Raw genomic sequence first — 71,831 nt, 5'->3', positions numbered from 1 at the left:
CAGCCTGCTGTCCACGATCTCCTGCCTCACCTGAGACAGCGACTCGTGGAAGAACCGCTCCAGCTCCGTGCGCTGCTCCACGATAGTGCCCGCGAGACGCTTGACGTGTCCCAGTTCTCTCTCGCGCATGCCAAGCACCTTCTGAAGCTTCTCCAGTTCCACCTGGCCCGCGTGAATTCGGACCATCGTCGTCTCCTTCTCCTTCTCCTCCTCTCGCTCAACCTCCCTTGACTTTTGCTCCAGAGCCTGCTCCAGGGAGGCGACCTTTGCCCTCAGTTTAAAAAGCTCATCCTTTCGCGCCACCATCTGAGCTGTGTTCTTCTTCACCGTCAACTCAAACGTGTTCTTGGAGGGAGGAGAGAAGGTTAGTTAAATATATGACACTGAGCTGACTATTGAGGCCCTTTCATTTTCATGCCAGCGTAGCCAAACGAGACAGATAATGATTTGTGTATGAGCCTAAGCCGTTGAGTGAGTGGCCAAAACTTCAACAAGGTGGATTTGCTCCCTTGAATTACTGTCATCATTAGAGGTATGATTAATGTGCCCAATATTTATTTGTCTTGACGAATCAGTGCCAGCAACCTGCAAAGTAGAAGCCACTGGATTTGAACCCCGTGCGCCAGTGGAAACTCACCACAACCACTGACCACTGAGAGGCTGGGTAGCAGTCAGGAGGTGGTGGGGGGATAGGAGGAGGACCACAAGCAAAATACACAAGGTCAGCACAAGTAAACAACACAAGGGGAAAAACCACCTGAAATATATTCTGGACGGATGCGACAAGTGTTTCATAAATGAAATGATTGAAAATGACTCTATGGACATCTGAACGGTCTCTGTCCAAGGCTTCACTGTTTGTTTGCTGTCCTATGGTCCTCAAAAAAAAAAACATACCTTGTCCAGTGCCAGCGAGGCATTTTGCTTCTCCAGAGAGTCTGTCCGTTTCTGCAGGCTCTGCGCCTCCTTGGTGTGATGCCTCAGTGCTTCATTGAGACGGACGTTCTCCTTGAACACCGAGTGTGAGGCATCGTCCAACTGCCTGGACAGTTTACAGGACAAACACAGTGAGCCACAGAGAAGCTTGTCTCGGATTAAGAACACACCACTGTGTGGACACAGTTTGGATTTATTTTAAGCTGCACCTGTCATTCAAAGTTAACTTAAACAGATACATTATAAAATAAACTAGTCAAGACTGTATAAATGCGATGATGTGGGCTGCTGATTGCTTTTTTTTTTTAATATGACAGTTGAAGCGCCTAAAGTTATATAATGTAGCGTCTAAGTCCTGTACTTTGGCTGCTGGTGGTTTGCTGTTAGGTATTGTTTTTACTTATTTTTCTATTTCCATTAAACAAATCAAAATGGAAACTTAAAGGTGCCATATGTAATAATGTGGCCAAAAACGGTTACTACATTCAAATTCAAAATACCGTGGTCTTTTAGGTTTTGTTTTCTGACGTAACTGGCAACCCGTGGTTGCTCAGCAGCTGAGACTCTACTGACTGCAATGATTGGTAGACGGCGTTAGGTGGCGCCACATGCCAAAACATGATTTCAAAACATAAACATGATTTTCAGTCTGCAAAATATATTTTTTATGCAAATATTTTGTCTGTACTGTTGTTGTTGGTGAGTTCAGTTTGTTATATGAACATTATTCCTGAGTCTCTGTGACATATTAGGAGAATTTTATGGCCAGTTGATTTAGATTTATTACATAATAATAAACACCTTTAAACCCGTGCAGATGTAGAAATAACCTTGAAATCAGCAACACCTATAATGACAGGTGACCCCAACATGACCCTGGGCCGGTGTCAGCCTCAGGCAAAATATTAGAAATTAAATATAAACTCACAAATAAAAACGAGACATGGCTCCTACGAGTTATATAAGTCTATGTTGGGTGTAGTCTGACATCACTTGCTCAACTACAGTTGAAAAACGCTGCATATTACTCCAAGTTTTCTTCACTGGCTCCCAGGTTCCAGATTATATATTTTTTTATTGTTTTAAATGTATTCATGGTCTCGCCCCACAGTATCTGTCCGACCTGCTTCAGCCATATGCTCCCTCGCGCACTCTCTGGTCAGCAGATCAGTCACTGTTTGTCTTTTATTGTTTTACAGTCTTTTTTTAAACTTTTTTATTTGTCATGTCTGTGTACAGCACTTTGGCCAACTGTGTTGTCTTTAAAGTGCTTTATAAATGAAGTTGTATTGGATTGGATTGGATTGGATTGCAGTTTAAAGGTTATAGTGAGTTGTGGTGAAGATGGCTTGCTGAGAACTACAAGCCACTGTTGCATTTACAACACAAGAGAGTCGAGCAAAACACAGCAACGCCTCAGTGCAGACTAAAATCTACAATGACCACCTAAAACCCAATTAAAACTTTAGTCTGAATAAGACACCGTCATGTAAGAAGGATATTCTGATGACTGTCACAGAAATACGGTCAAACTGGAAGATGACAACTTGTGACGTGTCATGAGAGTTATTTATAATTATTTATGTTATGTTCACGTGTCTTCAGTTTGTTGGCTATTTGATGACAGTAACTGCATCGAACATCACCAGTATGGTGTCCTCATATATTTTAAATGGCATCTTTTGTTGGGCTTTTATGACACAATAATTAATATGACCTTTTTGCAACTTGCATAATCCATATCACAGAAAACTAAAACTAATACAAACGAAACCAAAACAAGCATTTACAAAGAATGAAACAAAAATAAAAAGGCAAAACTAAATAGAAACTAAAACTAATGAAAAATCTAAACTACGTATTATATTATACTACTGCCTTGACAATCATATCGTCATCAAAATAACATTTTATTCAGGTTAGTTAGTATCAGATTATTGGTGGCCATGTAAATGTAGTGCTGCTACATACTGCTAACTGGTTAGCATTGCAACCACATGAACAAGGGAAGAAGCTAAACTATAGTTACTATAGACACTGTGGTTTTTTTCAGCTCGTGAGAATGAAGCAAAAAAGTTAAATGCTGACCTTGTGACATTTCTGCTCGACTGGTAATAACTTAACAACTGGGAATGCTAAAGCACCAACACTAAAAAAACCTTAAACAAATCCCCCCTTTAAAATTAAGTCAATTACTGACACTCAAGCGACTAAAAGGACCACACCAGTATCTATGTTGACGTTTTTATGAGCTGTTAAAGAAATAACTAAACACAGCAGAGGGCGAAATATACATCCCATGGCCTCAAAAGTAATAAACAATGTTCCTCCGCACACGCTTTCCTCCCTTCAGTATATTCTGGGGTGGCTGACGATGTGATCATTGGCTTTGGTGATGTACACTAAACCAGCGGAAATAACATCAGTGCCAGTTATATATACATTTATATCAATAAGCTGATTCTTTTTTTGTGGCACTCTGAGCGCATCAAAGTGCAGGTTAAAGAACAAAATGAGGTTGTGAAAGGTCAGTGCACTCACACGATGGCTTCATTGTGAGCCCGCTCCACCGCGTTGGCTATCGCTTGCTCAGCTTCCCGCTCCAGATGAGCCTGTGGGAAAATTTTAAAGTTGCTTGAGTCTTTCACTTGAACTGATTTGGTTCATAATCCATCCATCCATCTTCTACCACTTTATCCTCCACATGAGGGTTGCCAATCCCAGCTGACATAGGGTGAAAGACAGGATACATCCTGTATACCCTGGATAGGTCCATACATGAGACAAACACCCACTCTCACACTCACACCTATGGTCAATTTAGAGCGTCCAATTTGCCTCATCCCCAAATCTGCATGTAGGAGGAAACCGGAGAACCTGGATTAAACCCACACATGTATTTCATAATCCATCCATCCATCTCCTACTGCTTTATCCTCCAAATGACTGTGGGAGGAAGCCAGAGAACCTGGAGAAAACCCCCCCACGCACGGGGAGAATATGCAAACTCCATGCAGAAAGGCCCTTGTTCCAACTGGGGCTCGAACCCAGGTCTTCTTGCTGCAAAGGCAAGAGCGCGAACCTCTACACCAACCGTGTGGCCCCCACCAGCACATAATTATTTCATAATAATATTTAATATTCATGTCACCGTGTCATGAGATGTTAGTTTGCACCTGACGTTACCTTCTCTTTGAAGAACCTGTACTCCATTTTGTTGAGGTTCTCCCTGTGCTCCTTGTCAGCAGCAGCCATTCTTTCTCTAATCTACAGAATAAAAGAGGTCATGGTTACTGAGAGTATTTTTTTAAACACTGTGACGTACACACAACTGCTCTTTAACAAGGCCACATTTTGTCTTTTCCTCACATCACTGAGCTCCTGCTCCATCTGGGCTTTCTTCTTCTGAAACTCCTCGATTTTCCTCATCCCACTCTGGATCATGTTGAAGTCACTGGACTTCTGTCTGAACAGTTCCTTCATCTCGTTGATTTGGAGTGTGTAATCGTCAACCTGTTGACACCAATCTTTTGATTAGATCACAAAATAAAAACAAACATACACACCAAATACGGGCTGTGAATACGTATGAGCTACTGTAGATCATCTTTAACCCTTAGTGGTCACACGGCACAGATCTGTGCCGCAGGTGCACTTTGGGGGTAGATTTGGGGGTCATAGGTCACATATTCAGGCTTTTTTTTTTTTTTTTATGTTTTTTTATCTTCTTATGTGTTGGTGAGTCAAAGCTATGATTAATTTTATATCACATTTTAGATATAAAGTAGCGAGTATTGTGCAGAAGTCACAAAATTATACTGTTTTTCTTTGCTTTTTGTTCCTAAAAATGAGCTAAGTGAACTTTGAACTGTGACGTATTTCCAGATTTCACAAATTCAATCCGATTTTAAACATTTTGAGTGCTTTTTGCTCAGGTGTGTTTATATAGTTGCCTAGGTTGTGCTGAAAAAAGGATATAAGACACTCTACATTGTACATTCTTATAGCCTCTGTATATACTGTGCGATTTAACATAGTAAAAAAGCAGCCACAATCCTCTATGTTCTAAGGGTTAAATGGCATGGAGCACACTTTACAGGATGGGAAAAGGGAAACAAAGTGTCTTAATCCCAAGAAAAATATGCTTTACGTTGAAAAAAAATATATTTATGAAGCTTAAGTGAGATTAAAGTAAAAACAACTTTGATTCATCCAGATTTGCAGCCACGTCACAGACCGTTTGAAAAGCAGGTGAGGATTGATTGTGAGGTTGAATCCCACAAGAAAGGGCGATCCAGAGCTGCTTCCAAAACTCCCATGAATGCGGCGTGTGTTGGTCATAGAAGGGAAGTTTTTGTCCCGAGGTTCACATCGGCCATTCTCCTGTGAAGGCCAGCTGAAGTACAGATCAGTCAGGCTAAATGCCACAAGATGCTACTGCGGAGGAGCCAGGGCCGAGCAGAAATGTGACCAACTGACCAAAGTCATGAGAGACTAGCAAAACACGCACACACCACAAACATGTCTATGACTACTAAATGAGAGGTTATCGACCACCTGATTATAACCTATAGGCCTAATCGTTATTCTTCAGATATGCATTTGTCTACAGTGACGAGCCACTCCGCTGCAGGTTTGCGTCATAAGCCGTTTTGTTCTCTGTGAGCTGTCAAGTCGTGACTTTGAACCTTTTTAAAGTTTAGAGTCATTGTAAGTAAGTCAGTAAAGCTTTTTTATGTGGCACTTGTCACAAATAAAAATCACAAAGTGCACAGCACAGTCGCAAATAAAATACTACAGCAAGGAAAATAGGCCGTCAAGAGACTTTGTTCTGATGACCTCAGGGAACCTTCTGGGGAGTAAAGATACAAGGAGATGGGAAATACAGTATAAGGGGCTAAAGCAACATATCTTTATATTTAATTCTAAAACAGCTAAAACAGGGGTTATGTGCTCCTTTCACTTTGTCCCAGTTAAACTGTCAACTTCTGTCCTATTAAAACACATAAAAAGTGAATGGAAAAAATTGAGAGGAGACAAAAGCATGTATGACTCTTCTGTTAAATATTGAGATTTTAGACATTTCCTTTGGCGATTAACGCATCTTTTCAGGATTCTTAAGTCTTTTAAACTGATCTACAGTTCGGCAACAGTTCGAACTGTAGATCGGACGTCGTGCTCATGACTCTTCCTGTGACAGCACTCTGATCGGCAGTTTGTCTATGTCACATCGTATCGGTGCAGTTGGAACATCATCAGAGCAGGTACTAAAAAAGTACTATCGCTAATGGAAAAGACAAAAACCGGAGTGCTTCTGATGGAGCAATTTCCATTAGCACAAGTCCATTTTTAAGAAGAACCACTTTATCTCCTCTCAGTAAGAAAGGTTCTGTGAACAACACGTCTGGAAGTCACATCACCGGAGTCGACCACAGGACAGTGTTTTTCCCCTCTGGGGGACATGTGTGACAGTCACATGTCTAAAATAGTGATGTTTCAAGTCGGTCCAGACTGTGCCTCTTGTTTCTTCATCAGCTGCTTATTGGACTCTTATTTTACCAGCATGAAGCAAGAAAGCTGGAAGATTGAAAACAGCTGCTCGAAAAAAAGAAGAAGCAAGCAGCAGAGTTATTTTTTGCACCTTTTTCGTCCTCGCGGAGCCACTTCAAATGTGTCGCGTCAGCTTGACAGTGTGATCTTAAGGACCAGCAGCGGTGGTTAGTGGGAATTAAAGTCAAAATGAGAGCGTTTGGTGTGTGTATTACGTAACTCGACGTGGTGTATCAGAGTAAAGAGCTGTGTGTGAGGTAGCTATACTTAACACATCTAAAACAGCGATGTCTTGTCTCATTGCAAACAAACACTTTTCAATTACGCATTTTTTGTGTGTGTGTGGCCACTGACATGGATTAAAAATAACTTTCGACCATGTAACTTGGAATGTGAGGGCTTGTTTTTTCTTTTTTTGTGTTTTTTTTTATATGGTTGCTTGTTTGGTTGTTGTTGTTTTCTTACATAATAAATGTGAACATAATTACACATGCAGGACAGCTGTTGAAACACAGCTCAGCACATTTCTTTTCAGATGCTGCAGGTCGCCGCTGTAAATCACGGGACTATGAATAATACTGTGAACATGCTTGGTGGACCAAATGAAGGCGGCGTTTCTTTTCTTGTGGCTACGTTTCAGATGAACTCACCAGTTTGTTTTGCTCTTCACGTGCCTGGGCCTTTTGTCTTTTGAGGCTTTGCTGCAGCAAACTGATCTGTTGAAAATAGATAAGAAAAATAACCCGTCAGGCTGAGCGCATTCCTCTCTGTCCACTCACAACAATATTTTCTTTATATTACCCGACGTTGCCGGAACTTAACCTTTTAGCACTCTACAAAAACAGGTGTTTTTCTTTGTATGTTTTTGTTTTTAGATGTATACTACGGGATCGTAGAGGAGGGCGGGGACAGAAGGCATATAGCCCATCACAATGCTGTACCTGGGTTTTTGAAGAAGTTAAATTTACTTTTGAAACTTTTTGCGGAACTTCATTGTGTTTTCAGTCTTGTTTGCAACTGTCTCACCACAACGTTGCACTTTATCTAGTGTTGTAACATAAGTAAGTACAAATACTTTGTTACTGCACTTAAATTCATGTATCTGTACTTTACTTTATTTATATTTCTAGCAACGTTTAGTTTTACTCCACTACATTTCCTAAATAAATTGTGTACATTTACTCCTTTGTTAGGTGTTACTACCAAATAAAATCAGAATAGTTGGTAAAGGTCTGTATTTATATAGAGCTTTTCTAGTCTTGAGCTGCTTTACACTGCAGTTTTCACCCATTCACACGCTTCAACATGGGGTTAGGTGTCTTGCTCAAGGACACACAGACTGGCAGAACCCACATCCTTCCAGATGAAAGACAACTCGCCCTACCACTGAGCTACCATGGCTCAATCATTACTTCTTTTTTTATATATATATACTTTTACTGAAGTAATATTATACAAAATGACTTCAACTTCTACCAAAGTCATTTTTTAGTAAGATACTTTTACTCAAGTATCCCTTTAAGGTAATTTATACAAGACTACTGTTACCTTATATCAAGGTAGGAGAAATTGAGAAATATAGAGACAGTCCATGTGAAGCTGGAACTCGTCTGACAATGGTTTCGAATGTAACAGACATGTATTATACTTATTAATTATAAACTAGTAGTATACATACTATATGCCAGGGGTTTTGTTCAGGGGCAACATCCAGCACAAGTTGATCTCAAGTGGGCCGGGCCAGTAAAATAATAGCATAATAACCTATGTTTTCCTTTGTTTTCCATTTAATGAAGTATCTTTTTTACAAAACCTGACATTTCTTCAGAGAAATAAACGCAATTTCATTAATATTATGCTTAAATTTACCATTTACACATGTGCATTACAACCTACAGATCACACTGCGTCTATAAAGGCACACTCATTTAGTCACAGGTATCTGGAAGTGAAAAAATATACTATTTCACACTATGATTAGATTCTAATCATAGTGTGAAATTTTAACAACTTCATACTGTTTGACACCTCTACCTGCTGCTCTCTGTCTGCGTCCCGTTTCTGCTGAAACGTCGACACGTCGATGGTTTCCTTCTCGGCTCTGTACAGCTGCGTGGTGAGCTCCTCGTTGACTCGCGCCAGCTTACCACAGGCTTCCTGGTACTGTGAGAGTGACTGGTCTGTGACCTTTGACCTCAGCTCCCACAGGGCAGCAGTGGCCTTGGCTTTCTCCGTGTCTGACTCCTTGTCCGCCTTTGACTCCTGCTTGCCATCTTTCTTCCCTTTCCTGAGAGAAAACGCGTCATATTAGTTACGTTTTCTAGAAAAACAGCTCAGTTGGTAGAGCTGTCACGCTGTAGTATAAAGGGTCCCCCCTTTCATGCTTCATTGTCCTGTCCATTAAATAACAACAAAAATGTCTTTAAAAAGAAAAGAGAAGTGTGCACTCACCCTGCTTTAGCTCTCTTCACTTTTCCAACTTTTTTCTTTGGCATCTCTGGCGAAATTATTTGAGTTTGTTTGGGTTACACTGTGCAGACGGTAACAACAGCAGGCTCCTGTACTCTGTGCTCTGTGTTTGTGTCGCCTTGGAGACGGTGCAGCCGAGGAAGGGTCACATTTCTTGTCCACACGAGCGTCAGCAACCAGTTGGGTACAACTGCCAATTCACTAGGTATTGTATAATATTCATTATACATTTGTATGACATAATAATAATAATAATAATGATAATTATGGCATTCTCCAATGTCTTGTTTTGCCCACATCCCACAATTATTTCTTTGTTATATGGAGCAAAGAAACCAGAAAATATTACCATTTAAGGAGCTGAGAAATGCGAAAATGTCTTTTAATTATTGAAAAACACTCAAAACGGATTATTCCATAATCAAAACAGTTGATGATTCATTCAGTAATCGATAAGTCGAATTATCGTTGCAGCCCTACATGTTTTTGTTGTTTATTCACTATCACTTACAAATAATCATTATTTTTTTAGTTTCCCTTGATAATGACTTGAAGTTTCCTGTCTAGCACATGAAATCAATAGAAACTAAAATATAATTCATTGTTACTACTGTAACACTTAAACTGCCAGATCGCAAGTAAATCTAATGCAGGTGCCGCACACAACAGTGAAATCCAAGAGACCCAGGAATAGTGACAGCATTTACAATGGCAGCACAAAAACATGACTTGTAAGAATAATATATGCTCTCTTCGTGCCAAGGTTATTCGAATACGAAATAATGAAAACTATGTGTACTGTGTTTATAAAACTAACTGAAATTGTAGCGAAAATGTGCTTACGTTATGTCTTTGAAAATTAATTTCATGCATAATCCTTTTGGGCTCATATGCATTTTTGAATCTTGCACCTGGCAAATAATCCTTATTACAAAAAAAACTAAAACCAACACTGAAACGAATAAAAACTAAACTAAAACGAATTAAAACGAATTAAAATTAACTAATTTTAAAAACAAAAAGTCAAAACTAAAAAAATAAACTAAAATGAATAATTCTTACAATTAAAATAGGGTCCGAGGTTACTAATGAATAATCCAAAACTATTATAACCTTGCTTCGTGCCAGGTGTCAACAACAACAACACTCCTTCACTCCAACAACAACAGGAATCTGCGAGTATTTTCAGGTGATCTCTTTTAAATTGTTTGTGCACATGCACATCTGATATTTAAATGCAATCAACCCAAAAGCCTTTTCTGGACGCAAAAGCGTGTGGGTTACATAAAACTCACCCAGAATCATAGGAGGGCTCGCTCTCATTTGGCAACCGAGAGCTGGTTAGAGGTTTGGGTTTTGTCAAACACAGGGGTAGAGATTGTGAGTGGACGAGGACAGGTTCCAACCTAGACTCCAGGACATGAGCAGAATCAATTTTAATGTCAATTACGGGAAAATCAACAATATGACAAAACATGAATCAGAAAAAAGGAAACAATTCATGAGGTTCGGAGTGTTTGGCATTTTAGCACTCGCTTTGCTTTTTTGCTTTTTGCAATTCTGTGTTTCAATCAGTCCACACATCACCGTGTTAGATCATGACATGCAGCGGATTGTCTGTTCTGCTCAACAACCTCTGGACTGACACAGAATGGCTGTATTTGTCACTTGTCTTGTAATTGCAGCTTTGTCATGTTGGGCTTCTATCTAACAGGATCTGTTTGCACATGATGTCCTCCCACATGATGACACGAGATACGCTTGGCTCCCCGCGGCAGCATTGTCCATGCTGTCCTGAAAAGAACTGTGTGTTACTCGCTTGCCATCCCTGCAGCTGTTTTCTGCTGTAGTTATGGGAAAACCGCTGGGATCAACGCGCGTTGGCTTACATCTTCGAAGAAGCTCGTCCAACAGAAACAATGTAAAGTTAGCCCAGGTCGTAATTCAAGCGCAAAACCACGGGGTTCTCGCCATCATCTTGTTTCTGCTTTCTGAGGGAGTCGGAGAGAGTGTCCTATTGCAGATTATTCATCGAACAAACGAGGAGATGTAGCAAAAGTGTTGGGTGTAGCTACTGTAAACTGACGCATATAGGGGCGCTCTCTGCTCTGGCATCATGAACAGAGTTTGAAGACTAAATTTAAAGGTAATTACTATGACAGTGAGAAGAGAAAACTGAAATAACCCCTAGCTTTTCAAAGCTGTCATTATCACTGGAATTGTAATGACAAGGTTTAGGCCTCTTCAATGGACTTTTTGGGGTAGGACACCCACAAACATGGCATTCCTGAGGGTAACATTGCAGCATATTAATGATATATTGCGCAGCGTAGATTACAAAGCTGGGGTCCTTTCTCATGCTTTACGGTTTCAGTTAACTTGAAACAAAATACCAAACCTTGTACCGAAACTAGCTCTTGTTTTAAACATAATGCTTGTAATGTGCTGTGTCATGTTGTAGAGAGACAGTTTACATGCAGCGACATCCGAAACACGCTCTGGGGAACATACAGAGCGTGACTCAGACTAAACAAATCGACTGAAGGACGAATATTATTCGTCCTTCAGTCGATTTGTTTAGTCTGGTCGTCATTACTCTAGGCTGAATATTCCAAATAAATATTTCTTTAAATCTTTTAAATTCATGCCTTTGCACTTGGAAGACCCTATTGCATCACATCACCAATGGCGAAATAAAGTGGGCGTTGTAGTTTCCACCTAAAACATGATTCATGCGCCAAATACCTCGTGGTGGCTTTTGCAGTTGCCTAAACACAGAAGCCTGAAAATCCATTTTAATTGCAACATTAACCACAAAAGGTGTCTGAACACCAACAATGAGAAAATGGCTAAAAACTGATTGTTGCCAAAATCTGACGTCTTTTATAACCGATATATTGGATTTCCCTTTGAAACATTATTCAACGTGCGTCCCATGACATCCATGGGCAGTGAGAGGTCCTGCACATGTATGCTTTGATAGGGGCGAAAGACCATTCTGGTGAGCCACAGGATTGAAAAAAGTAGCCACAGTATTTAGAAAAAAGGAAGGAGGAAAGAAAGTCCAATATTTTTAGTCCAAATTACAGTGTTGGAACAGTACTTTGCACTGTCGAGTGTCCTGGGAGTGGAGTGGCATGATGGGTGAATGCTGGTGCCAAGCCCCACCCTCCCCACATTGTCCTCTCTGTGGACTTCCTGCACTCTGTCGTGCCCATCTGCAGGACCTCTGCCCTGTCCTTACCCTTGTCATGACAGCTCGGTTTCAGCCTCAGTCGCCTGCAAGCAGCACAGGGCGAAGCGGTCGTCGTGGGTTGGGATGGGGTCAGTTCACCATGTGCCTGCCGCTTCACACCGCTGTCATCTCTCTGTTGATGAAAAAGTGGGTGAAAAATATCACAGACTGGTACAAATCCTCTTGCAAACATCATGGTTGTCCTTTGTGAGCCTCCACTGCTGCTGCTGCTGCATCCTGCAGTCAAAGCCACTCACACAGGAAAACATTAAGCGATACACTGGCTGCATCATGGCTTATGATGTCGTGCTATTCACCCCAGAGAAACCGGCCACTCATGCTTTTCATGCATTCTCTCGTGAAACGTGCCTCGCTGACCAACTATTTTTTCCCTTGGAAAGCCTGTGGTTAACACAGGGATGAGTGGGAGTGAGATGATTGCAAACATTCTTCTCTTTCATGCCAGCTGGAGTGCAGGTCACATTTGCATTTTTACGGCTGTCGAAACTGCTGCCGTGGATTTAATGTGGTGATTATTGGAGGATCGTGCGGAGAGGAGGTTGTGTAATTGTTCATTCTTACCTCCTTCACTCCAGCACACTCCATCCTGGGACCTCCTCAGATACAGGTCACCCCCCCCCCCTCGTATATTGAAGTCTTCTTCAATATACGATCAGGGCCAAGGAGGACAATCTTATTGTATGTTTATATTGTATAAAGGGGTAAATAAGACAGTTTAAGGATTGTTCTCATTGTGCTGTGATTGTTTTGTGTGTCTAATCGTATCATTATAATTAACTGCATTCATGTCTTTGTTATTATCTTGTGTCCTTTGTGTGACATTGCCAGTGAAGCAGGAACGACAAATAAGGCACAAGGAAAAATTGTCTAACAATGAAATGATTTAATCTCTCTCCATCTCTCTGTTATCAGGAATTATATTGGTGTCATTTACCATCCCTAACTTGACGAGACTGAAAACACCTTGTCCTTCACTTCTATATTGGGTCAGTTGATACTGATTTCATGTCTCTTCTTCAATAATATAAAGAAGAGACATGGAACAACTCAAATGCACTTGTGGCAAAAAAAAAACTGTATTCGTTCATGTTAAAAACTCTATAAATGTGCTATAATTTTTTGCTAAGTAGACAACAAGACTTCTAATTTAAGTGGAGCCCAGGAATCCTGAGTCAAGTTGCGACAAGTCAAGTTAAATACACCCATAAAAAACTATTTTAAAAGGGATTTCTTTTGAATTTCTCCCCTGCGAGCTGTTCATAACCACTCATTTTGACTTCTCCATAAACCCCATATACTCCTCTCTGTCCTGACGGGGTTATTTGGCTCCAGAATAACCAGTAAAGATGAGTCGGGGAAAAAAAAAACGCAGCCTAAAATAATTCTCCTCCTCCTCCTCCTCTTGGAAAGAAAGAAAGAAGTTGGTAGTGTAGTCAGGTAGTCTCCAGCTCAGCTCCCAGCAGGAGGAGGGGGAGTTGAGTTGGGATGGACCTCCACAGGATTGGTGGAAGGCTGTGGATGGTGTGGCACCATGCCAAGCCCTTATGTCTTTATATAGTGTTAAGAGATGACCGGACAGTCCTGAGTGTGCACTCTGCCTCTCTCCATCTCCTCTGCTCTCTCCTCTTTCCTTCCAGCATCCACCAGGGCTTCTCCTCCGCCTCCTCTTCCTTCTTCTCCTCCTCTTCACTCCATCTGTCTCCTCTCCAGCCCGGCTGAAAACCATGTCCACGCCGCGCCTGCTCCTCACTTTATCCCTGTGGCTTCTGGCCGGAAGCCTCATCCCAGCTGCGGAGGCGACCTATTACAGGCACCACCGCTACGTGCCACACTTCTACCGCTACCGGGAGCACCACGGCAACGGCCACGGCAACGGCAACGGCAACGGCCACGGCAACGCCAACGGCCACGGCAACGCCAACACGGAGAACCTCCTCCCGGAGATCTCCAACCGGGTGCCCGCAGCCGCGGCGCAGCCCCGCGCTCCCGCCTACCCGCACGTGCCCGAGGTCTTCCACCCGGCACCTGATGTCCTCCACCCATTACCAGAGGCGTTCCACCCGGTGCCAGAGGTGGTGCACCCTGCGCCCGAGCCCTACCACCCACCTGTGGAGGTTTACCGGCCGGTGCCCGAAGCCTCCACCCCTGTGAGTCGGGTTTTCTACGGGGTCATGTTTGACGCAGGCAGCACCGGCACCAGGATCCACATCTATAAGTTCATCCAGAAAGACCCCGGTGAGTGCATCATTCCTCCTCTCATCCTCCTCCTCCTCTCTCTAAACCAGAAGTGTAACTCTCTTCTCCTCTCAGTCTTGTTCACGCCGCGAGAACTGTATTTATATGACCATAGAAGAAGAGCGCATTAGCGTCACATTAGCATATAAAATGAAACACAAAAGAGGACGCGCAGCGCCGACATAAGACACAGACGCTTAAAGTTCGACAAATACCAGTGAAAGAGGTTTAAAGTTTGATAAATACATGTGAAAAGAGGTTTAAAGTCCGTTATAGTTCTTGGAAAGTGTCTTGAAAGTCCATTAATCGTCTGCTTTAATCTTCAGACTGAACCAATAAATGAATAAAGTGCGACTCACCTTGCGTTGTATACAGTCCTTCTAATTACACCGTAGTAGTGCAACAACTGGGAAAACATTGGTTCCGGGCATGAAATAAACAGCATTCCCAATTAACTAATTACATTTCAACTATTACAGGAGATTTTTAACACATCAATTTTAGATTTACATCAAATGAATTACTTATTCATTGACTTATCTAAATGATGATGTGACTTTTATTTTTTTTATGCGACACTTACTTGTAGTAAGAGAACGGATTTTTGCACATGCTGCAGCTGCTGAGTCCCAACTCATTCTGCCTGCAAGATTCAAATACCATTAGTCATCATGCACTACTACATTTTTTTTGAAAAACGCAAAACCAGTGTGCAAATCAAAATGAAATGATAGCAAGTGCTAAAAAGAAAAAAAAAAAAATTTGTCATAAAATTAAATATAAGTGGATGTTTTATTTAAGGCAAGACAGTAGTAAATGTTGGAGGGTTTACACGTCACTGTGTGGTGTAAGGAAGGACAGACATGTACTGACATGGAAGTAAAAAGTGGATATTTATTTTGACTCAGTTGTGCTGGGAGAAGCAGACTTCTAAATTTGAACTGTGGTGCAGGTAAATTGTGTCTATAATGTCATGAAAAGTAAAAGAAAAGAAACTCTATACTTAGAAACATATTTTCTTATAATATTGTTTTTAAATGAATGTTCTTTCTGTATATCTTTTTGTTTTTTAGTTGAGCTGCCGGTTCTGGACAATGAAATGTACCATGCAGTGAAACCTGGTCTCTCTGCTTATAAGGATAACCCTGAAGAGGTACGTGTCTATGCCTACAATTTTTTTCGGTAAAAAACAATGTCTGTGGGGTACAACCTTGTTATTATTATTATTATTATTCATTGTCATATGAGGGAGTTGCTCACTGTTTGTGAAACACCGGGCTCTTTGGTGGGTTGGGTTCATGTGATGTAAACACAGTGTAATTACAAACACCGCTCCTGCCGACGGTGTCACTCCTGCCAACTCCTGTCTGCTCAATCACCAAAATTAACTTCTGCTCTCCGTTAATCTCACTCTCTGTCCTCTGCAGGGCGGCAACACTGTCCGCCAGCTGCTGAAGATCGCCAAGAAGACGATTCCGGAGGAAGACTGGAGCAGGACGCCCGTGGTGCTGAAGGCCACAGCGGGTCTGCGTCTGCTCCCCGAGGAGAAGGCCAGCTCTCTTCTGAAGGAGGTGAGGAAACGTTTTTGCCTCTGCCCTCAGACAGTTTGGCACAGACACCACCCGTCCCGCCGAGGAGCGGGATGAGAAACCACTAAGTGCTTACAAGCGTCTCTGAAAAAAAAGAAGAAATTGCAGCAAGTCTGCCCTTTTGGTACTATCATGTTGCAAAAAAAAAAACAGCTGTTGTGTGGGGTTATGTGGAGTAACCATATTTGTCATTTCAACTATTAAATCCAGGCTACTGTTCCAGCCATGCCTGTGGTTGAGTTATCTGTCACTCTAATGCAGAACAGGCGCTGTTTGTCTCCCACAGTCTGGGTGCACAGACGGTGCAGCACAGTATTTGACTGCACTTCTAATGAAACAACAATGCATGTGCTCCACAGGTACAAGAGGTATTCGAGGAGTCTCCTTTCTATGTGCCGCACGACAGCGTTTCCATCATGAACGGGATGAACGAAGGTGGGTTATCTTAAGTTAACACTTAAAAAAAAACATGTCGATGATATTAAGACAAAATAAATACACCCAAAAGTCGAGTGTGATCCTTTACATGACTCATTAAGGCAACCTCACAGTGTTGTGTATCATCATATTCTTTGTGGCATCTATTGTCCTCGCTTTACGAGTGCAGCAACACCAACATCTGGGACAGTTGTAATTATCTGGGCTGTTCTGCGTCACGACATGTTGATAGACTCAGTGTTGTGACTTCATAATGAAGTGGGAGAATGACTAAAAAAAAAAAAAGAGTCACCTCTCGTGTATCAGTGTGAACGCCTGCGTGGTGAACCTCAGTGGAGGTTGTTGTAATCACTTCTCAGGTCTAATTCTGACATTGTCATCCTGTGTGTGTGCTGTTTTCAGGAGTCCTCGCCTGGGTCACGGTGAACTTCCTCACAGGTAAGACATTGCTTGTGTTTTTGCTATGCTGGTGTTTGTGGTCGGGAGGCTCATAGCTGAGGCTGCAGTGTACACAGAGCTCCACTGGTGAAAGACTCTTGTCTCCTGTCTGGGGGGTGGGGGGGGGGGGGGGAGGGATGGGGTGATGAGCTTGAATCACTGGCCTCACTCAGGTTACAAAAACATGCAGTATTTCCACACACACAGCTACGATAGCAACTGATTTATTTTAAACAACAGCCTTGAGCTTCAAACCAATGAAGTATTTTTCCTTCTTGGTGGCCACAGGCACGGTGTGTCGGACTGAATTACAACCTAAAACTGGAGATAAAAAACACAGCTGTGTTTTGTGTTTGTGTTTTTGCTGATTTTCCAGTGGGATTAGTCTAACACTGTGCTTACTTCCTGCAGGTCACTTGTACTCCAGCACGAGGAGGACAGTAGGGATCCTGGATTTGGGCGGAGGATCTACACAAATCACATTCCTTCCCAAGTCAAAGGTGAATTTAAATTAGACAAATATGTAAAAAAAAAAAAAAGAGAAAAGAACGCAATTTAATATTTGTTGTCTATCCAACAGAAAACTATTGACTCTGCACCCAATAGTTACATTGCCAAATTCAACCTGTACAACAATACATACCAGCTCTACACACACAGGTGAGAAATCCACTTCTCTATATTCTCTAGATTAAAATACACTCATCTACCTAAAACCTTAATTAAAACAATATCCCTTTGTCACCGTAGTTACCTTGGAAATGGACTGTACGCAGCTCGACTGGCAACTCTTGGAGCACTCGGAGCCGATGGTAGAGTTTCTAGTGCCTTCTCTCACCTCTCACTCTTTCATACATGTAGTCACTGGACGGTGGAAAAAAAACACACTTTTTTCCCTTTGTTTTGCTATGCCAGGTCTAGACTGGAAAGTCTTCAGAAGTTCGTGCCTCCCGAAAAAGTTCAGTGAAGATGTGAGCTTCGGAGGAACCACCTACAAAGTTAGCGGGATTCCAGACGGTAAGATAAAAGCACTCTGAGGTTTTGATTGCCTTCCCAGTGCCTTGGACTCAGCAGTGCGTGCATTCCTCTCCTAAACTCTGGTACACAATAGCGTACAGTATAATACATTCTCCCATGAGAACATTTAGCCGCTGAAGTTTCTGTACCCTTGGCGCCAAATGCATGTTTTGTCATCTGCTCTCTCTCTGTTGCTCCCTCTTGAACAATTATATTGTAGTCAACCTTGTATTTAAACGAAAAGAAAACTGTCAGTTAAGTTCACAAATAAGGCAGTCACTCCCATACCACAGTCAAGTAGCCAAAAGATGCTGGGCCTGAGTTGTGTATGTGTGTGTGTGTGTGTGTGTGTGTGTGTGTGTAACGAGCGGCTTGATCTGGACCGCTCACAATTATGTGGTAAAAATAGACAGCCCAACAGGGCCGCGCTAACCGTCACTCTTGTCAGCACATGGTTTCCCTGGCACAACTCTACCAACCATACCCATGGTGCTGTGTGACACTTGTCCTTCTGGGGCTTCCCTGCTGTATTATTCTGGTGAACCCCCCCCGAGTTTAAACCCGTGGCTGACCTCGAGGCGACTCATTCCAGAGCTGCATTCCATACCGCGTTTAATTCTTCAATTGTCTTCCCTGTCCTTCTTCAGGCTACGCGGGCTACAAGCTGTGCTACTACGAGGTGATGAAGGTAATTAAAGGCAAAGTGCACCAGCCGTACGAGGTGAAGGGCAGCAGCATCTTCTACGCCTTCTCCTACTACTTCGACAGAGCCGTGGAGTCCGGCCTCATCGGTGAGTGACCAAGCGGCCATCTTTTTTTGTGCCACGCTAATTATCATCTATTGCACAAAATTGGAATTCAAATTGCATGTTTTTGTCTTATCCTGCACAGACCCCACTCGAGGAGGTGCAATTGAAGTTAGGGATTTCAAGAAGAGAGCCAAAGAAGGTAATAGTTATTTTCTCTACGGGGAAGGATCCTGCTTAGGATATCTTAACAGTTCCAACAAAACTTCATGCAAAACAGTCACTTGCGAACATTTGGTATCGTGGTGCCAAACTTGCACAGCTGGTGCCTTCAAAGCTGAATTTATTACAACAGTAAAATGTAACCGATCATTTGTGAAAATGTGTCATGGACATGGATAAATAAAAGAAATTGTAGTTTATTATGGGATAAATATATGTTGACATCACTATAAAAAAAATTAAAAAAACGTTTCTGCGCGTTTAACCATGAAACGCCACGCTCTGCAGCTCACTTCAAAGTGAAAACCAGATTTATAGCAAGTAGAGTAAAGAATGAGCTTGGTGTGTTATATAAGGCTGTTTGTGTTGTGAGAACATGGTCACATGGTCTGGCTGAGGCTGAGCTGGCACCTGAGCTGCAGATGTCTGTCTCTCTGTCTCTGTCTGTCTGGCCCAGGCAGGAGGGCACCTGACAAACACACACATTCTCGCACAGACATAATAACCCCTTTCCCTAAACTGAATTCTAACCCTAACCCTAAAAAGTAGGACTTAAACCTCCTTAAAAGGCCCTTTAAAGTTGTGAGGACCACACTTAATGTCCTCACACACTTGTTTTTACATGTTTGTGAGGACACATCACTGATTTAATGCATTCCCTAGTCCCTAGTTACCCTAACCTTAACCATCACAACTAAGCGCCTCACCTTAAAACCAGGTCTTAACCCTGAAAAAGCCCCTTTTTAAGTTGTGGGGCCCAGACAAAAATGTCCCCACAAGGTCAAAATGTCCTAACAAATACATGAATACAAGTACTCACACACACATAGACATAACACATCCCGTAGCCACTTACCCCAACCTTATCCATCACAATTAAGTACCTAACCTTAGCCCTAACCATAACCCAAACCCAATGCTAAACCCTAAAACCAGGTCTTAACCCCCCCCAACCCCACCAAAAAAGCCCTTAACAGATGTAAGGATCATCCAAAATGTCCTCACTTTGCCAAAAATGTCCTCACTTTATACCATATTTCTCACAAAGCACCACAAAGCAACAGATACAAGAACGCACACACACACACACACACAGTGTACTACTGTTTACCACCACAACCTATCCTTGTGCTGACCCTCAGCCATTCTCCTCACACCTCCCTGTTTATGCAGCCAAACAAAACCGTTTAAATCTTTTAAAGGGCCAGTTCACCCAAAAAATATACCTTCTTTTATTTCTTCTTTTTAAAAAATAAACTAATTAGCAGAGATAGAGGTGTTGTTTGACCATCTAAAATGTATGTGTCTCATTCTCGCAACAGCAGAGACAGTTGGGATTGGGAAAAAGAAAAGAAAATGGACACAAAATTGACGTCAAAGTCACTTCCTTCCAAGAAAATAAAAGCCCTAAACTGTTTGCTGTGCTTCTGTCGCATTTTATGAGAAAAAAATGAAAAATAAATGTGTTTGTGTGTTTGCAGTGTGCAACAAAATGACCAAATACCGTGCGATCAGCCCTTTCCTTTGCATGGACATGACATACATCACTTGTCTGCTGAAGGAGGGCTTCGGCTTCAAGGAAAACACTGTGCTGCAGGTGAGACACTCGAGAGCTGTAATAGAAAGAAAAGCAAAATAAATGCACTTTTTTTTTGTGGTTATAATGAACCCCCCCTCTCTCCTCCCACTCTTTAACAGCTCGCCAAGAAGGTGAACAACGTAGAGACGAGCTGGGCCCTGGGGGCAACGTTTGACTACTTCAGAAACCTCAACATCCACCACTGAGGAGGACGGCTCGCTCTCGCTGAAGCCGGCACTGAGAGGGACAAAAAGTCAGTCACTGTGGGGCTTTTCCTTCCTCCATCCACCCTCTCCGTATAGAACCGTCCCCTCAAAGACACAGCCAGTCCCACTGATCTTCCTCACCCACTGTGCCCCCTCCCCCCTCAACAACCTCAGCAGCCTGCGAACGCTCCGAGAACTGCTGAGAGAAACAAACAAAAAAAAAAAAAAATCACTATATTTTTTTAAGGCCAGCTATTTCTACTGTACGTTCAGCTCATGACTGGAGGGCTGACTTTATTTTTGTAAAAACGTTTACATTTTTGATTCCTTATGGGTGTCGTTCTCAAGTGCGCGCACGTGAGTGTAGTTTAGAGACAATCAGTCGACTGTTGGTCCTGATGCACGCTGCACAGGACAGTGTAAAACCCGTAAAAGACGAGTTGTCGGAAGTGCAACCATAGTTCCGCAGTAAATGATCGTACAGGACGCGCGACTACCCCTCCGGTCTTTTGACACGTCAGACTTCATTGGAAATCGAGCAGATGAAAACCGCACAGCTTTTTTCAACTTTGCACATAACACTTTACTTGCAGATACTGTAGCTGAGACATGGTCAGATTCTTTTGATGTCGACTTAAGATTTGTACATATGCATCATTGCGTTCATCACGACTCGGCAGGGGGGGGGGTGAAGCAGAGAGAGCGCGTAGACTGCGTTGCTTTTACAAGCATGAGGATAATTCCTGTCTTCTTAAAGGTCAGCCATTATTGTTTGTTTTGTCTGCAGTGGAAAAGGCCTTATCAGGCAGGGTGAAATTGCAGGCTCCCTGGGCCTGACCTGTATTTTAGACGAGCTAAAGAAAAACCTCTCATCATGGGCAGTAAGTGCATCCACCAACGTAATTAACAGCCATTAAAGACAACAAAAATGTAAACAGAAATTACACACTAAAGAAGGTTGAAACCCATGACTCCACTCGTTGCTGAAACCATTAGTAATACTGTATTCTGTTTTGTCATTTTCTTGTGAACTGTATAAATATTTAATTAACTGAAAGTTTATCTAATGTATTTTAATTATCCTCATCAAATATTAACTCCTGGACTTTCTGTGTTAGCCACGCCCACATTTTTCTGTCCTTTCAGTACTCAAACATGCTCAATAACTACTGTTGTATATACATAAACTTCTGTTAGTGAAATACTTTGATACGGGAACTGCTTTTTACATTCCAAAACCTTTATGCTGCACACTTGCTCCGAACTGTTCATCAGTATGAATAACCTGATGACTGACAATTATGTAAATTGTGGTTTTTATTCAGTCCAGTGGAATAATTGTATACTATACATGTATGTTTTAATAAACATGAAAAATGTGCCTAATGTGTGTGGTTGTGCTTTTTACACTTTGTGTAAGGGAAAAAACTCCTTCTCCTCCAAACCGAAGACTTCCAGTCTATTTTCCTCAATCTAGGAATGATATCTAGCGAGTGGATGGATGGTCTTCTACTGCCAAACCCAGCTGATATAGAGGCAAAAGGCACATGTCAGCTGGTATAGGAAAGGCCAGTCCATCACAGGGCCACACAGAAACAAACACATACTCACACGTACGGTCAATTTAGAGTGTTCAATTTGCCTAATCCCCAAATCTGCATGTGGGACTGTGGGAGGAAAACCAGAGAAAACCCACGCTCACAAGGGGAGACCACAATGTAGCTATCCACTACGCCAAGCATGTGGCCCTCTGGGAATTATTTCCAGAATAACTTTCAATATCTGGCAGTTATTCACAATTGACTTCATGGTAAAAGCGTGTATTAACAATTTAAAATGAGGAAAAAAACACTGTAGTTGTACATGAAGTACATGATTTTGCGTGTTAAATTGAGAAATTAGAACACTATAAAACATTTAAAATAACATTTGTTTGAGTTTTTGTCTCAGTGTCCAAAAACCGGAAACTATGTACAGGTATTTTTCCATCATCTCCTCTCTGGTGACAAAGACGCTCATTTGCCAGCTTCCTGCAACAGCGCGAGTGAAATTACCGCAGTAACCACATGATGGCTTTGATGTGCAACTTCTCAGCTTTTCAGAAACCGTTGTAATTTTTTCGATAGCACAAACCGTTGCGTGATTACGATAACGCAAAATGTGCTTGTGCAAACGTGTCGTCTGCAATTCACTTGGTGTTAAAGGGTTAACAATCTATCTGCAGCTATAAAGTAATGCACTGTACTCAACTAACATGTGAAGTTGGAATAAAGAAAAGGAATCACAGTAGAGTAAAATAAATCTTTATTATTTTAGTTTCTTAAAAACACAATTTTTTACAGCTCAGTCTGAAGATCCGTGAACGACCACTGCATGGCGAGAGCATCACTTGCCTGCAAATGCCATGATCTGCTCCTGCAGAGGCAGAAAAAGAGACACCACTCAAAAACCCTGTAACCTTTGAATCTAACTGAAATGTTGCAGAGACTGCAGGGCTCTATACGAGGCCTGTAAACCAGTGAAATCACCATTGTTTAATATGGAAAAGATGTCACGTTCAACTCTGCGCCTCCATAGTGAAAAGCCTTTACAACCAGTTACAGTAGTGTTGGTCTGAATCACTTAGTAGGGAATAAAGCCATTTCACATGAGTGGTTGGTAATAAAAGGGGTGTGAAAACACAAGCCAACACCGCTGTCCGCTGCCCCGGGGCCAGCCCTGCACCCCACCCACACACTTTTGGTAACACTAAATTTGGGGCTAAACTTAGACGCCATAGTAGTAGGTTCAAACCCTGGAAATTATAGACACCGCTCAAGTAAAGCTCCGTGTAATCAGAAAAGAGGGAGGAGGGTGGGGTCGGAGCAGAGGCGGAGCTTAGCTCTGACAGGTGGCTGATGCTATCTGGGCGACGGGTCAGGTTCACTGGGATGTATCGAAGGGATATGTGTGGTGGTAGAGGCGTGCTTACTTTCAGCGTCGGGAGCATGTTGGTGGCCTGCAGACCGAAGGTGCGTAGGAGAACCACAGGAGCAGAGTTAGTGGAGTAGAGGCGTTTCATGAGGTCGATGGCAGCCATCATAGGCAGGTTGTGTCTCTGCCGTTCGGTTTCATACTCTAACAAGTGCTGGATTGCGCCTACACAAACAAAGAAGGATTGTAGGGTTTAAAAACAGAAGACATAAACTGAATTTGTGTTCACCACTTACAGGTTTCCTCCTAGGAGACATATTATGCAAAATCAACTTTTTAAATCATTTAAATACTTATATTTGGGACTCTGAGGCTCTATGAGTAGGCAAAGTGTGAAAAAAGACAACTCATTTGTGTTTTTTGTGGTCCGCCTCAGTCCAAGTACATGAGATAAAACATGCAATATTGACTTCCGCACGCAATCTGATGTCACACTGTGCAAATTCCTGGAATTGTTGTCTCGCAGAGCTCCGCTTTATCCCTAAAAAAACGCAGGCGAGGGCAATAGTATCCAGAAGAGTGGAGGTCTTGGTTGCACAGTGCAGCACAGAGTTCTACACAAACTTCCAGCCTCACAGGATTTACGTGTCCAGTGGATACATAGAGTCGGCAAATGCTAACTGCTGTTAGCTGCTGGAGCCTCAGTCTCATTTACATTTGGAGACAGACACTCAAAACCAAGCGTTCTGAACAGGGTGATTGAACTGCTATGGTGCTTCATCCTTAAGGTATTATGACCAAAGCATGTTCATAAGGACACCAAGGAACTAGGTTAACATATAGAAATAGGGTATAATATGTCTCCTTTAAGAACATTTAACAGGAGGTAAAAAATATACACAATATCACATAACAGGATTTTCAGTTTGATGAAAAGCATCTTATGCACGCCTCGTGGCAGAAAAACTTCATATGTCTGTTGTCGGAAAAGCACATGCTTTTTATAATTCAGGTTACCAGCATGTACTTGAGCTGGGGCTATGGAAAAGAGCTTAGGGGAAACCACTGAGCTATAGTTGCAGTGCTTGTGTTTAGAGTTCTCACTGACCCAGGTCCTTCCCGTTAAAGGCCGCCTGGCTCAGGAGCCGCGTGAGGCAAGCCACATCCCCAAAGCCCAGGTTGACTCCCTGACCCGCCAGAGGATGGACACGATGGGCTGCATCCCTGCAAAGACAAACATACCCAGGACTGTCCAAATATATTCGGCACATGGTGTGCTATTTTACACATCCTGCAAAAAAAATCTAAGTCAGTGACTTACATGTCTTACACTGAGCAAGAGAGGAAAACTAAAAATTGCACAAAATAGAGCAGTGGACATTGTATTGCTTTGTGGTTATAGAAAAAGAGTGGTGACATTGCACAAAAGTCTCTCTTTAGTTTCAAAAGTAATTTCAGTAATTTAAAAACAGATTTCTTAGCATTCATCAGAAATTGTTGCAGAAACCCGGGAGATTGAGTTTAAAAACATCATTATGTCACCAGAAATGCAGTTATTGGACATTTTGACATGATCTATGGCATCAAATGAATGGTTATGTACAGAGCTATGTATGAATGGAACTCACTCCCTTCACATATTACTCAAGAAAATGGTCAAATTTAGTGTTGTTTAAACAATATCTCTGGCCTCTCTCTCAGAGGACAGGAAGATTCTGGATCCAGTTCCGATCTGGATCCTTATTATTATCATTCATATCATATACATGAATTGAATTGAACCAAAAATTTAAGCATCTTTTCATGTCACTTTTTCTGCATAATATCTCACCCAATCAGAGCCACTCGGTGCCTTATATATTCTGAGGCATGACCCATGCCCAGGGGGAACATGACTCGTGTCTTTGGGCCAATCCCTGCCACACTAGGAGGGAGCTGTCGAGGTGAGCCTGCAGACGGGATGATGGCTGACAGGGCGCTGCGGAACATTGCACCAGCTGTCTCAATTGTCTCCGACTGGTTCTCATTACTCCACTGTGGGTGCAAACACAGACAGGCAAGACACGTTTTCACACAGAATGAAAAATGGTCAGGAGAGAGAGAGCGAAAACAGACATTGTCCCTTTAAGTGGACAAAGAAATTAGCTGACATAGGAGTAAAGCTCAGCTCCAGGCCAGCGAAAGTGCTTTTCTTCCCCTCCCTAACTAACTGGTTTGGCAGAGCCTCAGGAGCTGGGCTAATTAAAAGAAGATGCCGGCCAGGCTATGCAGTTGAATTAGCTCTGTTTGAAAAACATTCCATGCAGTAATGGTCGACACTGGGTGACCACAGGTTTAATTAGCAAACCAGGCCTGAAACCAAACGTGACTCAACCGTGGTGACCCCGTCCATCAGCAGGCCCTGTAAAAATAGCCAGCTTGGGAAAAAGACGTTTCTCTAAACACAAAAAAATGGATAGGTATGTCATTCCCATAGTGAAATATTAGTATTGTGTGAAGTCTGGGCAATAACAATGACAATATTGTTTATGTGAGTCACTGACAACAGCTTTTTACACACGTGAGTAAGTCTATGGAGAACCCCTGCAACACACTGCACACGTATACAGAGACAGATGGGAAATCATTCATCAAATTCATCATCCGTTCAAAGACCAGAGAGACACTTACAAAGGCAGAGTTTATGGCATCAACAAAACTCTCCTCATCCAGAGCTAGCAGCTCCTCTGCAAATTGATGGCTGGTTGACCACACCAGAGAGCTCTCTGTGTCCGACAGCTGTGGTGCACAGAGGTTCAAGGTTAAAGCTTTACAAATTATTTTGTGACGGACAAATATTCTTGCTACAAACTTGTATTCATGCAGATATATTACCGGTAACATCGCAATGGGTCCTGTTGGGAGGAACCTCTGCCATGCCACATTGTTCTCAGTGGGCTGTGTAAGACATAAATTAAAAGATTATGCTGATATTGTTTGGCATTGTGTTGTATAGCTATATTTTAGGAACATACATTGCATTACATGAAAACAAGATGATATATAGGTCGCTGCTGGGTGGGCGTATTGTTCTCTGCATGTTGACAGACGTGACATTGAAATAACCATTGTAAAAACAATACATTGTGTTCAGTAACTCAGTGCAACATGGTCATTCTTGCTTAAAGCTGCAATGTATAACATTTGGGGATTATGGTTGTTGTTGTTATTGTTGTTATTATTCTGCCTTTGGAAAAGAAACAATGTGACATTTATGGTATGCTGCATCTGAAAACAGATTTTCCTTGTCGCGTATCCACCAAAATTACCCAGGGAACAACATTCCCTCTTCCCCCGAACTTTCACCGAGAGAAGATTAAACCTACTAGGAACTTTTCAGATTACCAGGAACTCTAGAGGTGGGGCTGTGTGCTGAAGAACACTGATTGATTGGTGGAAAACATTTTGCAGTTGTTTAAGCCAGTGCGGTTATATAATAATATGGAGCAAAAGAAAAGCATGTGCGACAAGTGAACAGAAGACAAGGACGTACGTGCCGACGAATAGGTTCAGTGAGACTTCCGAGTTAGCGACACGAAACAAACAAATGTATATCCGAATAGCTGACAAACTATCGGAACATCGAGGTTTGGTGGAAACGCAAACCACACAGATAATCGGGAATTCTGTTCTCCAGGGGGCAGCGTTTGTTTGAATACAAAGAGCTAAATGAGCGGGATTTACTCGTCTTACTCACACAATGTTGCTGTTGCCTCCTTGACATAAAACAAATCACCTCCTCTGTACATCTAGGAAATATGTCAGGTGACAAGATCTTAACACCACTGTTATACACAAAGAGAGTCACGTGGAGCTGATGTACACACATCATCAAAAAAGTGTTGTAAGTGATACTCACTTCTGATAGGTGCAGCACAGCAACAACAGCAGACTGGTCGTAACTCCACTTGACTGTGGGTATCCCCAATTCTCGCCTCACCATTGAGTTCGGCCCATCGGCACCAATCTGACATAGAAGCAGAAAAAGGTAAAAATCAAATAAGAGAAAAAGAGAGGAACAAGTACAATTTTATGTGATGACTTAAACTGACCAGCAGCTTGGTTTGAAGAGTCTCTCCATTGGCTAACTTGACCTGGACCCATGGGATGTAGTCTGCCGCCTGGTGGGGCATGGGCCACGTATAATGCACCACTCTGGACCTGTATTTTACTTGTACATTATCTGATAAACAGGAAAGGACATGAAAGAGGTGACTACAGATGTGGCACAAAACAAAAAAACAGCAGTGTTCCTTAAAATAAAATGTCAGATGTTGTGACTCACAATAAAGGGATCTTAAGTCCTGTGTATACTGTATCATCACATTAAATCAGTGCTCTGCTACCTAAAAAAAAATTGAGACCATGAATTGCCTACAGCTAAAGCAGTGGAACATCTATAAACCAACTCATAAAACAGCACTGGTTTTCCTCCCAGGCCTATGGTAGCTGCCTAACTTCACATTTGACAACCTTCGTAATGGCCTCGGCCTGCCACACTGCGCTGACTAATAGTGTTTATCTACAAGCACACCACGGCACACTTTGCACGTGCTGCCAGCTTGTCGGATTTTGTACTATAAACTTCCCATCATCCTAAAATATCAGCAGCTGTCATCCCACAACATGAAAGGCTCCCAAAATACGCTGGCTCGCGCTAACTTGGAGCAGGACCCATCCACAGAACAGCTACTTTTGCCTGAACATGGATGTCACATTGATTGGAGAGCAGGGCTACATTGAAAACAGCTGGGAGCATACATTTCATGTCGTGCATCTCGAGCACATCACTACTACGACGTCTAAGACGAGAAGAGGGAAAGGGGACAAATGGTAGGCAGATGAGGCAAACACACACATCTGTTAGCTGGCTGTTGAAAACTGTTTATAAATAATGCCACTTTAACTGTCTAGCACACAGCAAAGTTTTATTTGAAACGCTTGGTTGGTTGATGTCAGCAGCAAAGCAGCATAACACACTGTAGCACTTCAGTGGCCTAAGAGGTGGCAAAGCATAGAAGCACATGTCAAGTTCAACTGGGTCACTGGACTATTTCACGTGTCCTCAGAGGGTGTTGGGGCTCTGTAGCTGTGACGCTTTGATTCAAACTACAGGGGAAAAACTCAGATGGCTCCAGAAGTTTAACTCGTCTTAAAACAGTCACTGGGACAGAGTGAAAAACCAACAAAACCTGAGAAACAGGATGGACTACAACCTCAGCCTCCAGTAGGCACATGGAACAAGATTCAATGAGTTTACCAGAGCACTGCCACTTAGTGGGACTTCATGTTTTTAAATCGTGCGTGCTTACCGGACAGACCGTCGAGCTGTTTAGTGAGTGCAGCCACAACGATGTCGTTCTCCACAATGTATGCCATCTCGTCCTGCAGGTTCTCCTTATCGAACGTGATCAGGGCATCAGAGCAGGCGTCCCAAACCTAAATGAGAGAGCCATTATGCCTGTGGTCAACAAGTCTATCCTTAAATGCATCCCCTTTTCACATATTATATATATTAAAGCTGGGCAGAAAAGTGCTGCTTCAATGAGCAGAACACATCAAAGTTGGTGGATGCTGTGGGAGGTTAGCACAGCCTGAATACACATCCAACCCAGAGCAATGAGGGTCACCAAAAGCCCTACATCAGGGACGCATGATTTCAACTTAATGCAGCTCGAGGACCAAACGGCATTATGTGATGTGGATTTTCACAAACATTATCTCGGAAACCCAAATAACAAATGACATATACATCACAGGGCAGGCCGATATTTATCCAAAACCAAAAGCAGCAGAGTGAGATATAGTTTGGGATCATGTAATTCCAAACCCGAGTTAAACATGGGGGGTTGAAAGTGTTTGTACAAGGTAAATCCTCTCCTAGGTTGCAACTATGGTGACAGAACCCATCATTGGGCAGTAATATGCTGCTGCACTGCTTTTTACCAACTTGCCATAAAGTAGGGGGGTATACCCTACAGAAAACCACTAATGGCAGTGGGTTTGCAACTTGTGATAAGTGGTTAGGAAGAAAGATCTACCAAGACCAGCCCAAAAATGTTTTGGTTTTGTTTAATGCAGGGTGAAATGATTCAGCGTGTGGAATGAGTTACTACTTTCTGCGTGAAATTTTAACAATATACTTCCTTGCATGTTTATGGTGTTTGCCTCATGTTTCAAATCTAAGCCCTCAATGCTTACATTTAAGGTGAAGGAGCATTTTATTGCATGGAAAGAATGTTATTTAGAGCCGACCTGCAGCACATACTTTAGAGCTATGGCTGAGATGTATACAACTAAAATTCAAGGGCAAACATGCCAAAATAGTGGTAGCAGAGGGAAAGGTATAATGGGAGAGGTACATTACCATAATCACTGTTAGGCACTGCATGATGACATCTTAGGCCAAGAGAGAAACCCTGCGGTCCAGTGTTTGGTACACACTAACCACATCTTACAAGAGAGACTGAGCCTGCGCCCACAGCCGTAAAGCCAGTTCACTTTGCAGCAAACAACCACTCTCCCGATCTTTCATCTTCTTCCCCTTGTTCCCATGAATCTTTGTAATTAGAAGATGTGGGGAGCGAGTACCAATTTGAAAGTGTCAAAAATGGTTTATTCTTCATCGAAAAGATGACTTTAATAAATAAAACTAGCACTGTCATGGAGCCTTTCAGTGCAACGAACAACGCAGATGTTGGCCCTTTTTTTTAACTTTATTTTTAAACATGCCTTGTATTTTTTGGCATCCATCTTGCCACAGAGCCTGCGGAGCTACCGAAAAGACATAAATTGCGCAAAGGGGCGATCAAAATGCATGTTACATGAAACCAATGTTTGCCACTCTAATGAGAACAATTACACATAGTACACAATATGATATGATACAGTATTGTGTGCTTGATAATTAAGATGAATGACTGGGTAGCAGCTGAATGTAACAGATTTTTCTCTCCACAAATTGTATGGTAGTGTGATTGATGGGCGACAGAAATACATACAGTATGCCAGTAAATTAGAACGTATGAAGGACATATCCTGGAAAACAGGTTGTGTAACAGAAGGATTTGGGAAGATGTTCAGTTTAGCAGAAGGCAGTAGTTATTTTGTCATGAAATTATACTTTTCTGAACTTTTGACTTTGCAGTACAATGGTAGTTACCGTATTGTATTGTACTGTGCAGACACAAAAGCAATTTACTGCCATGGTGTACAAAAGATTGACATACCTGCATTCTCTGATATGGCTTGCATCTCATCTTTGTAATCTGCTCCCATGCTCCAATGCCTGTGTGTGCATACAAACACTTCTAATCAATTACAGAGCAAATGCAACAATTTATGTCAGTACAGTGCATAAAAAAATCCTAATCACATTCTGAAAGTCAAAACCTGAATTCTGGGATTTGACTGCAAGGCATCATATACATTCATCATCTACTGCTTTACCTACATGAGGTTTGCTGATCCCAGCTGACATAGGGCAAAAGACAGACCACCAGTACATCACAGGGCCAGATTTGTATTATTTTTATTATTATTTAACCTTTATTTAACCAGGGAAAAAAGCACTATGAGAATAAAAATCTCTTTTGCGAGTGTGGCAGCAGCACAGTTAAACACAAAGTACAACAAGGTGACAGACAAACACTCAGCAGACATAGCTGTACATACTATACAAAAACATAAAACAGATGTGCCTGCCTTCAAGTCACCCAGCATTCACCTAAAAATATCCAGTGAAACCAAGCCTTTAAGTTTCAAATATTTTCTGCAGTTCATTCAAGGCAAAGGGAGCAGCAAACATAAAAGCCTTTTCTACCCCCCAATTCACTTCTGACCGTTGGGACAGACAGTGAGAGAAACTCCTGTGAATGAAAGCTGATAGAATTCAGAGCTCCGCTGTTTGATAAAAGTCAACAGGTAGGAGGGGCGAAGACCTGAGAATAGCTTTGTAAATTAATATCATTGAGACAAACAACCATTGTTGTCAGACAACTGTGGAAGGAAACCAGAGAACCCGGAGAAAACCCATGCACACATGGTAAGAACATACAAACTTCATGCAGAAAGACCCTTGTTCTGACTGGATCACGGACCCAGGTCTCCTTGCTGCAACATTTACATATGAATTTGATTATGAAGTGATGAAATCACTTGGTTTCTTTTGTTACATGGTAGACGCTAAAATATAATGTTGTCTAAGTATTTCAGGTACGAGGTTAAATTACCATGAATGATGTGAAGCAAAGTCTGATTTTTCTGAAGGAGACGGTGTTCCATAAACATGGGAAAACTTCACAGTTATTACTATCATTACTTAATGTGCAGGTGCCAATGGTAGGCAATGCTATAACAGCCAAACATAACATTTTACATCAACTAATTTACACTCTACTGCCATAGTTGCCAAGTCTGCTTATTATAAGAGACTTTGGGCTTGTTTTTCTGTAAAGTCGCTTACAGATATTGGTAGTTGCGGCGGGTTTTTTGGGCTTGGCTCCATGAGTTGTCAAGCAGATATTTTCGATATGTTTTTGAAACACAGTATAATTTGTCTGCTTGCTGGATCCACAAGCAGGTTTAAATCCCTCTTGTGGTAATTGTGCTGAAGTTTTTTTTAAGATAGAAAAGTCGCTTGCTTTCACAGGCCCAGTTGCTTGTTTCTCTCGCGAGATCAGGCAACACTGTATTGCTACACCCCCATCAAACTAATTTCAGTGTCCATATCAGATTTCGACTCTGATCAGACAAACAGATCAGCAAACTGCAAATCCTCAGCTTATTATTAACGTTAACAAAAAATATACCTCATCGAAAAGAGTAATGTTACCATGGAGATATTGCTGCTGCTAATTCTCTTATCACTAAACTGGAAGGCCAAGTGGAGTACATTAAAAGTGGATGAACTTTCACCTAATAAATGTTACCTATGTAGTTCTATGCAATAACCACACACAGTTCTGCAGTGATGTCATGCTCATGTCATGAAGTTCATCAGACACAGTTAAAGGTACATTACTTGAAATCCCTACTCCTAACATGTACAACTTTGAAAGCGATATATTTTAGTCCCTAAAAGGTACAAAGAAAGAATTGCAGCAGAAATCTCAAGAAGAATAAATGGGGTCAGATATGATTCCAGGAAAGCCTGGGTGACTGACTGGTCCGTGTCTGATCCCTTTCTTATCTTGTGGGAGCCATCTACTAGTCTATAGCAATACAAGCTTCACACAGAAAATACTTTATTTATTTGTTATTTTATGTCTTCCCTTTCTACACAAACACACATACTCTATATAAATCTTTTGATAATATTTGTGTTGGTTTGTAAGAGTGCATACATTACCACTGAGGAGGGTGGCAGAACCAGGACTGATGGAGCTGACCCTGGTGCTGTAGGTGTCTGGAACCGTGTCCATGACTTTCTTGTTGCCTGCTTCAAGCAGCAGTATCTTCTTACTGCCCAAGTTGGGATCCATACCTGTCAATAGATACAAACAGTGCAGAGCCTTAGCAATGGGGAAATTACTATACAGTATAATTATATCTCAATCCCTTTATTGGAACATATCCATAAACTACAGTAAAAATGTATGCAGCTTTACAATAAAAATTGTTTCTACAGGTTTGAATGTCAACAAAGCTATACTTGAATTGAAGCATTATCCCGAGTCTCTTAAAAGTGGAGAAGAACCCTAATTTATGCTACTGGTAAAAGATGCGTTTATCCTACTATTTAATGTGAAATATCTGCTGTGAACAACTCTATTGCACCAAGTTTATTCAATACATGCCCGAGCATGACACACACATGCTGACAAATAGAGGACATGATGGAGGGACGTTCAAAGAAAGGAAGGAAAAGAGAAGAGGGAGAGGGACAGAAATGTGGAGAGGAAAGAAGGAGGGAACAAGGGAAATAGAGTGGAAAAGGGGCAGAGAAAGGAAAGAGGAAAAGCAAGGAGGATAAAAGCAGGGATAATGTGGTAAAGGAGGGAAATGGACATGAGAGGAAGAAGAAAACGGTGTTGAAGCATAGATAGAAAGGAAACAAGAGAGGAAAACAAGGGTTAGTGTAAGTAAACGTAAACTCACCTAAGGAACACGCCATTGCAGAGCCAACCATTCCTCCCCCGGATATAATAACATCATAAACCTCATTCTTGGCGGAGTCGTCCCCATGTTCTGCACACGCTAACCCCCGAGTGATGACTTTTACCGCAGATACGTGCTTTTCTGTGATAAAACACCGACCATTTAAGGCCAGCGCCGCCCTGGTGAGCCTTTGCATCATGTGGTCCTCACCCTGTATTCATGTGAGACAAGCCACGTACTTAAAAAAGGAAAAGACGAAAACACGTGGTGAGATTAAATTCATAAGAGAAGTCATAAGAGAAGCAGGCAGGCGTTTCCCCTTGAGTTTGTCCTACTATGAACAACTGCTAAACGCAGCCATGTTGTGTTGACAAGCGGAGCGAAGTACTTCCGGTTTGACGACCAATCACAGCGGACGTCGGTCTGTCGCCGAGCACTTCCGCTTCTGACCACAGACGGTGCTAATGCTACCACTACCGTTAGAGGAAACTTGTTATCAGCGCTTTAGTATTATTGTAATACGTTTCAACACCACCTTTTGTTGGATACATACATTTCACTCGGTCTTGTCTCGGTGTCAGTCATCTGGGTTTTAAATCAAGACTGGTTAAAGCCGTTGTTCGCATCGTTGTTCTTATTGAAGGGGAAATTCCTATCTTCAAATGCAACCATAAACGTAAGTCCTTTGTAGTTCGTTAATAATTTTTTTGTCATCAATAACAAGTCAGTTTAAAGTAAAGTTAGGTCCATGGAGACGGTGTTTGTTTATGGTTGCCAAGAGAACTTTATCTTCCTTCTCCTTATTGCGGTTGGCAAAGAGCTTTAAAGGGGCATTACCGCCATCTACCGGACTGGAGGTTGCCAAAAGAAGCCCTTATAGTGATGTGATGGGCATTCGAGGCTCTTTTTAGTAACCCACATCATTTTTGCTCAGCTCTCTTTGTGCTCCCAAACAGCTCTTCGTTTTACCACTAATACCTTTTTATAACACAGCCAAAAAAAGATAAAAGGATGAAAGGATAACATGACATAGTGCAACTGTGCGAATTCCACTATTGACTAACTAACTTAGACAGGAGCGATGATGGTACAGAAACATTTTCCCCTGTGGAGGGCATCATTGCACCTCTGGGTGTACAGCCTGCCAGAAAATATTAGGAGGGATGACTTTTGTCAAATATTACTAACCTTACTGTAAAAAAAAACAAAAAAAAACACTGGTATAAACACACTTAAATGTTTGATTTTTGTATACTTCACTCTCCTTTGGTAACAGGTAACCATGTCAAAGATGAATGCTTTGCTGGAAGATGGATTCAGGTCAGAGATAATGCTCCAGCAGCAGCACCTTAACGGTCTGAAAGAAGCCCTTTTTCAACAGCTGCAGAAGACGGAAAAGAAACACACAGAGGAGTTAGAGAAGAAGCTCTATCAGAACACTCTACTGTCAACAGATGAACAACAAGCCAAGTAGGTTTGCAGTATCAAACATGTTTGCAAACATGTAGGGAAGTGAGATTTTACGTTTTTTATGTTCTTTTTCAAATATTTTTGTTGCCGTTTAACACGTACCATCAGTGGTTCCTGCAGCCAGCTTCACAGCGGGAGTCTTCTCCTGTATTTCTGTATTTCTCCTGTACTTCTTTCATATCCTTATCTTTAGGAATTTTGACCAAAGTAGCAAAGCTACATGTTTGTGCATCAAGGCATTTTCTCTAGTAGCAGACCAAAGGCAGTGAAGGTGCAGGTGCAATTAATGGCGTGTGTGCTGGTAAACAGCTCATGAAGTGGGTTTTTATGTTGTTACAGCAATTTTTTTGACACACGGCTAAAAAAATCCAGAACAGACGACTGTCTTAAACCTATAATTCCTTACGCCACAAGTTCTCAGCCACTAATTTCAAGCATATAATGTGTAAAAAAGGATAATCTCTACATTTGCTTTCTCTAAATATCTTAAATGATTGTTTTAGACATGTGGGAATGAGGAGATACGTCCCTTCATCGGCCCTGACCTCACATAAAGACACCGCACATCAACACAGACATGCAGAGAGACCTAATTCTTCTTCTTCAGCCTGCTTACCTTCAACAAAGTGGAAACATTATTTCATGAAGGCTTCCACGCTGAGCCCCACCAAGGCGCAATGGCGTGGACAAGCTGCTTCACTGAAGACGACACAGATGAGCATCGAGGAGAATGCCTTGGCTGAATGTCAGAAGAAGTTCTGTGCTCTCCCAGTTCCCAGCCATGTCAACCAGCCCCTCTTTAAGGAGATGACAGAGCTGAGAAAGAAAGAGAGGGAACACGGTCATGAGGAAAGAAAGAATTTCTTGCTGTCCACACAAAAACCTTTTAGTTTCCAGGAGAGAGAAATGGAGAAACTCGAGAAACTGATAGCTACATTCAACCAAATGTCACCGGAAGAGGAAAACAAGGCACCTGCTGTCAGGAAACGTCGGCAAAAAATGGAGAAGGACTTGCAAGAGTCTGAGCTGAAAGGTCGGTTGGTTGTGTGGTTTTGTTTTTCGCTTTAAATGGGATGATGTTCAACGAAAGAGTGGTGTTTCCCTTCCTTTTTAATACATATAAAGTATTAGGACACAATTCCTCAAAGGCAAATGTGAGGGAAAATTTGGCCTTAAATTCCCCCAGGGATTAAACATTTTAATTTCCATATAACGATTTACAAATGGATAAAATATAACCCAACAATGATATAATAAACATCTCTAAATCAATAAACGTTTTATAATATCAAAAATATTAAAAGGGTAAAGAACTAAAAGGAAAATAAAAGATTTTATATGTGAATAACACAGATGAAACAGGCAGCCCATATGGAAAGAATTGGTTATTCATAGTCTAAAGTTCTGTGAGTAAGAGATCTAAGAAGAAATACACCTATTGTTTGTATATATATATACAGTATATATTAATTGTGATTGCAGCAATACGTTATACATTGACTGACTAACTCTGTACAGACCTGGAAGAGTTTTACAGTCCTGTTCGGACTCAAGCGACCGGGCGACAGCGGAAATCTTCTACATACCGCAACACAAAACTTCGCACTGCTGAGCGCACCAGGAAAGAGAAGCTGGGCTTCCTGGACGAGAGGCCGAGCTTCCAGCCCAAAATCATCCAACAGGTCCCTGATTTCAGCAGGTTGCACAAGGCTTTGCAGACAGAGGCGTTGAGAAAAGCTCCGAGTAAAGATACGACCAAGTGTCAGCCCTTCTCCCTCAGAACGTCAGCTCTTGCTCAACGGCAAAAGAAAATGAGCCCAGAAAAATCCCAGGTAAAAAAGAATTTTCCTTCAACTTTGATCTATAGTTTTATTTACCGTAATCATCAATTCTTTGGATTTTTTCATTGCAGTTGTGTGCATCACTCTGTTTTGCATCAATTCAGCATAGAATTTGGTCAACACATTTCTTAGAGGCAGAAATAGAAGGTGATTATCTTATGTGCAGGATAAAGTGGTAGAAGATGGATGTATGGAATACAAAATGATAATGTTTATCTTCAGAAGCCAGTTTCTCTAGAATAGTTAAAAATGAATAATCCAGGTCTCCACAGAACCAGATTCAGATGGTTTCAAGTTAAATTTTCCCACAATTTCACTACTCTGATTGATGGATGGTTCAAGACAGGACAGGAGGACCAGGAAACCACAAGACTTCTCATAACTGTACAAAAACAAGCCTAATAGCGGGACAGATGTTTACCCTCAGTTTTGCTGACTGTAGAGTGGTCCATCATATGTTCTTGTGGTTCTTCAACACTCAAGCATGTTTTTCTTTTCTGTTTTTTTTATAAAAACATGACAAAGGAATTTGACCAGGTCACATTTTACTTTCTGTGCTGTGTCCTTGGGAACATGTTCGTTTGATGATGAAAGATTTATTGTATGGTTTTTTTTGCACGGACCACTTCCCACAAATGTGGAACTGCAAAGCTATTTAAACCGTGCACAGTAAGGCATGTCCTTAAGACTCTCTTGAAAACTCTTATATTACAGACTTTCTCCATCTCGTAGCTTAAATTTGAATCAATTGCACATTGCACACAACAATCCAATATAGGTTCACTGAGGTTTGTGCAGGTCATTGATTCTCATACAATCACCAGAATCCTATACGTTATGAATGGTGTCAGACATTTATGTGCAAATTGTGATTTAAAAATTAGAAATTGTGAAGTAGTATCTTTAAAAAAAAGCAACCAATTTAAAAAAGTAAAACTATATTTACTGCACTGAAATCCAGTTGACTTTGAGCCCTCTGCACAACAAAAATAAAATGCACCAAATTATAATTTAAAGCTGCTGTCAGTGAAATATTTGACATGAAATACAGTATGCTTTAAAGCGCTCTAGATTCCAACACGTTCCACTGATTTAGAGTGTCGGTCTGTGACATGGGTCACTTGGTCTCAGGGGTGGTTTGCAAGTAAATCAAGGAAAAGCTATTTGGTTCTGCACCAACACTGAACACAATCAGGAAACAGAAGTCCACAAAAAAAGAGATTGAGATTGTGTCCCCCCTCATGAGGCAACATATGGAGGGGGACAAAAAACAGCAGCAACAGACAGAAAGGTAGCCAAAAGATGACATCACTCACTTTAACCAGCTTTAACCAGTGGCAACATAGCATAGTTATATTGAGTTACCATTCTTTGGATCATCTGATGAATGTTATTATGGTAAATGTCTACTAAATAGTTTAAGCCATACATTAAACATTCAAGATTATGGTAACACTTTAGATGAGGGAACACATATTCACCATTAACTGTGCTTACAAACATATATAAGTAGCATACTAGCCCTTTATTAGTAATCATTAAGCATATATTAACACCTTATGCTACATAACCTTATTTTACCTCTATTACAACATGAATTAAGATTTTTCCTACATAAGACATATGTGTTCCCTAATCTCAAGTGTTACCAAGATTATTTTCCTTCATATTGATAGGAACCAAAAAAAAACTATATCAGGAGAAGCAAGTCACTCGGGACCTTAACATCGTTGTCCACAGACACACTTCCCACATACATCACTGATGCTGTGAGGATGCGCAGCTCGGCCATCAGGTGAGCTGCATTCTAACTTTATGACATATTTAAAATGAGGGCATTTTGGATTTACTGACATTCAGAGTATTGTCACCTTCACAGAAAATCAATGGAGCTCAGGGATAGTGAGAACCGAGAGAGCGCAAATTGGTTCAGTAAGTACCAAATGAGGTCCCAGGCCCTTAAGAAGAGTGTCGACCTTCACGCAAAGTCCCTGGATCCACACATCAACTTGAAGAAAGTGTTTCAAGAGAAACTAAAGCACAATATGTAAGTACGGGTCTCAAACTATAACTATAATAGTAAATAATAATACTAATAAACTATAATCTGCTCTTCCATAAAGGATGGCTGATCAACAAAGGATGAAAGAGTACAAGAAAGAGTTACATGACATGAAGACACGAGTCAGTGACCGGCCTTATTTGTTCGAACAGGTGAAACAGGTAAGTGGCTGCTGCATTGCATCATAAACTGATTATTATTATCATCTACAGTGGCATAACTTGTTTTTTTTTTACTGGCAGAGAAACGCGAAGGCTCACGCCGAGCAGACGTACAGAAACATGCTGAAGAAAGCTGGCTTCACGGAGCAATTCGTTGAAGAGAAAGGTGGAGCGAGCGAAGAAGCATCGGCCTCGTCCAGATCCGAGGAAGACACAGATGAAAATGATCTCATCAATGAAAACTACATTCTTGGAAGGTATGTGGAGAGGGAATTGTTCCGTCCACTGTGTCCAGTAAAATTATGAATAGTACTGCTGCCGGAGAGTCAAGGACTTTATGTGGTTTGGTCATATTGTATTACATAATTTTCTGCCGTCTTTAGTCCAGAAATGTCCAGCACTGTAGCCAAGTAAAAGTTTGATGTAATTACAGCATAGCCGTTTTCCTAACCCCACATGTCTGATTTAGGGAAGAAAATGTGGACGACGAGGAGAAAATTGAAGATGTGGAAGAGGAGAGCGTGAAGTCGTCAAGAGAAGAAATGCCATGATCAAAGAGTTGCATGCGGCGCAGAGGTTTTTTTTTGGTGGCTTTTCCACCAGAAAACAACACTGTCCTCAAAGAAAATGATTAATGTCAGGGTTAAACCGTCCGCACCAAGCATTTGATAGTTTGAGACGTGCAAGTACAAATTATGAGATCACAAACATTTGAACTTTGACAGCCACAAACATTAGGGATTACAACTGGGAAGCAGATAAGTATATAGATGAGCATTAAGTAGTTTTTAATATTCTTGTGTGTTTCTGACATAAATTTGGCTTGTACTGACCAGGGTTATTATAGTTACTAACTAACTAAGTCCAAAACTAAAACTAGCAGTGAAAAAAAACCTAGTTCAATCAAAATAAAAACAATTTAAAAAACAACAACCAAAAAACAAACAAAGCAAAACTAAACTGAATTGTAGATAAATTCAGCTTTGTCTTTGTTTTTTTTCCGGACTATTTGAAGTTTTACTTTTGATTTACCTGCAGGTGTTAAAGAAATGAATGAAATGAAAGGATTTGATAATCCATATTTGGTGTCACACACTCTTTCATCCTTTCCCGGCATCTACAAGTCAAGGCTTTCTCTTAATACCTGAAAAACTAAGACTAAAACTAAATAAAAACTAAACTGAAACTACTAAATCATTTGTTGAATCAACTAAAACAAAAAAGCAAACTGAAAAACTACTAAATTTCTTAACTATAATAACCTTGGTACTGACTCAAACTCATAGCCATTTAAAAAACATTGTGTTTGCTTTATGTATTTCTCACAGTTCTGTGACAAAATATCCAATAAATGTACATATTTTTCTTGGCTACAACACCAATCGTCTGACATGAGTCTTTTACAGATTGCTGGTCTTAAAAGATCCCAGTTCTTTGTGCAGCCACAACGCCGCCTAAGTAAACAGCCCTCGCTGTGCATTTGCGTTCACACAGAACACTTCAGTGGTTTGGTCCAAGCCCATAGACCCACATCAAATACTCTTGTTGTTGCTCGTTTGCTGTTCGCTTGTGCTTAGACAGCTGACTGACCCAAAGCTGCGGAGAGATCATTTTAACTCGCAAACCGCATGGTAATGTCTGGATATGTATATAATCACGATCAAAGGGCTTTCTGTAGACAGTGCACATACCATGTGATTACTTTTTTGTAGGCTAGTGTGTCACACGTTGAAAATATTGCATGAATTCGGGTCAACAAAATATGTCTGAAATATGCAACATCCAGATAAATGTCCTACATGTCATATCTTGTATTCAGTATGACTTATATAAGCATTTATGAACAGGTTTTAGTTCTTATAGATGCGATAGATTATCACCGACTCCCTTGAGATCTCAAACATCACATGACAAAGCTTCAAGGGCTCCATCCTGTCAGGTTGTCATGGGAACTGTGTATCCCTCCCCACTCTGCATTATATGGTCCCTCTGGAGAATGCTGCGCACCTTCAATTCCCCTGGCGCGCGGCTGAAAACAGAACCAATCTCTCCCGGCATATTAGATAACATCGAATTGGGAACCCGCAATCCACGAGAAAAAAAAAACGTGTGAGGCAGCAGGCGCCTGCGTCTCTTTAAAACAAATTGCAGTGCCACAGAGTGTGGAGGCTGAGAACGAGGACAAACATATCTCATTTAGATTAATGAGAGGCTGTGAACTTGGCCACCGTATGTTATGATCACGCTGTTTAAGGAGTGGCTTTCTTCTGACAGGATGAACAATATAATTTTGCCAAGGTGGCACATTCAGGTCTCTTATTATTCCAGCCACTGTGCAATATTAAAATTCCCACACGTTTAATTCTGTAAATGCATGGTGGCAAATTTAGAGGACACACCCTAGAATAGATGATATAGACGTTAAAGCAACTTCACCTGCTCTAGAACTTGTGCAATTACACTGTATGAAATGTGTGTATTGTGGTTATTTTGTTGTTCATTTTAATTGCTTGTTTGCTCGACCTCACACAAGTGTTTGCAGAGTTGAGTGCATGTGAAGTCTCTTGTGTGTCGTGGTCCTCGGGCTCACCTGCAGGAGGAGCTGTGGCTCGCTGCTGCCTACTGTGGAGAGCAGAGGAGAGAGATGCCTCTTCTTCTTTTTTTTTTTTCCTCCTTCAGTGGCATGAATAATATCCCCAGAGCCGGAGAGAGAGCACATCAAGAGGACGAGCGGGAAGTGGAGAGAGACAGTAAGGCAGTGTGACAGATTAGAGCGTGGCACAACTTCGTCTCCCCTGACTGCACTGTGGGCTGGGGAAAGAGAGCAAGTGCACCAAAGTGTCAGGATAGGCTGCACACAAACACACTCACTCACTCATATATCATAGATCCCTCAGCCTTGGCTGCACCAGAAGAAGTTCAGAGGGAAGACTGACCTCAAGAAGGTACAGTATGTGTGCAGTGTGTGCCATGTCAGTCCCCCATATGTGAAACTTCACTGGAAAATCAACTGTGTTGTGCATTCTCATCACCTGATGCTCCACTTTGTTTTTCCAGGTGGGCGAGTGGAAGTTTTTCTGTGTGTGGATTGGAGTGTTATGGCTTTCCTCAGCCTGAGGCTTCTCGTCCTGTAGAGGAGTTTGTGTGAGTGTTTCCCCCCCCCCCTCCATCCAGACGAACTTGACTTGTGCTTCCAGCCCTGAGAGGGAGGATGGAGAAGCTGTCGGGGAAGGACAAGGAGCTGATCCGTGGCAGCTGGGAGAGCCTGGGCAAAAACAAAGTTCCTCACGGTGTCATCATGTTTTCCAGGTAACATCAGCATCAAAAAACACATGAACGCATTCATCTAATGACATTTGATGTGATAGGAGCTTACTGTTTTCTGACGGGTGTTAGAATATGGACCACAGGTGTGTAGAAGGCATCATAATAAATCATCCGCCGCACACTTTCACCACACAGGCACCGGAGGCTTGATTTGTTGCTTGGCGACAGACTGCAATAATCCAGATTTACTTTTGCGATAGCTGCAGCAGGAGGGATTTTATTTTTACACATGTGATTTATGCAATAGATTGATTCTGAGACTGCATATGGAATAGTGTGTGGTGCTTTTGTGTGTGTGCTACAGACTGTTTGAGCTGGACCCGGCGCTGCTCAGTCTTTTCAACTACAACACAAACTGTGGCTCCACACAGGACTGCCTGTCCAGCCCAGAGTTCCTGGAACACGTCACCAAGGTGAGCTCTGTTCACTACCACAGCCACGACAAGTATATACAAACACCATAAGTCTTGTGTGTTTTTGTTTTTCTTATGCATGTGTGTCTCCAGGTGATGCTTGTGATCGATGCGGCGGTCAGCCACCTCGATGACCTTCCCTCTTTGGAGGACTTTCTGCTCAACCTTGGGAGGAAGCATCAGGCCGTGGGAGTCAACACACAGTCGTTTGCTGTACGACCCTACGTCTCCTATACTGCAAGTTAAGTCACAAGTAGATTCTTTTTTTTCATGTTTGCTTGTTTGTGTGAACTCCTGCAGGTGGTGGGCGAATCCCTCCTCTACATGTTGCAGTGCAGCCTGGGCCAGGCCTACACGGCACCGCTGCGTCAAGCCTGGCTGAGCATGTACAGCATCGTGGTGGCGGCCATGAGCCGGGGGTGGTCCAAGAACGGCGAGGACAAGGCCGACTGAGGCGCTCAGCGGGGGCTGCTGAGCAATTGCTCTCAAATCACTCAACACACGGTTGCCATGGAATAAGGTTGTGTAACTTGCAGCGTTGTGCTGCGATACATTTGCTCTGTGACGGGAGGGGGTGGGGGGGTCACGTAGTTTAGTGAATGCACACAGTGTGTGGTTACACTTTACATTTGCATCGACCCACTGCAGAGTTTATATGGTGAGAATCAGAGCACGCGAGGTTTGAGCTCCTCACACAAGAGAAACAGGACAACAGCTTAGTCTCTTTGTATGTAATGGCTTTGATATATATAGTCCAAATGATAGCAGTGACTGTGTCCAGTGAAACTTTGTGATGTATCATAAAAGAGTTGCACATTTGTGAAACAGTAGCTGTTCTATTTAAGCGTCATACACTATTCAAACTGTGACAATTACTGTGGCCAGCACGGCAGCTCTCTATCTAACTGGTACACAGTGATTTTTTAATGTCGAAACCTTTTGGGATGAAGCAATGTGATCTTACAGAAGAAAATCACAATCATTACTGTGTTTTTTTTAAATGAATATAGCACTTCATTACACCTCTTTTAATGTTTAACATTTAATTACCTTATAATAAGCGACGCAAAATGGAAAAATGACAAGAACTGTTATACTCTGATAGCTTTCTTCAGTGATCAATGACTGTTAAGGTGTCCATGTTGAGGTTGTTAGTATGTTAATAGGCTTCAGCTGACTGTTAAACTCTAACTCATAGACTCATATGTGACCTCTAAAGCTACGGCGCTAAAGGGCATCGAGGAGGAAGAATAATATTTTTGTGTTCCTCTTGTTTGTAGTAATTGTTTTTGTCGTACTGTAGTCGTTTATTTTGATGATGATTGTTTACCGTGTTGTTGAGGCTACAAGCGCAGTGTTTCCTCCACTTTGGAGGAGCAGATAAGCAGAGTGGCGTTGCGTTGCTCCTACTCCTACAAAACCTTACCTACAAAACAAATAATACAGACACTGTGTTTTGAAACCTATCCGATTGTGCGTGTATTATTATCATAATTGCTGCCATAAGACTGTAATGCTGTATCCTCAGCTGGTATTTACATCCATAGTCATACTGCCAAGTAACTTAGCAACAGTGTGCCAAGTATTAGATAATAACCATATAACTGTCAATCCAAGCTGCTGATATGTGTTTTTTATTGCTTTAGTCAATTTGAGTTTACATTTTAAAAGGTTTATTTTTATATCCTGAAATGTACGTGTTAGTCAGTGTTAAGTATTGACTGTTTTACCCCAAATGTGATGTACAGCATATATATATAGAAAACTAATATAGCAAAATATGCTATTGCTTTGAGGCTGATTTTATTTAATCAATGTACACTAAAAGAAATACGATCAATATAATAAAAGCAGAGCTTTCTATTGAACTATTTTGTCAGTACTTTCCAGCCCACAGGCATATTGTTTGTTAACTAATTGTGTAGGTGTTTTTTTTAGTGATTCTTTTCTTAGCATTAGTACACAGCCCTATGCAGGATGTTGTTCTTCATGTCTCTTACCTTTAATTTACCTGACATTGGATTTTTGTAGTAGGTGTGAGTGACAACTGGCCAATTTCCCCTGTTGTTGCATCCAGCTCTGTACATATACTGTATCGGGAATGTCACTGTCTACCTCATTATACTCAGCTGCACCTAAACAACAACAAAACAACAACACATGATTAATACAAACAAATGTAAAACAGATTCCACCCTACTTGTGTTGTGTCCTTACTTGAGACCTAAATAAAGTGATCTGTGGATGTTTTCTTGCTACACAAGGTCAGCGTGTGTGTTTTTTTTTCCTGAGTCTGTTTTTCACAGACGGATGATGGGTTACAACACAATGTCAGTGTTTGGAATCAATCACACGACGCCTGATTCCCTTCCCGCCGACAGCCCCGTCTTCTGCTGTTACATAAGATGTAAGATGCCGAATGGCTTATTGCCCTTGGCTACAGAGACGAGGCTGACTCCAGGCGCATCAGCGCTGAATACTCATGTCACATCACTGTTGTTTCCACCAAACTGTCAGGAATTTGCCTCTGTGTTCATGCTGTGTGGAAACCAGACACAGATAACAGACATTTTTCATGCTCGAGTATCAGTTTGCATGCGTTTTCCTCAGAAAAGTGAGGGACATGGAAAAGGGAGCATAATTATGATAGATTATGTAAGGGTTAGGGTTATTTTCACCCATACCTACAATTTGGCTATATAAATTATAAAAAAGTCACATCCATGACGAACTAACCGTCTGTTTTCCACTGTTAGAGCAGCTGCTGACATGGCCTTTATCGGTCTGTGCACAGTCAACAGGATCCTTCCCCTCTCTGAGTGCTGTATTTATGTTGCTGTTTTTTCTCCCAGGTTATAAATGCAACAGTGGCTGTTTATTAATAATGTAAAATACCATTTGCGTTAATTTCCCTCGAGGTTATTGAACTCCCCTCTGAGTGCACGCGGATTTGCTGCTCCGTCGTCTGGAGAAGAGTCTGTGGGGAAAAAAAAAAACACAACACATTATTTTTAGAAAGTCTGCAATGTGTTGTGGAATGATAGGGGTATTCAGCGTTGTCATGGCGACCGATAAGTGATGGTTCAGAGATGTGTGTGTGTGTTTGTTGTTGAAGGGGGGGGAAGCAAGGCATTGCTCTACCAACCACTCATCTTAACCAACAGCAACTCAAACATGCTAAGCAACAGCTCCAACAGTAGGAACCATTTACAATTAAAGCAGGTGTTGTGCTCTGTGACTAAAATAATCCTAAAATTAAGGGTTATTATGCTACCAAATTGCAATAACCATGTAATAATAACGAAAGATTACTTATTTACTACTACTAATCATAATTTACTGGTGAACATTATAGTAAAATGTCATATTGTCCTATGCATTAAAACGATACTTTCGATTCCATATCTCCTTTAAAGTGGGTCACAGCTGCACACTATATGGCAAATGTTGCTGTTCTAACAAATGATTAATTTTTGTTGTGATTAATACACACTTGGAGGTCCTCGGGCACAAGCATTGCTCCGTTTATTATTGCATTTAATGGGATTTACCAGGCCTATGCTTCATTCTGTGAGATAGCATGTATCACTGTGCAACTTTAAATGATTTTTTAATTATAATTTCCTGTCAGCTGCTTGTCCAAAACTTTCAACGACAAGTTTAATCATCGGACATCAACATCAACTCTTTTTAATTAAATACAGTATTATTAAAAAGCTCAAGAGGCTGGAATCTAAACGTGTTTAGTTCCATCTAAATCATTTGAGCTAAAACAAATTCTACAGGGAGTGACACATTATGTTTGCTGCAGGAGGCAGCATCTGGGCAGGAAGACGGGCAATAATTCACCTTTCACCAAGAAACATCTTGCTCTTTCTTAGCAGTTGCCACGGGTGACAGGGGAAAATGTCAGGGACTATTCTTTCTTCTTTTCCAACTCTTTGAAATGAAGAAGCACTGTATATAATGACAGGCAATTTGTACACCATATAACCCCCATGAACCTTTTTTTTTTTTTTTTTTGCAGGAAAAGTGAGATGCACTTTGGTCTTAGCACTTTCCATTGTGATTTGTGATAAAAGCGGTTCTTGCGGCACTAACTGCACTATTCTCTCTCTGGTGTGGTTTCAGGTGCCAATGAGCAGAACGTCGGGCACTAACATTCACCTGCATTCACTTAAAGACTAGAAACTCACATTTTGACACGAAAGTTTCCACAGTGTCTAACTGTTCCTTTAAATGGTAAGGTTTCGGCGTCATAAAACATGTGCACATATCCTGGAGGCACATTACAGTACCACTTACCTCATTTAAGTCAGCCCTTCATCATACAGCCCTAAGTAGAGGAGAGTAACAAGGAGCTCGTGGCACACGATGAGATGAATTCATTTTAATTTCAGATCAAAGAGCTTCCCGTTTTGACAGATCAAAACTTGTCGACATAGATCACTCTTAACCTCAGCGTTCATGGAGCCCTTACAAACCACATTCACAGCAGGCTCAGATTTGAAAAAAATAAAAAAAATAAAAAATACATGTACATATGAGACACATATTTCATAACCAAGAGCAAAAAGGAACAGACACATCTGGAAAGCTAATGTCCACACAGACCTCAGATGGAACCAACAGTAACAGACATGACAGGATACAATAAAACTAGTTAAGTATCAAAATGGACGACCTCCTTGCATGGACATTACAGCTAAGAATATCCTAATACATTTTATTATTTTTCAAAGGAAAGTGTGTGTAATGATCTGTGAAATAAGCTTCTAGAAGCAAAACCCACAGGAGATGCTCTTTGATTTAAACCATAAACAGTTTAAACTTGATTCTCTGCACTGACCACTTTAAGCTCCCTCTGCTTTATGTATAGTATGTCAACAATTTTATGGAAGTACAATAAAACGATAATGAACCCTCTCGGACAGAAACCAAAATGAACATCGCTCTCACCGACCAACATGAGGTCATTCAAAGAGATGATTGACGTGAACTACTCACTCACTCATTCATTCATCTTCGACCGCTTTATCCTCCACACGAGGGTCACGGAGGTCTGCTGATCCCAGCTGACCCACGTCGACATCCTACATTGCGTTGCTTTAAAAGAAATCATGAAAAGAAAGTGAAGTGGATCTTGGTTAGAGACTGTTTATTCAACATGTTTACAACAAGGTCAAGACTGAAAGGTCAGGCTCAAAAGCTCCGTCTGAACATGAAGGAAAAAAGAGACCATGGAACATCACTGAAATCTTTGGAGATTGGTAGCTCATATTAGTTTAAAGAGTTCACTGCTCAGTCTGCTAAAGCCTGACCCACACTCGAGGATAACTGGCCAGATTTCGATCCCGAGCTGGCCTTTTCCGACAATCGTGGGTGGCCTTCCGATTTCAGGCTGATTTTAATAGATTATCTGGCCAAATTATCCTGTAGTGTGAGGGACGAACAGACTTTTTTACGTCATCGGACGCATCAGAGTCTTCCCGATTTCAAAGTATCGTGTTTGATGTGACTAAAGAGTGAGCGAGGCGTGAGCAGAACCCTGCAATAATGAGTCGACCGGGAAATGGATGTCGTGTTGTCTACTTGGAACTACTTCCGTCTTCTCAGCCACGACGTCATCCACAGTTTTGTTTGCGTTTCTCGGCACAAAACATTGCGCACACACAACAGCCATTAACTGACAACGCTGACATACCAAAGTCACGTTAAATCACGCGAGTTTCTGTGACGTCCCAAATCCCTGGATTCTCCTCCCTGAAATCGTTTGATTAAACGGCAAGTGTGTTTGTCCTGTGTTTCGACTGGATCGTCTCGTCTGTGCTTTCTCAGGATTAAAACATTGAAAACTGATTACAAAGTTTGTTATGTCTGTGTTTTTTTGTTTTTTTTAAATCAAGTCAGATTTGAAAATCCTCTAGTGTGGGACAGGCTTTACTAATAAGCATACCCACTGCATTGACCGTTAGTAAGAGTGAAAAACACGAGTCTAGGTTGTTTTTGTTGTGTTTGGTTGTTCACCAGCTCTTTAGTTTTCAGGCCATGCAGCATATTTCAGGCCATGCTGGATTGTCACACAATTTTTTGTTGTTGTCTTGAAGGCACAGCAAGAGACATGAAAACAACATTTACATTCAGTTTTATGAATAAACCTTTCATCCAACCTCCAAAATACAAAACTTTCAAACGTAGAAACGTAAAAGAATTGGCGATTAGCATTTGTAACATGCAATGGCGTGTGTCTGGGACAGTTTTGTAGAAATATTTCAAAAATTATTATGAATTAAGCCACAATGGTAATGTTTTTGTGAGAAACGTTTATAAATAGATTTTTTGAGAGGGTTTTAATAATGTTGTCTTACAGTGAGATAAAGAATACTAGGGTTTGCAGGCTTAGGGACGGCTGTGCGCAATGTTGTTCATGCATATGGCATGAATTTTGGCAAAATTGTGTATTTTTATTTGATCTTATTTCCAGCTCAGTTCCTACAGGTAAGGCTAAAATACACAGCGTACAAACAAGTGTTACACTCTTACCATTAAGCGCAAAAAAAATAATTTCTATCCTCTTGGTTTTTGGCCATATTTGGCACATGTCCCAAAAAAGCAGCATATTTTTTTGTCCTTACCGGTTAAGTGTGACTAATATTAGACCCGGTCCAATGTACCTGTTCAACGTGTTACTGCCAGTAGCTAGCCTAAAACCTGCGTTATCTTAGTTTAACTTACCGTAATACGAACAAATTACTTCCTGGTTTTTACCGCTGTAAAAACGTTAACGTTAAGCAAAGCAAAACAAATGTAGGCTAAGCTAATTAGCTGTATTTACCTCTGTTTGCTGGGGATGCACTGTAGCCTAGCTTATGGCTAGGTGAAAAAAATGGATCTGGATTTGGATCTGGAGTCAGATTGTTTTTTTTTTGTTTTTTTTAAATAAACTATATTTAACTTTGTGGGATCGGGGAGAGATGATCAACACTGTGGGAAATTGAGTGGCATTGGCAGAAGTTTGCAGAATAAAAATGCAAAAAAAACAAAAAACATAAAAAATATAAATTTAACAGAAATAAATAAATAAACCAACAATTGTATCACATACACAGGAATACACTGATTATATGGGACAACTTTGGAAATCCTTGGCCAAATATCAAGTGGCAGCTGCTTCAAACCCAAAGCACAATATCAATGACACCAAAAATACTGTAGCAAAAATAGCAAATTGATACAAGTTACAACAAGCTTCAGGTGCAGACAAGCTGCTTGTGCCTCCATGGAGAGAGCGTACATTTATTACAGTACATCTCTGACTTAGACCGGGCCCTCCGTCTGTCTGCTCTCTCGCTGCAGATGGCTTCACAACGAGTTGCCCTCACCCTCACCCTCCCCAAGCTCCGCTACCAAGGAACCAGATATCACTCGTGTCAGTCTGTCGGGGGGCAAGCCTGTTCACACCACCCACTCTGATAAACACTTTCATTTCCACTCATGTCCAAGTGGCACGGCATGAACACAGTATCTCAGACTGAGGCATTTTAACCTTTTTTTACTTGCAAATAAAGCCATAGAAGAGGGTGGAATCTCTGCGATTGAGCATCCACAAATTCAACTTAAACGATCTGTATGTTAAGGTTGTTTGAGAACGACTGTTGCACAGTTCACGTCCATTTGACATATTAAGTAGATGTTTGGCCGAGTGTTGTCTCTAGACGAGTGGTGATGTTAATATGGATCCCGCTGCTGTATTCTTAAGCTCCATTCCTCCCCCAGGATCTTCACCAAATCTGACAAGCCCAGTTTAATCTCAGCATCTGAGGCAGCTAAATTAGAGTCTGAGGTCAGTGGCAAAAAAAACGCAGCATTGTGGAAATTATCAATCTGTGTTTTCCTGGGGTGAGGGACACATGGAAATCAGCTTGAGTAAATTTTGGTGTTACTGGTAGCCCACATCCATGTCCATGAGTGGACTGGAGCAGCATGGGTCTGGTGGGTCTTGGAGCTCAGTCTCATGGGTCTGGGCATGGTCTTCCTCGCCCTCCTCTTCGTCCACCGCGTTGTGGCTCGAACCCTGTGAGCTGGATATCGCGCCATAGCTATGGTGGGCCGGGGAGGGCATCGGAGTCAAAGCCAGCTCGGGCTCCAGCAGCACAGACGCCACAAACAGCTGAGGAAGTGAGATCAAGACGAAGTTATAGACAGACACTACAGATGTAAAAATCCAGACATTGCTACTTCCTGTGATGCACTTTGTATTAAACTTAGGGACCCGACGGGACCAATAATCACATATTCCAGTATCTACCACTACCAATATTAGTCCTACACAATAATTTTAGACCATTTATGAACCATGAAGCTGTTAATTACAACACATTCATGCCGAGGCATTTCAAAGACATAATTCTCCAACTGTGTCACAAATATTGTTGTAATAAACAGCCCAAACATGACTCGGCTAAAATGCTTTTGCTGAGTTTTGTTTACATTTTTACAGTCTGTGCATCGTGAAGCTTGCAACATATGATTTTTGGATTTACATTTTTATATCCGATCCAGTGATATTGACCAATATTGGACCAATACCGATATTGACCGATATCGATTCCCACCCTAAATAACATATAAATAAACATTCATCATTATTACTTCCTATAACAGAATAGACTATAACTTAATTGTAGGCAGAGCAAGAACATTTTCTTTGGTCTCGCCATAAAATATGATTTAGATTATATTTAAAATTCAATATCTTCAATAACTTTTTAAGGAGACAAAACATGATGTAGCAAGTTTCTTTGGTTAAAAACACACACAAAACAACTCAAATGCGTTCCTGTCTTCACACTAATAGGACAAAAAAGTGGAACTGTACATTGGAGGCAGTGGTGGACGTTACAGTACTTCTGTCTGCATCAGTGAATGCACCCTCCACTGGCTGATCAGACATCTGAAACAGAGAACAACAATTCACTGAGGAGCAACGCTTCGTGAACTCGATGCCACTTGGTAAAAGGGGACGAGCCACCGACCTGGTAGCTCGACGACTTGTCTGGTCGCTTCCTAAGGCACAAGCGGAAGAGGGAAAAGACGATACAGGAGAGCAGGGACACCGAGGTGAAGAGGGTGATGGGGTGCAAAGGACCTTTAAAAGGGGGACAGAGTGCGACAAATTAAAATCCCATAGATACAAAACACTTTGGAAACGATGACAGAACAAATATGTATACCTAATTTGAGCACAGAAAAAAAGAACAGCCAGAACATGCAGAGAAGAGGAGCCATGATGACTTGGCTGATGGCTGCTCTGTGGATCCGCTGGTTGAGTTTGGTGGGAACGTATGCATAATAGATGTTGTAGCGGTCAACCATGTGCTTCAGGATCACATAGAGCAGACCTGGAGGGGCACAATCAAACACATGACCTTTAGATTCCATCCATCCATCCATCCATCCATCCATCCATCCATCGATCGATCGATCTATCTATCTATCTATCTATCTATCTATCTATCTATCTATCTATCTATCTATCTATCTATCTATCTATCTATCTATCTATCTATCTATCTACCGCTTTAACCTCCACATGAGGGTCGTGGGGGGCACTGGTGCTAATCCCAGCTGACGTAGAGTGACATGCGTGTCCAATTTATGATTGATTTAGAGAAATTAATAAATAAATAATGCAGAAGTCACCTTACCATATCAGGTGACACTGTTGCCTCCGTGTGCTTTATTAAAATTAGTCGATTGCATATTGGCATACAAAATTATACACACATTGGTGGAAACACTTTTAATATGTGGAAACACTACAGCAGCTACTAAAAAAGGGTCCTTAAAAATAGCTATTTTGATTTTCAATTTGATATTTTGCGAGATTATTTGTCTCCACCATGCCACAACCTGCTGTAAACGACACACAGCAGCACCGGTATGAGCAGATTCTGGGCTGATGATTGCGCCGCAGAAGTAAATAAAAAAGCCTGGTGAGCTCTGGGCAGAGACAGGAGCAGAGTGGGCGTCTGGCTCGCAACTCGCTGTGTCTGGGTGTCTGGGACTACAACAGCAAATTCACACGGTCTGCATCGGACTGGCAGGCAGTAGAGGACACCGAGGTAACAACGTGAAAGAGGCGCGCATACAAAAACAGAGGAGGGAAGGAGGACGATGAGGTGTAGAGCTGCATTGTTGTTGCTCACCGAAGGGAGTGATGATGGGACATGTGATGCTGTAGGTCATACTGACTGCAAAGATACACATGGTCCAGGCGTATTCCAGGCCAAACTGGAACTCATAGGCCTGGCTCTGCAGACACAATTTTTTTTACATTTTTAAACTCAACTCATCTTCCATGAAAACACTGATGTAAGCACGTTTGCTAACCCGTTTGACATGAATCCGTTCCGCCTGCGACTTCGCAAAGCAGAGACGCAGGGCATAGACGGTCAGCGCCGGCACACGCAGCAGCTCCATGGACGTGCCAATCAGGCTGGACGTAATCACGTAATTCACGAAGAACGCACCGTTGTCGGGGAGAAACACACACCTGTGCCAAGAAAACGGCGATTAGCTGCAAGCGATACACATCTATCGAGAAAATGGATAAATAAACAGCTCACTGGAATTTGATATCCCTCTCATCCAGGAAGTGGACGTCAAAGAGCCAGGTGAAGAAAAGGTCGAGGCTGCAGGAAGGAATGTAACATAAATAAATACATGAAAAAAAAAAAGAGCAGAAAAAAGTTCTATGCACATGAGAAATATAAGCTGTGCATGTACCTGGACAGACCGAGGGAGGGCAGTATGATGACCATGAAGACCAGCAGTATGAAGCACTTGTGCATCGTGACTTGGTTCTCGCCGGATCTGAAACATTTCATAAGAGGAGCGTAAGGATTATAAGAAATGTCATTTTCCCCTCATTTGACATAATAAAGGACTAAAAGTGATGTATGGTTGGCTGCCTTCACATTTACAGGACTGTTGGGTTCATGAGCACGAAGTATGCTTTTCACTCCAGTAAACGGTTGATTTGCATTTCGCACATCACGCCTGCACAACATGCTTGTGTGTGTGTGTGTGTGTGTGGGGGGGGGGGGTTATGTAAAGACAGGGAGCTCATAGGTGCTGCACGAGGTTGTCTCCTTCTGCTCCTCCTACTACTAGTCACCATGTGCTGCTCCTGTACACTGTGCATATCATTATTGTCACATGGACATCTCTATGACAACCTGCCCAGAATAAGTGCAGGGAGAGTGACAGAGAGAAAAGGGGGGGGGGGGGCAAGAAGGTGAAGAACAGCTGATATTGAGGAAAAACAGGCAATTTCAAGGAAGGCATTTCCATTTCATAGGAGAGTGGTTGTTGATGGCCGGCGAGTACCTGGTCCAGTGGGACTCAAAGAAGGCCGAGTAGTAGACGATGAAGGGCAGGAGAACTGAAAACGCCCACAGCAGGAGGGTTGGGAAGAACTGGGTAATGACAGGGCTCTGTGTTGAAGAGCAAAATCGTTAATTAATGACACTGAAAAGGTTTAAAGATGAAACACTGAGGTCAGAAAGTCAGTCCAAAAAAAAAAAAACGCTAACCTGCAGACTTTCTACGGGCTTGGTGACGTTGAACTTGTCCATGGTGTTGACAATGATGGCAGGAGTGGTGAGGAAGAAGAGCAGCAGGAAGAGGAGGATGTTGAGGAGGACACAGCGGAGCCACCAGCGAGATCCACACACTGACAGGTTTTCCCTGGTGGTGGGAGAAATAATGAGGCTGGATTCACAATCATGCAGCAGCACAGGACAGGAAAGTTTAAAAACACGTCTGTCCTCCTGTGCTGCCTGTATTGATGAAAGCCAGGAATATAACCAACTCAGTCATTTCCGTCTCTCTGACTTGGGTGAGTGTGCACTGGATCGGCAGCAGGTTGGGAGCGGCTTCACTTCGCTGCACAGTTTTAACGAAGGAACAAAAGTCCCTGCTCTGCTCGAACCCTGCAGCCTGCGACTGCTCCAGTTGTGTATTAAGTGCAGAAACACACACACACGCAAGCCAATCAGGCGTGAAGCACAAACACTGAGCGCGACCGTCAACTTTGGTTAATCTGCCGTGCATATGCATCATCTCGTTTGTTATATAATCTCTCCGGGACTGCTGTGTTGCGAGAAATCTGTGACATGCACACGACAAAACACCAACACATCTGCAAAGATGCTGTTGTGAGAAATAGGAATAGTCGTATTGATTTGGCACACTGAATAGATTGATGACAATTGTGCACACACAAGGATTATGGAGCGCTCGCATGATGAAAGATGGATAGGACATAACGTGTATGGTGTCTTTGTGGGTTTCCACTGTGTGCTCTGGTTTCTTCCCTCAGTCCAAAGTACTGTGGGTATGAATGTGTGCATAGAGGAAGTTTACCCCTTCCCTTGAATATGCACAGAATATGTTGCTAATATAAATCAACAAGAATTTGGGGGAAAAGCACCAAAAAAGGGGAAAAACTGTGTGTGATTTCCAGTACTGACCAGATGATGTCACTGGGAGCAGGTGCATAGCTGACCCCCCATTTGTGAGACTGCACCACCGTGGTGATGCTGGACTGCTGGGGTCTGCGACGGCAGTGCACGCGACTAAAGTCCTTCACGATCCTGCGAAAGAAAAAAAAAAAAAAAAAAAAAAAAAAGAGGTCATGCCTTCTTTTATGTCCTGAAGTTAACGGTCGCTCCCCTGCTGTGACTGGGGTTTCTGTGGGCGAGAGGCCCCAGGCAGTCATAAACCTCAGTGTCATGGCTGTTGTTTCACTCACACAGCAGTCATCCTCTCATCACGAAAAGTCACAAAGGCGATGCCGAGCCTCCTCAGAGAGATGCGGTTTTTCTCCGCGTTGAACTCATCGGTCCACTTTTCTTCTAATTCACTGTAGTACTGCTCTGCATCCACCTGAAGAGAAAACTAATGTCAGAGCACTGCAGTTTTCACTCTCAGGATCCCCAGTCAATGTGGAAAGACACCGTGTGTCATTGCTACATTTGGGCTACAGTGCCATCCAGTGGTTATACTGTTTTTGTGCAGCACTAATGTAGCACAGATGTAGATAAACAACAACAACAGCCACACAGATGAAAACTACCTTTTCAAAGCCACAAATGTCACAACAGAAGATCTGAGCACACGGATGGGTCTTGATCATGATCTTCCCCTCTTTCTGGGCTTTTGTGGCAAAGTAGAGCCGGCCTTTCATCGCTTTACGCCTGCAACAAAAAAGAAGAAGTCACAACCTCAGACCGGAGCGTCACCACGATCACAAACTGTGTTCGTGCAGGAGTCACCGTACCTCTCCAGGTCCAACCTCATCAGCTTGTGGACATTGTAGCAGAAACGGAGGTCAGTGACAGTACAGCTGGGGTACGCCTCACTAGTGAACGGAAGAAGCAGAAGAACTTGATCGTCAGGAATACGCACAGACATGTGCATGTACACTACCGTTCAAAAGTTTGGGGTCACCTAGAAATGTCCTTATTTTTGAAGGAAAATCACTTTTTTTTCAATGAATATAACATTAAATGAATCAGATATACACTCTATTCATTGTTAATGTGGTAAATGACTATTCTAGCTGCAAACGTCTGGTTTTTAATGGATATGTACATAGGTGTATAGAGGTTTCCAGAATTCTAATGGTACATTGTGTTTGCTAATCGTGTTAGAAGACTTTTGGATGATTAGAAAACCCTTTAAAACTGTTGTGCAATGATGTTAGCACAGCTGAAAACTGTTTTGCTGGTTCTTTGACGAAAAGGGCAAAATGGTTATTTGGTTATGTCTTGACTATATTTTCTATTCATTTGCCAACTCTTTTGATGAATACAAGTAAGAGTTTTAATGGAAACCCAGAAAAATTGTATAGGTGACCCCCAAACTTTTAAAAGGTAGTCTATACGTAAAAAAAATGAAGTGGAAAAAGTAAACTGTGTACTGTAAATGTTTGGTGATCAGTCCTGGATCAGAGATCTCTCTGGGTATGGAGGTAATCATCAGTGTTCTTGCCACCTGCAAAACAAAATGGAACCACGAGAAGCAGTTAATGCTATAACAATAACTATAACAAACCCACCTATCTTATCAAATAATTCTTGTTGTCTGGTGTCCCTAAAATCTTAATTTTCTTAAAACTAGAAAACACATCTGTCATCATAGAAAGATTTATGTTCATTTTAAGATTTAGATTAACTGGTTATGCTGTAAAAGGGTTCCTCATATTATGTTATTATGATATCTGATGTGAAAGAGAAGCAGAAATGGATTAGATTTGGTTACGTTGTCATTTCAAAAATGATAATTGTGACAATAAAAATACAAATAAATATAAAACAGTGCATTTTTATGCAACTTTTACTGTTTTAAAAAAAAAGTTAATCCGGCCTTTGTTAAACAGTATGACGGTGACAGACCTTCTCGTCCTCTCTGTACTCCAGCCTTATCGAGTGGTGAGCCATGCACAGCAAAGTGAGGATGAAGTAAACCAGAGCAAAGACGCTGTGGAGCCACAGAAAGTTGTCCCTGTCGGCCACAGAAACGGTCATTCGTGTTAAACTAAAACACATCGAGACAAACCCGTGTTTTCCGTTCTGTGTGAGAGTTCGCTCGGATTAGACTTACTTAGCGCCAATGTTAGCCAGCGTTGTTCGTCCAAAGTTTTCTGGATTATCTCCTGTGAGAGATAATGAAACATGACACAGAGCGTTGAACATTTTCATTTTTGAAACATCTTAAAAGGAAAACCCCTCCTCTTTTTTTTGTCTGGAGGATGAGGCAACAACCAAGCAATGTCACTGAAAAAAATAGTTTTCCTGAAATCTGTTACCCCAATGAGGAGTGGTACACAATTCTCACCCATGCTTAAACTCAGCTGTTCTAATTTGGGTACCCTTTGCTTGCCGTTACCATGGCTGCCAGTCAACACTTGGTTGGTTTATTGTATGACTGGGGTGACACACCAGTCTATAAGATTACAGCCGACAGTCATAAAGTGTTTCTGTGACAGCCCAGCTCCTCATAGACCTTATAACGGCTCTTATCGTTGTCCCGTTACGGAATGACTTACTCAGACCTTGTTTAAAGTAGTATAAAGTATGTATATTTGTGTGAAACAAGTAGTTTTACTACATATAATATTGCTTTGTACATGTAGGTCAAGTTAAATCGACCCCTCATGTTCGATTTCAATTTCAACATTATTTTATTTTGTGCCAGACGCTCGAGTTTCTTTCGTTTTCCCACAAAATAATTGTGCCCATTTGACCTGTGCACAGTGTGTGTAGTCGTCTCTGTGTGGCCTCTCTCCGCCTGTGAGGTTCCCCCCACACGTGCCTATTCTGAGGTTAGGGTTATCCTTTGCCTTTTTTTAAACAGCCAGCTAGCTGGACCATCATATAAAAAGGACCAAAAAATACCCAGGAGGTTCCCGGAAAAGTTGACCGGCAGGATTACAGCCAACGACAGCAAGCAAACGACTGTCATGAGCAGGATGATGTGGCGCTGGAAGGACAGGTACGTGACGGCGTCAATGCCACATTTGCTACGGATCTCCTCATCCCTGCGGAGAAAAAAAAAAAATTAAACTTTTTACCCACTACTACAAAAAGACAGATTGTACTTAAGAAAGCAAATGATGAAATTCCTATTAAAAGTACAAAGAATCAGTGCGATCTTAGCCAAGCAAAAAAAGGCCAACAGTTTATAACTAATCATGACTAAAGCTGAGGCACGGCACCACTGTTTGATGCCACAAGCTGTGGTTGCCAGGCGGGAGCTTCAGAGAACCCAGTGTTATAAAATAGAACAACAACGACAAGAAGAAAAAAAAAAAGGGAGGACAAGAGGGAAAAAAAAGGAAGAAAATAGAGGGGCAAACTGGTCTCATGGCAGCCCACACATTGAGAACTTGCAGGGTGGGTTTGCTCTTTCCCAGGGATCCTAGGATGAGGCCACTGGCATGAGAGCTAAAAACAGAAGCACGCAAACTCTACCATAATACTACGGGAAACCATGGACATCATGAAAATCCCTTTTTTTTTTCTTTTTTTTTTACAGACTTAAATCTGCTGGGTCCATTCAGAGAGAGAGAGAGAGAGTCCAAACATTCACTGGGAAGCCGCGGCACCAGTGGTCACACGAGTCCAGACCAGTTTGTTTTCGCTGCTAAATGAGATATAACGCACGAGAGACTTTCGCATTGCACAGTGACATCATCTCTGAGGACAGAGGGGCCAGTAAAAGGATGGGAGTGAAGATGAGAAGACAGGGTTTGACATAATGACAAGGGCAGCTGCTTTGTTTACTTACTTCATATGGTAAAGTGATGAGAGCCACGAGCAGAAGCCCTGGAAGGACAATCATAAAACATCCAATGGACTGGTTATTAAGGATAATACACGACATGTGCATGCAAGTCTGTGCGCACACACCACATCTGGGCACTAGCGTGCACGCGCTATTTGCATAGTAATACGGTCTGCAGGGAGACACAGGGATGGTGCTTTAATAGGTCTGGAGCGGTAACCACTTCACTGCAGCCTCAGCTTTTGTGTCGGATCGGGGCGATGACTCCAGTCTGACTCTTTGTCTGAAACGGGTATAAAGATGCGGGGGAGTGACCTCAGCCTATCACACAGGTGTCAGAGTGTGACGGACAAACAAACTGTGGCACCTTTATGCAATTACAGTACATATAAAACGAGCACGTCTGTGGCGTTTGTCGATTATCGATCATTTTCAAACTTTTAACACCGTAATCAAGCAGCGGTTCGTGCTATCGGAAACATTTCAGCAGCTTCTGAAAGCTGAGAAGTTGCACATCGAAGTCTTCGTGTGGTTATTACGGTAATTTCAAGATTCCATTTTTTTCCCTGTGTTTTTTGGACATTGAGACAAATGTTATTTTAAATATGTGGTATACTGCAGAATCTGGTGTTCATGTATTAACGAAAGTGTTCCTTTCTTCATTTTAAATTGTTAAAACGGTATTTTAACATGCAGTAAATTGTAAATAATGGCCAGATATTGAAAGTTATTCTGGAAAAATGGGCATTTCATAGCCACAGGCTTAGGTATTAAAAGGTTCAAGAGCAAATAATTTACGTTTACATTGTGAAAACAACAAACACACCACATTCTCTGACCTAATATTTCCATTTCAGTGATTTCGAGGCACCATGTGGAGTTGTAATGTCATTGTAAAGTAGTGTAAGAATGAGCAAATCCGTTTATGTGCTGCGTGCTGCACTCACAGGGTTCACAGGACACGTAGTAAAGAGGCAGGTGTGGAACCCAGTGTGATGCTCTGCTGCTTCCACAGTTTGACATGTGGTGTGTTTCAAAAATAGTCCTCATGCGGGACAACTGTTAAAAAGTTACTGTAGCGTTTTCTATTATTTTCAACAGCCTGATCGTTCTCCTCTGACCCAGAGAACTGTTACTCACTGGATATTTGAACTGTTTTTTTTTTTTCTGGAACTCATTTTCTCTAAACCCCACAGATGGTTGTGTGTGAAAATCTCAGTAGATCAGCAGTTTTGGAAACACTCCAGACCAGCCCATCTGGCACATATCATTATGCCGTGTTCAAAGTCACTTTCTTCCACATGCTTATAAGTATGCATGTTTAGTTTGGCCATAAGCGAGTGTTTCGACCACGTCTACGTGCCTAAATGCATTAAGGAGTTACCGCCTGATTAGATATAGGAGTTAAGCCTGAGAGCTTTACCTTTGGTAAATTGCCGTTCTCCTGATGTGGACATACTGGGTGTGTGTGTTTATCGGTCACATCTTCAGGCTTTCCAAAATGCATTTTTTTCCATCGACTAATCTTTTTTTGTCAAGTTATAATTCATTTTACAACAGGAGTAGTGATAATTGTGCAGAAGTCACAAAATAGACTAAGTTTTTAGTTCATTTTTGTTCAGAAAGATGAGCCAAGCTACTTTGAACTGTGATTTTAAACATTTTGAGTACTTTTTGCTCAGGTTTGGCTAGGTTGTGCTGGAAAAAAAGGATACAAGACAGTCTATATTATGCGTCCTTATAGCCTCGGTATATACACATTTTAACATGGACATTGAAAAAGCAGCCTAAATGCTGTGTTCTAAGGGTTTAAATGGAGTGGAACCGGTGTACCTAATAAAGTGACTGGTGAGTTTGTATGTGTTTCATAACAGCATCACTCCCTTAGAGGACAAATGTCACTTTCTCCACCTTCTTTCTACAATTTCAAAGCTGTTAAACAAACCTCTGAGGAACCATTTTCTGCACTACAGATTGTTTCTTTCTGGCTTTATCTGCCGCGCACATCATCCTTCATGATCGCACTGTGTGCACTGAGCTGCAGTAAAACAGACAGACAGTGGAACGTTTTCCATCTTGTGGTGCAGGGATTGTTTGGCTGGCGTGGTTCGGCACCGCAGCCCGAGGGTGGCAGAGCCACAGAGCTTGTCTCTGAGACACAAGCCAGAGGCAGTGAATGGAAAATGTGAAATGTCTTCATGTTTGTATGGATTCTCCTCTGAGAAAAATCAGAGAAACCAAGGTGGCACTGTTTTAACGAGTGAGCTTTCATATCCTTCTTTCTAGGAGTTATAATAATAGACATACATCACCTACCTCATGATCCGTTTATTTTGCACATGCAGAGCAATATTTATAATAGTCATGCTTCATAATTCATTGTATATAACAGATTTCCAGTTATACTGCCCTTATTGTGTGTTATTTTATTACTTTAAAGGTGCATTATGTAATAAATCTAAAGCAACTGGCCATAAAATCCTCCTAATATGTCACAGAGACTCAGGAATAATGTTCATATAACAAACGGAACTCACCAACAACAACAGTACAGACAAAATATTTGCATTAAAAAAAAAATCTTTTGCAGACTGCAAATCATGTTTATGTTTTGAAATCATGTTTTGGCATGTGGCGCCACCTACCGCCGTCTACCAATCATTGCAGTCAGTAGAGTCTCAGCTGCCGAGCAACCACGGGTTGCCAGTTACGTCAGAAAACGGAACCTAAAAGACCTCGGTATTTTGAATTTGAACGTAGTAACAGTTTTTGGCCACATTCTTACATATGGCACCTTTAACTATTTATATATTTTAACTATTAATCCACTTTTTATTTGGAATTTGTGTGGACAGCAAAGAATTTCATTGCGCCAGAGAAAACGTATTTTCTTTCTGTACATATGACATTAAACTCTTTGAATACGAGGCTACATGGCGTGCAGAATACACAATGCAAAATGAGCTTTGGCTCGCGTTGCACATTGTAATATATTCAAAAGTCCAAAGCTCACGGCACAGATTGTAGTCCTTGACAAGACTAATAAATAATCTATTTCACAGATCAAGCTCATAACAGACATATAAAGGGACACATATTGGTTATTTTTATGCGTTTCAAAATCCTCTGTAAAAGTAAAAAACTCACCATGTCCTTAGTCTCGGAGTCAGACGGGCTGGACTCTGAGGGAGACTTCTCTTTCTCACTGGGTTCTCCATAGAACAGGGATGTGAGACTGACACGGACAGGGCATACACACAAACAAACATCAGGATTATTATCATACAGACTGTACATATATATATATATATATATCCCATAAAGCAGGGATGTACTGTTTGAACTCTGTACACAAACATCCACAATATGCATTCTGTGTAGGCTGCATCACAGGCGGTTTAACAGCCTGTCGAGTTAAGCAGCATCACGTGAATTAGTATGAGCGAGGACAGCTTGGCAAATACACACAGATGCTACCCTGCCCTTCTACGAACGCTGTCGCTGCTCAGGCAGAGCTAATGAGGTCTGCAATCATACGGAGGTCAATGCAGAGCGACACGTGAACCTTTACCTCCAAGGTATTTGAAAAAGCAACCGATCAACGACAGTCTGATAGGCAGACGATCAGCTCTTTAAGATCTTTTATGTCCAAAAAAAACACATTATAATGCTTCATCTGATACTTATTCTTACTAATAAGTAGGGATGTGATGATACACTCTGCTCACGGTTCAATATGATCCGTTTTTGTTTTGAAAACAAAATGAGCTATAGACAGATATTATGACCAAATCGATCAATCCTGTATTTATTAGACACTTAAAAACTTGTCTTATATAATCTGAAATTGTGATCTTAACCAAACTAATAGATAAAAATGATCCTTTCTTCATAAGAAACACTACTTTTATCAAAAGTGCAACTGAAATAGTTATGGTCCCCTAAAAAAAGTGGGAGGCACATATAGAAAGTGTTGTAACTCCTACAACGTTCACTTGATTTGGATGCAAATACTCTCAAATTAAAGCTGAAAGTGTGTTTGTTTCATTTCAAATCCATTGGAGTGGTGTACAGAGCCAAAAACAGGAAAACTGTGTCGATGTCCCAATATTTATGGACCTGACTGTATATATAGCTCCTTTATTGTCACCTATTATCTTCATTTATCCAAAGTAAATCTAGTCTTATTTACCGTTTTATCAAAAGTGCAACTTAGTAGTTCTACATCTTTAAATGCAGAAAGAATAGTTGCATTTTTAAAGACAAACTCTTCATATAACCGAGACTTGCTTGGAATTTGCAGGTTTCTCTTGAGAAAAATCGAATAATAACAAATGTGTATTAAGGATTAGCTGAAATAATAGAGTAAATTCATCTAATTTACAGTGTTTTATGGAATCATTCAGACTTAAAGAATCGTGTCACTTACAGCAGGGTTTCTCACCCTGCTTCAACACACCTTCCTGATTCAAATAAATGGCTCTTTATCAGGCTTCAGCAGAGCTTACTGACGAGCTGACCATTTGAATCAGGAGTGTTTGAGCAGGGAAACGTCTAAATCATGCAGGACAGTGGCTCCCCTGACTTAAAACATTACCACTGTGCTCTCCCTGTAGTACCATTTATAACCAGCAGAGGGAGGTAGAAGCTGCAGCTTTCAGACTCGAGCACAGTCCCACTGAGACTTCCTTGTCCATCTTAAAATGTAGACACGGCTCACAGTGGGAGAAAGCCCGACCGTAATAAAACAAGTGAAGGACTCACCTGTCGTTCTCCATGAGCAGAGCCAGGCGGCCGTAGTCCCAGGCAGCCTTCCTCAGACAGGAGAAGACGAGCAAGAGCAACTGTAAAACACAACAAGAAGAAGAACAGGACAGCATTAGATTAACACTTAACTGTGTCCTCGTCTGCTCCGAGTCCAGCACCCTTATCATACCGCCCCGATTTAAAAGCAGGAGACAACGGGTTCGGCAAATAATGAGGCCTTTTTTCTTTCTTTAGAGTAGTTCATGGTTGTCTTGGAAACTACTGGGGAGAGGTCAGCGTGCACGAGAGCTCACGCTGTGCACTGATGATCAATGAGTGTGGCCAGTGGGCAAAGAATAACACGTCTTCATTCCATCACAAAGAGAGAGAGAGAGGAGTGGATTTATGCTGCACAGACGTGGAATTGGAAAGTGATGGATGAACGTCATCCACTTAACTGCATTGAATCATGAATGAGTTCGAGTTAAAGATGATGACAGCCCGCGAATAATAAGAAGAATAAGGTGTCCATGAATGTTCTCCAGTGATCGGGGAGACCTTGATTCCCCTGGCTTACAGATGAATAATGAAAGTGAGTCTACATAAGCAGAAAGAGACATCCTCCAATAACAGTCTCCACATTATCTTGCTGTAGTTGTACTCCATGTAGTCCTGATGCGTGGGCATGCTCTCTTAAAGACTCACAGATTCTATTCTATTATCCTGTGTGATGATGGAATCGATGCAGAGGCATGATCCCGGCACCTGGGGGGGTTTGGGGGAGCACGCTTTGACTCTTGTTTGTCATTAAGAGATGGATCTCGAACCGTCAGTGTTGTCTTGACAACCAGGCGGCAATAAAAATAAATAAATAAATGAGCCAATTAAAACATGGAGGACGGAGATTGAGTGCGACATCCATGCAGAGATCAAGCGTGTCAAGTCCAGACAGCGCAAAGTCAGGCTGGAATAGACAACTCCAAGTGGAGGGGGGGGGGGTGTTTTCTGGAGACGTGAGGAGAGACGGTGTTTGTAAACACACATGGCAGACGATCTATTGACACACACGATTATATGAAGCAGAAACTCACTAAGGAGCACAGCGGTGACAGCAAGGGCAGAAATTATGATGCCATGCGCAACACAGCTGTAAGCTGAGGGGGATCTCTTTGGCGACATCACAGATTTAGCTAGGGGGTGCCTCTGCAGAGCTGCACGCGCATTTTAAAATCAAAATCTGAGCAGCATCGATCCTGACCTTTAGTCGCTTAATGGGCGTCGAGCTCGAATGACTCACGAGCCTGTAAATCTCAACACATAGCTCTGACTTTCAAATCCCTAACCATTTAGTAGAATTCACATTTGCATAGCAGATTTAGTTTATAATCATGTTGTTTACACAGGAGTATGGGTCGTACGCAGAGGTGGAAAGTCAAACACGTGTTGAACCGCACCAAAGTACAAGGCTTTAAACAATAAGTGAACTGCTCGTGGAAACCTCACTGAAGCTATTTGACTATACGTACCAGATGGGGCGTATTTCCTGCATACAACCATAGGTGGAAATAGTATTGAAATATTTTACTTAAGTGCAAGTAAAAGTTCTGGTCTAAAAATGTGCTAAGTGAAAGTAAAGTTAAAGGTGCATTATGTAATAAATCTAAAGCAACTGGCCATAAAATCCTCCTAATATGTCACAGAGACTCAGGAATAATGTTCATATAACAAACTGAACTCACCAACAACAACAGTACAGACAAAATATTTGCATAAAAAAAGTATTTTTGCAGACTGCAAATCATGTTTATGTTTTGAAATCATGTTTTGGCATGTGGCGCCACCTAACGCCGTCTACCAATCATTGCAGTCAGTAGAGTCTCAGCTGCCGAGCAACCACGGGTTGCCAGTTAAGTCCGAAAAAACGAAACCTAAAAGTTCTCGGTATTTTGAATTTGAATGCAGTAACCGTTTTTGGCCACATTCTTATATATGGCACCTTTAAATGATTTTAAAATTTACTTTTTAACAAGGTTCTTGCAAAAAGGAGGACACAAATCTCACATGAATTGTTTTTAACTAAAGGCAAACCTTTACAAATGAAAGTGCTGGCAAAATAAAATATGTCAACACATAATGTATCAGCCAACATGGGTCAAAGGTCACACATTTCTCGCTCACTCCGGGACCTTGACTAAATAAAGTGTGGACACCCCTGGCTTAAGCCAAATAAATGGTAATCATTGAAGTGTTCTAACAGGAACAGCTGCCCAAATCTGTGTGTTTGTGAAATGACATGTTTCTAACACACAGTATGCCACAGTTGATTTCACACAGACACACACACGTTGGTAAACACCGCTGTTGTACTTTGTTATCGTCAAGAGCAGAGTGAGGACGTCCATGAGACACTTTCCTCCCTGTGACCGTGTCTGGCTGTCTCTTTGCATCAGAGCTTGAACTTGGCAGTTTGGATAGACTCGGACATTTGTGTGTGTGCGTGTGTGCGCGTACCATCCAGAGCAACACGTTGATGGCGAGCACTGTGGGCACCCCTCCAAACGGCAGGCCCTGCAGGACGCTGCTGCGGGAATGGGAGTGATAGCATATCTCGGCTGTGCTGTTGTCTTCCTTTAAGGATTCCAGGAAGCCGAGAACGCTGAGCTCCACAGCGCTCCCCTCCACAGGGAGTGCTCTCGTCGCAAACAGCTGCGCCATTAGCACTCGACCATACCTGGAGAGAAACAAAAGCAGAGAATGTATTATTTAAAAAAAAAAAAAATGAAATTAATGAAGCTTTCAGGTTTGAAAAGTGAAGCCTATAATAGGACAGATGTAGTTCGCATCAAAACAAACACCTTTATTTTAAAACTTTGAAAACCATGTGGGCCCTGTCTGTAAACTTCCCATTTCAAAAACAAAAATGCTGCTGGTCTATGGGTCTATGGATATAAATGATGGATAAACGTCACACCGACTTGGACCACAAGTGGAAATTTCAAAATAATTACAAATACTCTCCTCCCCGCTGCTGAATACTCTTATAAAAGCACTTAAAAATGTAAATAAAGAGTAAAGCTGGGGCGGTGGCAATGACCACTGAACTGAAGATGTAATGGAAAGTGATTCATTTTAACGTTGTTGTTGTTGTGAGTCCATTTTTTATCCGTCACTCACTTTAAGTGCAATTATAAAAGCATTTACGAGCGGATCAGTGGAATGGCCGCTGAAGTCCATTAGCAGATATTGATTTGTGTCTTTGTGTTTTTGTATCTGACAAATGGAAGCGGAGATGACACGTTATGAAATTACCAAACTATGAGCGGATGACAGATTTAGAGGATAAATGACAAGTCAATTTAACCACGAAGAGTTTAAACTTCATGAAGTCACTTGAGTCTAACTGGGTTTGAACAGCTTGTTTGGGACAGACAATAATGACCAGTGATTGTGGAGCATGCACAGGATATTATCATTCACACTGCTATGACCACAGAATATAAGCCTGAACCATCTGTCCTCCAGCAGCACACTCACACTCACACACGCACTCTCTCTCTCTCTGCCTTCGATCAATACAGTCCCGAATTCCAGCTGCTGAGCTTGTGTACACTGCACGCTGAATAAACAGTCCAACAAAATGGAACAGCGCTTGTGGAGCGCTGACAAAGCCGTCCATCAATACTGTGAACCACATCCATCCTCGGAATCCACCGTCGTTGTGACACAGAGGCAGGCTGCTCTGCAGTGATGTAGTCCTAATGTTCGGGCTGCAGCGGTAACAAGAGTCGCAGCTAAAACTGCACCATCATCACCATCATCATCATCACAGTTCTCCACTGATTTATCACAACTTTGAAAAGCATTTTTTCTGCTGTGCAACAGAAACCTGCAGCAGGATGTGGAGTGTAGGAGGTGAGCTGGATCAGCTATGGCACACTGTCAGAGACGTCTGGTGAGGAACATCCATCCATCCACTCCCCGCAACCCTCATGTGGAAGATAAACAAATAAAATAGTCAAACAGTCAAAAGCCTGGTGCTATCTAGTGGTTGGAGGCTTAAATACTAGTGAAATCAAAAGGTTAATTCAAAATGTAATTTACGTGAAATAATTCAGAAACAGATGAAGAAAAAAACCCAGCCAGGCTCAGTCTAAGTGTGCTTAGTGCTACCGTTCTGCTCTGAGATGAGCTTGTACACAAATAGCAAACAAACAAGAGCAGCCCGAGTAAAATGTGAATAAAACACAACTAAACTCGCTCTAAACAGTAAGAAAAACGTCGAACGAGCAAAAGTTTTTAAAAAAAGATGAGTCACTCAGTAGCGAAAGCTGCCGCCCGCTAATGCCATCAGTGTAGCTCTTCCTGTCCATGTCCAGAGCAGTGCAGGATGACGCTCTGCTCTGCTTTCACACAACATTTGGACCAAACGTCACCACATGACTCAGCAGTGCATGTCGGATTCATCGCGCTCTCTCACGTAGACACTGTGAAATAAATGTTTTCCATCTGAAAATCTCTCCTTTCTCTCCAATTTGTCCCTGAATAAGGTTTTTATCAATATGCAGCAACGCCGCTATACATAACGTTTATATACCGTATGAACAAATCTGTTATATTCAATATAATATATTTTCTCTGTTCATATTTGATCGATTTTTATCAGGCAACAGATCATTTCTGTGTCCCTGGCATAGAACAACTGCAGGTAAAAACGCTGATAAAGCTAGTGTTGTAACTAAGTAAACAAGTCAGACTCCATGAAACCCGAAGGTATTCCCCAATTGGGGAACCCAGAGACATTCTACGTAAAGAATTCGTAAAAGTGAAACGAGAGAATACACTGACCCTGGGCATTAAGTTAAACAGCCTAATCTGGGCTACAAGGCTATATAAACCTTTTATTTTATTTTTTAGCAGTCTACGACAAAGCATTACGGAGGTAAAAGACTATAAATGACAACAGAAATCGGTTCGCCGAACGACAACTGTAAAATTAATCGTACCTTTGTAGTTAAACCGTGAAAAGCATTTTTTTTTCTGCGAAACAAAACGCAGGAGGTCAGACGGACTTCCTGTGTTACACTCAAAACATTCCTGCATCTCTAACTGACCTAACAACCCAAGGGGAAGCATTACCAGCCAGTGACGTCACATGCGGGCTTTCTGCTGCTTCTCATTGGGTAACAAAGCTGTCAATCAAAAGATAGCATCATTCCATTGGCTGTAAGGAAGCCAGAGGTGTCAATCATTCATATAGACCTATCCCTCACTGAGATACAGGCTAATAAAGAGAGACACCGCTCTATGGAGCCATCTGGTGTTCATTTTTGGAATGGAAAATACATCAAATTATGCAGGAACTTTGAAACAAAGCCATAAACCGTTCTATTTCTTTAACACTAATAGTGTTATTATAGTGAAAAAACATTGTTAAATGTACAACTGTAGTTGTACTTTCTTCATTTTGAATTGTTAAAACAGTATTTTAACATGCAGTATATTGTAAATAACTGCCAAATATTGGAAGTTATACTGGAAATATGGCATGACTGACATTCTCTGGTCCTTCAAAGCCAATCAAATCAAACCAAACATAAAACCATTTGAATTCATGGACGAAATACAGGTTATATTTCAGGCAGGAATAAAATAACAGACTAACATTCACAGAAATTGGGGAGGGAGAAAACATCCACGACTCACTTTAACAATCCTTTCAATTGCTGACCCAACTCTCTCAAAAGTGCCTCGTCATGCTGACATGAGAATCTGAGCCGTCATTAAACAAATGAATAAAACAAAAACCACTGTGACAGCAAAAGCTCTTCACAATTAACCATATTTCAAAACCTAATTTTCAGCTGCGCCACAGTCTAATCAACAACATAAAGCATTTGGATGGAAGCGGTTTCCCAGTCGTCGCCTGAGTTTCACTCGGCTCAAGATGAATTACACAGACCCTGAGGGAACGAGAGAGAAGGAGAGACAGACATGGTCGTCTTTCACCAGAGAAACGAGCCATAAATTAAACTCGGTGAACTTGCACCGACCTCCAAACCTCTGCACCTATGCAACCATCTGCCAGACACTGTAAGACAAAAGAGCAAGTCACCCCCCGGTGGAAAACCTGCAATTACCATCAATAAAAGAATAAGTGTCTCAGAGACACACACGTGTCCTCTGTCACTGGTGTGTTTATGTTTGTGACAGTGATAACCACATGCAAATGAAAAGCTTTGACATTTCCCCCTGTGTTTTCCGCCTGCTTTCGGCAGTGCTGTCACTAAATACACATTTTAAATAAATACAAAAGGATGAAGAATAAAGGACGGTGATGGAAAACATTGCACAAAATACTGTAAATATGTAAATATTTGGTTATGGGACAAAGCAATAAATACACCTCTGTTAAATATGGAGATTTTAGACATTTCCTTGCCAAATGTTGGAGATTAACACATGATCTTTTAACAGAATTGCCATAACCAGAGTGTCACTTTTGGAATAAAATAAAATAAAATAAAAACACTCTTATACACTGATCAGTTACAGTTTTTTTTACAGTTAAAAAATCGATTCACACAGGAATCTCGATTCATAAACTTTGAAAAAATTGATTTTTCTAGTTTCTATTTTGAAAAACCACACAAAACACCAGTTTGTGTTATTTGTGTATAGTTTATTTTTGTAACTTCTGGGAGAAAAAGGCAGCTAGCATTAAGCTTTTATTTATGCATGAAGTTATTTTTTTGCCAGTGTCAGAAATACAGACTATTTTACAAATGGATAGAGAGAAATCAGGAATTTATCTCCATGAATAATTTATTTATTCCTGAAGACGATGACAACACTTGTGCATCCTTGCTCTGCTGTGATGGTTGTTGTGGTTGTTGGGGGGGGCGGGTGATGAGGGGCAAACCCAGTCTGAGAGGTAGAAAGGGGCGGAGGTTTTTTTTTTGCACAATCTGCTCACCACCTGCTCAGAGGAGGAGAAGGGAGGCTTTTTTTTACTCTTTCCACAGCTCACTCTCCCTCCATCACAGATCACTGGTGTGTGTCTGCTCCGAGCGCACGGGCGAATGCCGGCGTTTCCCTCAGCCGTCCCCTGGTTCTTGAAGGCTAAATAAGCCATAACGTGACCAGAGAGAGGTGCTCAACAAACACAACACCTGCTTGCTGCGGTTTCTGCACATGCTCAGTAGACTCTCCTGGGAGAACTGTGTGTCTGCTGTGTCTGCTGCAGCTGTGAGGTCTGGGCCCCGTGCCTCATTATTAGGACTCTCCTGGCTTCAGTGAGTCTGGCATGTTTAACTGAAACCAGAGTCTGTTAACCTGTGCTTTCTCTGCACCGTACATTACAAGTAAATCACACATAGTTGTAAAAAAAGTTGCACAAATGGGACATAATCATCTTATTTTGCGCAATAAACTCCAGATTTTGCAACCACCGGTTGACAGATGTCACCTGCTGGCAGGCTCCTACTGGTGTCCACTCATAGGTGCCATGCTTTCTCATCTATTTTCCTGTAAATGGAACGAAATTGACATCATGTTCTACCAAAGGAAACCTGACACTCGCAGTGTTGCCAGATCTCGAGAGAGAAACAAGCAACCAGGCCTATGAAAACAAGCGACCTCGCTCGCCCTCTCTCCAAAAAAACAATACAAAACAAAAAACTTCAGCACAACGATGAGGGACTTTAATTAGATTGTATTATGTATTTTAC

At 41.7% G+C, this 71,831-nt stretch overlaps 6 protein-coding genes across 6 annotated transcripts in view; 3 read left to right on the top strand and 3 right to left on the bottom strand.

Moving 5' to 3' along the window:
- The window catches only part of bbof1a (basal body orientation factor 1a), a gene marked incomplete at both ends in the record, with an annotated part of 11,928 nt that extends 2,947 nt beyond the window's left edge, over positions 1-8,981 (bottom strand). Inside the window, 8 exons of the mRNA XM_083910294.1 lie at positions 1-345; positions 898-1,042; positions 3,478-3,548; positions 4,123-4,203; positions 4,306-4,449; positions 7,137-7,202; positions 8,521-8,773; positions 8,938-8,981. The exon at positions 1-345 is cut by the window's left edge and continues 149 nt beyond it. Of these exons, the coding sequence (XP_083766420.1) occupies positions 1-345; positions 898-1,042; positions 3,478-3,548; positions 4,123-4,203; positions 4,306-4,449; positions 7,137-7,202; positions 8,521-8,773; positions 8,938-8,981 (1,149 nt within the window). The remainder of the gene's footprint in view (positions 346-897; positions 1,043-3,477; positions 3,549-4,122; positions 4,204-4,305; positions 4,450-7,136; positions 7,203-8,520; positions 8,774-8,937) is intronic.
- Positions 8,982-13,935: 4,954 nt separating this feature from the next.
- On the top strand, positions 13,936-20,720 carry entpd5a (ectonucleoside triphosphate diphosphohydrolase 5a; the record flags this gene model as incomplete). Its single annotated transcript, XM_083906920.1, has 13 exons — positions 13,936-14,446; positions 15,520-15,599; positions 15,874-16,017; positions 16,395-16,470; positions 16,876-16,911; positions 17,323-17,411; positions 17,492-17,571; positions 17,662-17,723; positions 17,827-17,928; positions 18,576-18,719; positions 18,820-18,876; positions 20,378-20,493; positions 20,595-20,720. 13 exons carry the CDS (start codon positions 13,936-13,938, stop codon positions 20,679-20,681), a joined length of 1,584 nt encoding a protein of 527 aa, XP_083763046.1. The 3' UTR covers positions 20,682-20,720.
- Positions 20,721-22,968: 2,248 nt separating this feature from the next.
- Positions 22,969-34,095, bottom strand: coq6 (coenzyme Q6 monooxygenase). The gene is made up of 12 exons (XM_083910770.1): positions 33,732-34,095; positions 32,983-33,117; positions 30,863-30,921; positions 28,946-29,072; positions 27,686-27,816; positions 27,493-27,600; positions 26,469-26,531; positions 26,265-26,372; positions 25,426-25,628; positions 24,703-24,818; positions 23,653-23,819; positions 22,969-23,096 (listed from the first exon to the last, which is right to left on the bottom strand). Exons 1-12 carry the CDS (start codon positions 33,928-33,930, stop codon positions 23,067-23,069), a joined length of 1,446 nt encoding a protein of 481 aa, XP_083766896.1. The 5' UTR covers positions 33,931-34,095; the 3' UTR covers positions 22,969-23,066.
- Positions 34,096-35,013: 918 nt separating this feature from the next.
- On the top strand, positions 35,014-39,816 carry fam161b (FAM161 centrosomal protein B; the record flags this gene model as incomplete). Its single annotated transcript, XM_083906908.1, has 8 exons — positions 35,014-35,201; positions 35,705-36,234; positions 36,720-37,033; positions 38,719-38,837; positions 38,922-39,089; positions 39,166-39,265; positions 39,347-39,522; positions 39,735-39,816. 8 exons carry the CDS (start codon positions 35,014-35,016, stop codon positions 39,814-39,816), a joined length of 1,677 nt encoding a protein of 558 aa, XP_083763034.1.
- Positions 39,817-42,476: 2,660 nt separating this feature from the next.
- ngb (neuroglobin) lies at positions 42,477-43,458 on the top strand (the record flags this gene model as incomplete). The annotated part of the gene is made up of 4 exons (XM_083910725.1): positions 42,477-42,574; positions 42,897-43,005; positions 43,099-43,218; positions 43,306-43,458. 4 exons carry the CDS (start codon positions 42,477-42,479, stop codon positions 43,456-43,458), a joined length of 480 nt encoding a protein of 159 aa, XP_083766851.1.
- Positions 43,459-50,944: 7,486 nt separating this feature from the next.
- On the bottom strand, positions 50,945-66,819 carry tmem63c (transmembrane protein 63C; the record flags this gene model as incomplete). Its single annotated transcript, XM_083910232.1, has 22 exons — positions 50,945-51,175; positions 51,884-51,958; positions 52,041-52,153; positions 52,239-52,406; positions 53,214-53,319; positions 53,398-53,560; positions 53,634-53,699; positions 53,794-53,880; positions 54,397-54,503; positions 54,603-54,756; positions 55,542-55,664; positions 55,823-55,956; positions 56,147-56,267; positions 56,351-56,431; positions 56,993-57,066; positions 57,468-57,576; positions 57,676-57,727; positions 58,470-58,612; positions 59,362-59,399; positions 62,506-62,593; positions 64,123-64,202; positions 66,616-66,819. 22 exons carry the CDS (start codon positions 66,817-66,819, stop codon positions 50,945-50,947), a joined length of 2,517 nt encoding a protein of 838 aa, XP_083766358.1.
- Between the last annotated feature and the right edge of the window lie 5,012 nt (positions 66,820-71,831).

The sequence above is a fragment of the Microchirus variegatus genome (assembly GCF_963457635.1).
Source record: "Microchirus variegatus genome assembly, chromosome: 2".
Lineage (NCBI taxonomy): Eukaryota > Metazoa > Chordata > Actinopteri > Pleuronectiformes > Soleidae > Microchirus > Microchirus variegatus.
This window is presented reverse-complemented; position numbering and strand designations above follow the sequence as displayed.

Excerpts from the sequence above, each read along its gene's own strand:
- coq6 (XM_083910770.1), bottom strand. The coding sequence starts at position 33,930 with ATGATGCAAAGGCTCACCAGGGCGGCGCTGGCCTTAAATGGTCGGTGT. Across the intron at positions 27,601-27,685 it reads CTCTTCAAACCAAGCTGCTG|ATTGGTGCCGATGGGCCGAA; the intron begins GTCAGTTTAAGT and ends CTTCTATGTCAG. Across the intron at positions 25,629-26,264 it reads ATGCCATAAACTCTGCCTTT|TGGAGTAATGAGAACCAGTC; the intron begins GTAAGTGTCTCT and ends TTGCACCCACAG.